The following is a 72,089-nucleotide window of genomic DNA, read 5'->3' on the forward strand; positions in this document are numbered from 1 at the left end:
TTGTCATCAAGGAGCCCCTTAGTTGGAACCATAGTGGCAAACGTTTTTATGGGCAATTTCTCGTTTTTCAAAAACTTGCAAAAAATTGAAAAAAAAAATCCCATTTTTTGGCAAATTCTCGGAAATAAAAAAATTAATCAAAAAGAAAATATTAATAAAAAATATTTAAAAATAAAAATACATGATTTTTTTTTGCGATAAATAGCTGTTTAAAACGTAAATATCGTGTTTAAATCACGGTATTTATGTTTTTTTTCATAAATCTCGTGATAGTTTGAAAATCTCACGAAAAATTTCCATTTTAAACTTTCAGGCAATTTCTCGCAATATTATCGTGAAATTTTCATAAATCTCGCGATACTTGTTACTATGATTGGAACTCATAGGGGGAGTTTGTTTTGACCAAATCTAATCAGATGAATGCAACAACAACAACAACAACTACTACGCCTTCATCCCAAAACAATTGGGGTCGGCGATATGAACCAACAAAGAAAATCATTCTGGGTCTTCCACATGAATCCTTCTCCTCCATTCATTTCTATCCAATGCCATATTGAAAATCATTCAGATGGATGCATTCAGTCAAAATAATAAGAATCGACCCTTGGGTCATACTTTTTCTACTTAAAAATACAATTTTTTGAATGTTGAAAATGTGGTGCATTGTAACTCATTGATTTTTCAACCCCAGAAAAACATGATCAAAGAATCATTTTCTACTAATCCAAACATGAAGATCGCATCTGAAGGATTAGATGTGCAAAAAAAAAAATAGATAATTAATTACAGGTTTCTTCTAAAAAGTTTTTTACTTGCAAGAGTAGCAAACATTACCCCTTAGAGAGGATCGGATGATCTGCCAAAACTAGGATGGCAGTGGACTGGGGGAAAGCGGGGCCCCGCCTCGCCCCGTTTGGACCGGGGATGGACGTACCCTTTTCCCCGCCTCATCCCCACCCCGCCCCGCCTCATCTCCGTTTGAACCGGGGATGGAGGACATGAAACGGGGGATGAAGGCGGGGGTGGAGGTTAAAATCCATCCCCGCAGGAGATGGAGGCGGGGATGGAGGTTCTAATCTTGAGGCAGGGCGGGGGTGGAGACCTTGTCCCCCGCCCTCGCCCCACTGCCATCCTTAGCCAAAACAAGTCATTTCTCAAAATTCCATATAGGGCTGTCAATTGGTAGGATCTTAGGTCGTTTACCAGCCCAAATAGGATCCATATTTTTGGGCTCGGCAAGACAAGCTACAAACCCCATTAAAAGACAAGTGCTCTTAAGATTTTAGATTCAAAATTAACGGGCATCCAGATATATGAAATTTTTAACGCAAAATTTCATTTAAGAGCCAAACTTTTACTCTAATTCCGATAACGGGTCTCACTTTTCTAAATTTCTTGATATGGGCCACATGTTTCTTAAAAACTGCCAAACAGAGACATCAGGTGAGCCTCCAACATATTAGTAAAACGTGATTTTTTTTAGTTTTTTATATTGCCCTTTGGGGTTGAAAATTACTTATTTACCTTGATTTAAAAAAAAAAAGGTAGGCATTTTAAACTTTTGAGGGCATTATTGTAATTTGACTCGATTTAACTAAGATTTAACCTGAGTTAATGGCCAATGATAAAGTAGGTTTCGGTTCAACTGTTTCTAAAAAAACAGAGGCTCATATTAGGAAATTCAGAAAAGTGAGGCCCGTTTTTAGATTATGGGCAAAAGCATGGATCTTAGATGGAATTTTCCCAAATTTTATAGGGTAAGGTACACAACCGCATTACAGGTCAAGTCGAGCACTCGATGAGAATACATGGACCAGGGTATAGTTTGTGACCGGGCCCTACCCAGTTTCTATTAAGACATGCAAATTTTCAATGTAAAAATGATAAAAAATATGATTTTATCGGGTATGATTCAGGTTTGGTTCATGTAGTTTTTATCGGGTTCAGGTATGGTTCAGGTTTGGTTAATGTAATTCTTATCGGGTCTGGGTATGGTTTTTCTTATAGTGGACCCTGTGAGACTTAGGTTCGAACCCTATACCATAACCGAAAATATGATTCAAGTCTGATTCCACTTGGGACCGAACCAAATCCGACTTGTTGACACCCCTAATCAAAAAATGGAAACGGCAGGATTTAAACAAAGGAGACCTTTTTTTAAAGGAAAAGACCCCACACCTTATTGTTTGGGTAGGGATCTTGGTCAAAACCCAATACCTTGCAAGGCGTTGATGAGAGAAGAGATGTCTTGATTATGGTCATTGGATTGGATCAAGACCAGCCAATGTCAACTGGGAGTCCGTATACATAAACGAGGGTTCAGCTAATAGTAGGGCCAGATAAAAAGAAAAATCCAAAGCTGAACTTTTATTTCTAATAAATCCCATATTTTGCATTATTCAATTGGAAATATGAGAACTAATGTATGAACCGCGATTTTCATGGTTTTTTTGTTCTTTTCTCTTGAATTTAACCATACAGATGTCATCTTCATGCTTGGTTTTATAACAAACCACTCTTGAATCGTCCTATTGTGATGCATAAACAAGATTTTTTTAGGGCATTACAATCAATGGCTAATAATCTTTATAAATATTCAAGCATTCATAAATCACATTTTTTTATCGAAAATATGCCATCCAATGGTTGATTTCTAGCAAATTCACCATGCCAAGCACATCTACATGGTTGGATTTGCAAAAAAATAATTTTAGTTCTCATATTCCAATCCTCATATTCTAGTTACTCTACTGTAAACACTACAAGAAAACGCTAATTAGCGACGAACATTTGCGATGGACAAAATCCATCGCAAATTGGTGACGGAGTAGCGAGAGAAAGATATTTGTCGCTAAAATATAGTTTATTTACGATTTTAGCTACGGATAATATTCTATCGATAATCCGTCAAAAGGTTGCGACGAATTAGCGACAGATTTTATTTTGTCGCCATATCTATTGCAACTTAGCGATAGATCGGCGGTAGAACTATTGCGTCGCTAAGTCGTCGCCAAATAGCGATGACTTGGCGATGAAATTTGGCCGCCGTGAATCCGTCGCTAATTTCACCATAAATTCCTAATTTTTCCTCCTTTCTTTCTCTTTTTTGTTTCGTTTCCGCCGTGTTTTCTCGGCCTGCCTCCCGTCTATCTCCAACCTGCCTTATGTCGCCCCCCGGCCCACCTATCGTCGCCCCTTGGCCTGCCTCCCCTCGGTCGTCGCCCGACGCTCCCCCGTTGCCCGACGCTCCCCCTTCGTCGACCTCCCCATTGCTTTCTGCCGACCTCCCCCTTCACCGACGCCCGACGCTCAGGTAACCCCCGGCTCCCTTGTCTCTTTTCGCCAACCTCCCCCTTCACCGACGCCTGATGCTCAGTCCGGCCATTACATTTTTCGTTGGAGAGGGGCCGAGCCCCCTCCTTGTGTTACAGGAGTCACAGTGTTTTTTTCGTCAAGGAGGCGTCGAGCCCCCTCCCTGTGTTACGAGAGTCACGGGAGGGGCTCGACCCCCTCCCTATGTTATTTTTGTCAAGGAGGGGCCGAGCCCCCTCCCTGTGTTACTAGAGTCACGGAAGGGGCTCGGCCTCCTCCCAAAAAACATTTTTTTTGTCAGGGAGGGGACGAGCCCCCTCCCTGTGTTATGGGAGTCGCGGGAGGGGCTCGACCCCTCATGTTTTTTTCGTCAGGGAGGGGCCAAGCCCCCTCCCTGTGTTACGGGAGTCGCGGGAGGGGCTCAACCCCCTCCCATTTTTTTTTCTTATCAGGGAGGGGTCGAGCCCCCTCCCTGTCTTATGGGAGTCGCGGGAGGGGCTCGACACCCTCCCTTTTTTTTTTGCCTTTTTTCGCCAAGGAGGGGCCAAGCCCCCTCCCTGTCTTACAGGATGCCCGGGAGGGGCTCGCCCCCCCTCCCCTTTTTTTTCCTCCAGGGAGGGGTTGAGCCCCCTCTTTGTCTTATAGGATTCTCGGAAGGGGCTCGACCCCCTCCCCCCCCCTTTTTTTTTCTTTTTTTTCACCAGGGAGGGGCCGATCCCCCTCACTATTTTTTTTTGCCCCCTGTCTTACGGGATCAGAGGAAGGGGTCGAGCCCCCTTCCTGTTTTGTTTTGTATATATGTGTTTCGCAGGTACGTTGCTGAGTTAATTGTGTGATGCTTTGTGCTAAGCATCGTATGTGACTAAAAATGCAATGCAAAAAGAAATAAGAAAAAAATGCAAAGGCAAAAGCAATTCAAATTGGGTAAATACCCGTGATGAATAAGTGATGCAAGCGCATCACATGTTATTTAATTTATTAGATGCAATATTTTTCTGTTCACACACTCACTTAGTTGTGGATATCTAGGACTGCTTTGATGGAGTTTGGAGATCATGCTGAGCATGATTTTAATGTATGAAAATAGAAGTGTTCTTATTTTTTGAGTATGAATTTCATGTTAGGCATGATAGTAGTTAGCAGGATATTGAGGTGTGTTTGCTGCAGGTACATGTTTGATATTATTTTAATATGAATGATTTGAATGTATTGCAATGTTTGATGTGTCTGTATTCATGCTTGCATGAACTTATTTTTCATTTGATTATGCATTCTATGTAAAATTGTATCATGAATTTTTTGTTCAAATAAATGTATCATTTTATTTAATATGATTTCAAATTTTTAAATATCCTCATGATGTGTATAAATATGATATGATGGTGTTACACAAGAATTAATAAATAAATTAGATATTTGTTTCATTATAGCATTATTAAGATTCTCTTTTAACTGGTGATGATAATATCTATAATATTATAGGACAAAATGACTACAAACCGTGAATGGATGTACCATAGGATAGTTGATAATGAGGTATCACATGACTATATGGATGGTGTTGACAATTTTATTGAATTTGCAGCGGCAAGTGTTAGTACAGTGGATCTCACTGATCGAATCAAATGCCCCAGCACGATGTGTAAGAACAATCAATTTGTAGAACCTCGTGGTGTTAGACATCACCTATACAGTAAGAGTTTTGTTAGTGGTTATCAGAATTGGATGCTCTATGATGAAGAATTTTAGAATAATTTTGATACACGGGTAAATGTGGCGCACGATAATCTATATGTAGATTTGATATTTGATGCCATAGGACCAGAAATGGGTTATGCTATGGGATATAGTGATGCACCAACCAGAGTAGAAGAAGAAGAAGCAACAAACGATTTATTTGAATCACATATAAAGTTTTTTTATTGTCGTATAACACATATAAACATGATTTCATCACTATAGAAGTTTTTTTACTGTCTTGGAACACATATGTGCATGTTTGTCATACATAACACATTTATTTGACAACCTTATATACTATATATGCATGCGTGAATCACTGTAAAATTCTTTGACAAACTTAAAACACATATCTGCATGATTGAGTCACTATACATTTTTTCCAGTCTTAGAATACATATTTGAATTCTGTTAATGTCCTTCAGTTTATTGCTATTCTCTGTGTCATTCAGCTATTTACTTTGTTGCATTAGATTATGTGCATTGCATATAATTTATTTCATTAAATTTGTTTATAAATACTAACATTTTTTTCTCTTGTATGATGCTAGAGATGATCAGCATAGAGAAACTGATGGAGGCATGGAGGGAGGCGCAAATCGACAAAATGAAGAGGATGATGCCCAAAATCTTGACGAGGATTAGATTCATTTGTTTAAATTCTTTGACATACTTGTAACTAATTATAACTTGGCAAGGACTGTATTTGATTGTTAAAGTTTGCCTAATTTAGAACTTGTGTTAAATTTGTTCCACCTGTACATGTATTTTTTATGTGTGTTTTCTTTTTTATAAGCAGATTATATGAATTGTATAACAAGAATTTTTTTCGAGTTTCAGAATTTTTTTTTTTTTTTTTTTTTTAAAATTAGCGATGGATTGACAATGGATATTATTTGTCGCTACTCCGTCGCCAATTTGAGGCAGTCGTAAGTTTGTAACAAAATTTAAGTCATCGCTAATGGTTGTCGCCAAATTGGTGACAACCATTAGTGACAGATACGTATCCCTCGTTAAATAGTAACAACGGATTGGCGATGGCTTAAATTCTGTCACAAAACCAAATCAGTTTTTATTTAGCGATAAATTAACGATGGATAAACTGTCATGTCCCACTGTCCGATGAAACTTGCAAAATATGTCTTTCATTTTTCTCATGACAACGGGTGGATCGGCCACCTTTGGGAGCTTGATCATTTCACTTGTAAGCATATACTCAAGCACAACCTCTAGTGATTATAAATTTGCAGTTATAGCTCCACCCTTCGTGCTTCACTTTTTGCTGAGGTTTCGACTCTTGTTCAATAGTCGAAAGCGGTGCTTTGTTATTCTCAGGGAACGACTTGCCCTTCTGCTTATTCTTGCTAGGAATTAGGCCTGCATAACTCAATGCATTTCCATCACCCTTACGATGATTTTTGTTGCGGCCTGCATCGGCGGAGTAGGTGAAGTGAGTTTTCTTTTTCGACTTCTACTGACTGTTGTTCTTGGCGAGGGTGATACCCTCGTACACCACATTTTCTATGCCCAATTTGAGCCATTCAGCTCGCTCGGTCAATTCAATAAAGGTTCTTGATGGATAGGTAGATACAAACTTGTTAGTGAAGATATGTCAGCTTTTCTGGATTTATCCAACAATATCTAGAAATTGCTAGATTTATCCAGATATAAGCCTTTTCTCATGTTTTCCTAAGATAAACACAATAAAAGATGATATAAAATTAAATAAATAATAAAGATAAATAAATAATAAAGATAAATAAATTTGGAATTTGAAATTTTAAGAAAATGACCAAAATGCCCCTAAAAACAAGACTATGGCCTTGAAATCAAGTTTTTCATAAAAGATTTTTTTAAAACTTTTGATTTAAGGATCAAACAGATTCAAATCAACACCAAATCGGGTATGAAGCATCCTAGCATGATTATAAACATGATCAAATCCTAAAAATATAAAATGTTTTCTAAAAAAATTTGAATATCACAAAAATATCAAATTTTGCCCATATTTCAGTTGAATCGGGACTCTACGAGCATCATGTTTCTGTGATTTAATCAAATAACCCATCAAATAAATTCAAAAATTAACAAAAATTGACATACTTTTAATAACCCTAAAATTGAAATAGAATTGAAAATAGAGATTTTGACATTATTTTGATATGAAAATTAAATAAAATCGTAAAACACGCAATTTTACCCACAAACAAGTCAGCTATCATACTACCATAGAAATTCATAAAATTTTACAGAAAGATACTATACAGATAAACAAAAATTTTCCTTTTTTACATATTAGAAAAATCATCTCCCATTAGGGAGATATTACTCCGTCAATATACGCTTGATTCTGGCTTATACGTAATGAGTTGAAATAAACACATCTGGTTTTGGGTACAAGAAAATATATCAAACTATGCTAAAAAAATCTAAAATTTTAGTAGATGACAGTAAACACACAAATTAAGATACTATTTTTTATAGATTATCGATTGGATTTTTGGTTAGGGAGATACAATCAACACAAGTCGATCTAGGGTTTAGACAATGCATAAAGAGCTCTGTAAAATCGATTCTGATTTCTGACAAAGGAAAAATATCAAATAGATATATAAAAATCTAAAAACTTTATATGAAATACTAGACAAAACAATGAATACACTCAACTTATAGATCTCCGATCGGATCTTCGGTGAGGGAGATATCGCCTCAACAAGCCATTCTCAAATCCACATAGTGTTTTCATGCTTCAAAAAGCATATTTTGGTTTTTTATTTTTTTAACAGAGTTATAGAACCCAAAATAATCCATTTTTTTATAAGAAATTACTAACACAAGCACGATTTAACACCAAAAAAATTATATTTTTTTTGATAAAAAATCAAACATAAAATAATATGGTTCCTGCATGTCTGGGATCGAGATTTACAAATTATCGATAAAACCTAAATAACCTAATCTAAACATGAAAAATAATAAAGAAAAAACAATAAATAATATAACAAATTTAGATTTGATGCTTGAATGAACAAAACAAACATAAGCATGATAGAATAATAAAAAATTTATGGAAAAACATGATTGGATTTGATTTAGCCTCTAAAAGAGGGATTCGACCATCAAATGATCGAATCTCGATCTTTTTCAGGCATTTAACATAAAAAATAAAAAATAAATATTATTAATAGATAAAAAATATGTAAGGGACCATCAAACAGTTGATCATCATCTTGAGGTCCTCACATGATTTTTTTAAAATAAAAGAAAAGAAAAATCATGCTAAAAGAGGCGACAATGGTGATTTCAATAAAAAAAATAAACATAAATTAAGAAACGGGAAGAAGACCTTACCTTGGAGCTTCAATGGAGGAGACTGAAGCTTGGAGAAGAGAGAGCCACAAATTTGAGAGAGAGAGAGGAGATGAAAATCATTGTTGACCCCCCCCATAGAGCCCCCTATTTATAGTTTTTTAAAACCTTCTTAATTAGGGTTAATTAAGGAGTTTTTATTTTTAAAACTCTTTCTAATTAAATCAATTAAGGGGGGCAATTTTTCTAGATGGGTTTGATTTTTCAACCTTCCTAATTAGACTCTAATTAACCTAATTGAGTTATAATTAATCTTTTAAAAATATCTCAAATGTGGCACCACCTAGGTGGGCCCACATTTGGTTTTTAAAACCCTGAAAAATAAAGTTGAAAACTCTAAATTAAAAATAAAATTTTAAAAACAATTTTGACTCTTTTAAATTTCTAACCTAACTAAAACATTGACTAATCCTATGTTAACCAAAATATTTTCAAATGTGGCGCCACCGAGTGTGGGCCCCATTTGGTTTTTCAGAGAAAGATTTTAGAATTTTGAACATAAAGGGGTTAAAAATATATATTTTTTTTAGAAACTTCAAAAGGATACCTAAACTAACTAATATTTTTTTTGTATTTTTTAAATATAAAGGATGTAAAATAAAATAAAATTAAAAATTAGGGTTTCCCACCCTTGCAGGGTGGGTCCCGCTTCAAGAAAGTTGAAAAGTAATTTGAAAATCAAGTTTTTAAAATAAAGGGTTTTAAGAAGAAAAGTTTTTGAAAGAAAGTTTAAAAATAAAACTGAAGTTCTAAATCAACTAGAGTCTTAAATGGATTAAAACTCTTTCAGATGTGTTGCCAACTATGTGAGCCCCGTATTAGGGTTTTGAAAAAGTTGAAATAAAGTCTGAAAAGGGTTTTGAAATAGAGTTGAAATCACTAGATAAGAATCAGAAGTTTTGAAAACAAAGTCCTAAACTAACTAAATCTCTAAAACAGAGTCTTAAAATTTTGAAACTCTTAAATTTGGGTTTTTTAAAGACAAACGAAAAGATTTTGAAAGATCTTCTCAGAAATTAGTGAAAATGAACAAAATATGAGATCAGGGTCATAGTCTTAATCAACTGGGACTCTAGAATAGTCCCAGAATTTTAAAACTCTTATAACTGAATCTATTTTCGAAAAACAAGTGAAATAAAAGTAAAAGTAGGAAATCAAAGTAGAGTTTTGAACCAATTGGAACTATGGGACAAAGTCCTAAAATTTTGAAACTCTACAATACAGTCCTGAAATTTAAAATTTAAAATTTGATTGCTTGAAAGATAAATAAAAAAGTTTTTGAAAGATTTTCTAAAAAATGAAGTCAGGGTTAGAGTCCTAATCCGACTGAAACTCTGGAACAGAGTCCTGATCTGACTAAAATTCTAAAATTTTGATTTCTTTTTGAAAGATTTTAAAAGATTTTTATAAAAATAGGTAGAAATATGTAAAAATAGGGGTAAAAGATAGCGTTCTGATTAGACTGGAACTCTGAAACAGAGTCCTAGTCCAACTAAAACTCTGGAATTTTGACCAAAATGAAAGATTTTGACAGGTTTTGTTGAAAACAAGTAAAAATAGAGATGAAAGACAGAGTCCTAGTCCGACTTAAACTCTGTGATAGAGTTTTAGTTTGACTGAAACTCTAAGATTTTGACTCTTTTAAAAGTCAGATGAGAAGGTCTTTGAAAATAAGTGAAAAACAGAAATAAAAGATGAAATCAGGATAGAGTCCTAATCTGACTGAAACTCTATGATAGAGTCTTAGTTCGATTGAAACTCTGAGATTTTAGCCAAAATGAAGGAAATGGACTAGGGATAAGACTACTTTTAGTTTAAAACCAAAATAGAATTTTGAAAAGGTCAAAAAATGTAAAAGGACAGAGTCCTGATCCAACTAGGACTCTAAAATTTAAGAAATTTGGATGAAAGAAGGGATCCAGAAGCAACACCACCTAGATGGGTTTCATCTGAGAATTAAGATCGGTTAAAATCAAGTTAAAAAATGAATCCAGATCGCTTTCTGAGAAAAATATTTTAAAATATGAGATCCTAGGGGTTGATAAATGGCAAATATCGATATAAAAACCCAGGTTTTTGAAATTGATTTTAAAAGAAAAGTTTTTAAAACATGAATATGGATTTGAAGATTTTGAAAAACCAGAGTGCTGGATCTAAAAAATGACCTGCAATGCCATGCAATGTAATGACATGACATGACATGATGTGAAATGATGCAAAATGGTATGGAATAAGATGCAAAAGGCAAACTCTGGATGATGGATTGGAATCCCAAACCCCTGACAGAGATAAATAATTGAACATTTCTATTCAAAGATAAAAATTTATGAATGAAAATTGAGCCAAAATAGAGATTGAATCTTGATTGCAATATGAAATATTGGAATTTGATGCAAAATTTGGGCTCTAGATGGCCCTGGCTCAGGTGTCGACCAACTGGTTCTCTGAAGGCTTCAGATGGTAGGTCCCCGTGGCAAAAGAAGGGGATTTGTGAATGAAAGGGAAAATTTGGGGTGTTTACAACTTTCTTATTCTATGATGACTTCAATCAGGAGCAAACACTAGAAATTAAAGTTGGATCAACCTTGACAAAGAATTGAGTTGTTGCTAAGTAGTGCGAAATGCACTCATTTGGTAGTCACCTTTCTCATGTTTGGAACATTTTCTTTGGTAAGCATTTACCGAAATGATAAGAATTTATATTCTCAAAATTCATTTCAAAAAATCTTATAAGGGGAAGTTTCTTCATTTGAAAATTTTTTATCGTTTAAAGCATCATTTTTAGTGTGAGGTCATAATTCATATTGTATTTTTCATGTTAAGTTTCATCCTACCATTCATGCATGCCATTTATGTCTTGTCATTTGATTAGCATGAAGTTCTCTGGTATAATGTCTTGATTTTCTCGTTAGTAGCATTCATATGCATTCAATCATTTAGGTTGTCTCATTCCGCTTTACAATAGATTGCAAGTTGATCATGTAGCATAATTTATTTTGACAGAATTTTCTGCAATCCTTAATGATTTTGGGTTTTCGCAATTGTGTGGACCCATAGTATAGCTTTTGCAAGAAGTGTCATTTTGCATAACTCTCAAATTATCATTATTTTACTACATTTTGGCCATTTATTTCACTAAAATTGCCAATATTGACTTTGAGTGGGCTAAGATAAGTGTCTCTTGCATTGTTTCCCAAAAAAATATCAGGTGATGCATCAAAAAGTTTTTCTTATGAACTTGCTTTGTAATCACATTGACCAAATAAAAAAAGGGTCGAACCAAAAGCATCCCTTCATACATTAGTATGTCATGTTACATTTTTTTTTTGCATGTTACTAACAAATTTTCTTGCAGATGACATATTTCTTAGGACCCAATTATCCTATTATAAAGCCTACCCCATTCCATCTTAGAACTATCATGTTAAATAGTTAGACATTAGGTTCATAGTTTGTCCCACAGATTGGAGTAGTCTGAGTCCCAAAGATGAGTGTAGTCAAACCAAAACACCTTTTTTCAAGTGAACTAGTGTCTTTCTTTTAAAAAAAAACAACCAGTGCATTTTAAAGCGACCTGGTCAAAACAGAAAAAAATGTCTTTCTGAATGATGTTTGCCACTTATGTTGTCTTTTTTCATAAAAGTTTTCTCGTCCTCTAAAGTGTCTTGTATAATCGTATGCCTGTAGGGTGATGACTTTTGTCTTGTTTAATCCGACCTCATTCGATAAGACTTCTAGACGTTAGGCACAAAGCTAAGAAGATCCTTGTGTAAAACCACATGTATGCCTTGAGATACGGAGCACACTCCAATGTCTATCTATCAAAATGTCTTTCGATAAAAGATTTCATGATTGTCAAGCTCCTTTAAAGATGTCTTTTGTCACTCAAAATAAGTGTGTATACTTCTTTAGTATAGATTGATCTTCACTCGCTCGATAACAAATAGGGATATTTGTAGACACCCCAATTTTTAACAATCATATTTCAAGACTTTTTTTGTCCAAATGTCCACTTTCTTGAAACACTGGTGTCTTTTGTCCAAAACTACTGGATCTTTTTTAATGCACTTTTAGACTATAAAGATGATGTTTTCAAACTTTTTATTGAGAATAGTAGTTTAAGAAGACATCACAAGCTTTCCAACACACTAAAAATTACCTCAAAATGACATGGGATAAAAAACTATGGCTAAAACAAGGTTTTTGACATGGTTGGATCTGGTTCTTGGTCCAAATCCATCCTAAGTTGTTGCCCAAACTCACAGGTCATCTATACATTGTCATCCAAGCACACTTGCATCCTTACTATTTGGATTTGGATCCTACTTATCATTTCAAGTTTGGATCTAGACCCAAATTATCGTTTGAACTAAATGGATCTGGATCATATCCAGATCAATTATCACCCTTGCTATTTGGATCTAGATCATATCCAAACTAGGTTGTCATCCTAACTTAGTTGTTGTCCAAACTAGTTGGATCTAGACTCGACCCGATTCAGGTTGTCACCCATGTTGTTTGGACCTGGATCAGATCTAGGCAGAGTTGTCGCCCATACATTCCAGGTTGTCATTCTAGGAAACAAATCCAAATTGGATCCGAACATGTTTCACTAGAACGACAACCTAGGTTGTTGCCCGAACCCCCAAGGTGGTACCCAAGCATGGGACCTCCCATTTCGTGTTCAATTTACATTTATAAGGTATATTTGACCCAAAACTTGCTAAAAACCTCAAAATCACCTCAAAACCTTCATGAATCCCATAACTTAGCCTTTAAGACTTACCAAATGTTCCTAATCTCTAAACTAGATCAATAACCAATATGAGCTTTCTACACCATTCTTCTAGTCAATCAGATTCAAGCTCGTGCATGGCACCTGGATTTGGATATTTTGGTCAAGAATCCTTTTAAACTAGGTTTAGGATCCACTCCTACAACTATAAATAGGGGTCCTATCTCCCAAATTTTAGGCACCTATGATTTATGTTCCCTGATCCAACCCCCTTATGCTTATCTATAATTTGAAAGCCTTCATATCCAAACTCTGTCAGATTGTCTCCAGCCTAGTTTACCCATACTCGGAGTCTGACCTCACAAACCTTAAATCTAGATCATTGTTTCACCTCTCTCTAGAGCTTCTACTTAGCCGAAGCTCTATCTGTTTATCATAGTGTTGGTCATCGTAGAAAGGACTACCTAAGCTTAAGGTCAGACTCATATTCATTATTTTTTTTTGTTATTTTACTCAAATAAGTATGGATTTGTCTAACGAATCATATCATTTTATATTTTTTTTTAGAGGTTTGGTGGTGTTCTTACACCATCAAGCTCACATTTTTCTTAAAGATTAACATAGAGACACATGATGTTGTACACTAAAGCCAAGATCAAAGGAAAACTGACATTCCTCATGAGTTGATCCCCTCTCACCAGATAAGAAAAGATGTTTGATTTGCAAGCGGGGATCACATTTTCCCTTCAACAAAATCTGAATCATGTTCAAAACTTCTCCTTGTCAAAATGCCATCTGATCAGCATATCTATCTATCTATCTCTCTCTCTCTCTCTCTCTCTATATATATATATATATATATAATCTAGTTAAACTTTACTAACCTGTGTGAGTCTACAATTTGAATCATACTGAGATCCCAAACTTGAACCTTAACCAAATTGTGTTAACTTCATGTCCTATTTTTTAGATGATAAAAAAAACAAGTGTTTAAAACCCAAATTATTTATACCCAACTTTATTTGTGCCCGGACTTAACCTAAAAGTTCGGATAACGGCGGCAGCACGAAGCCCTCTCCGCTTCCTGTTGCCTCCGCTCTCTTGCTCTCCCAGTGTTCGCTGAAAAGGCGTTGGGGTTTTCCTTTCCCTCTCTGGGTCTCCAGCCACCGGGATTCCTCTCTTCATCTCTTCCAACATGGTACGGTTTCTTCTTTTCATTTGTTATTTCTCTTCAAAAGAAAAGAGAAGAGAAGGTCTCTGGCCTCTCGTCTCTTTGCATTAGTGATGAAGATCACGGTGATGAGCTTTTCCGCGCTCTCTCTGTCTATCTCGTTGGTTGGTTTATGACTTCGTCTCGTTTGTATTATGATGTGTGAAGGCTACGGAGACGGTGAACCCGAAGGCGTACCCGTTGGCCTCCGCTCAGCTGACAATCACCATCTTGGATTTGATCCAACAGGCTGCCAACTACAAGCAACTCAAGAAAGGGGCTAATGAAGGTCCTTTTTTTTTTTTTTTCTTTTTTTTCTTTTGTGTTTCTTCTCCAAATATGCACAATAAAAAGGGTTCGCTGGTCTCTTTTCTCTATTTCTGCCTTACGGGGGGTGACAGCCACGAAGACTCTGAACAGAGGGATATCGGAGTTCATCGTTATGGCTGCGGACGCTGAGCCCTTGGAGATTCTTCTCCACCTTCCTTTGTTAGCTGAGGACAAGGTCGTCTCTACTGTTTCCTTTCTGTTTCTTCTTCTTAATTCTTATTCTCCTCTTCCTCCTCTTGTTTTTTTTAAATGTCTTTTCTCCTTCGTTTTGGATGTGTGCATGTGCATGCTCATGCAGATACGTTCATAGCAGAAACACACACTCAAGCTGTTGTTACTGTGTTCATTTATTCTTGGAAACATTGATGTTATGCTTCATTTGTCAAAAGAGGAATACCTTTGATGATGTGCATGCCTACTTATTTTCTTCATTTGTCGAAACAGGAGTACCTGATAGCTGTGTACTCTTTTGTTAATGTAGATTGTTTTGATCTCTGGTGCTATTACTCATTTTACGGGTATGAGTTGTTCGCTTGAGAAGATCTCTTTGTTAATGTGCATCTCTGTTTGACTTGCTGCTTCTATTGTAGAAATTGAATTTCCTTTTCATTTTTGAAGGGTCTCTCTTGCTTCTTCGGTTCAGATTTGAAACCCCCTGATTTCTGGCTAGCCTATGTTTTGTTGTTATGAATATTGTTCTGTATTTGCTTGGTTTGTAGTTGGGGAATTTGAACATGATTTCTGATTTATACTGTCTTTTCAATGGTTAATTAGCATTGAATTGACTTTTGTCCATTGGTTTTTCGTACATGCCACTACTTTTGAGGAGCAAAAATCGCTGCAGCTTTAGTTTTTGGCCATGTTTCTAATAAGAAAGGTTTGTCTCAAGGTTGTCTGGATCATTACTTTTAGGGTTTACGATACACACTCATATTGCGATACGAGTGTGTATCGTACCCATATCAGGTGTATCATATGATATACCCCTGTATTGTACACCTTCGGTGCACTTTAAAAAGACCAAAAAATATTTGTTTTCATTTTGAGTATTAAATACCTTTTGAGGGCCAACTTCTCCATCTATCTAGAGGCCATTATAAGTGCATTTTCACCCAAAGAAGTGAGTTAAGATAAAAAAATTGCATTTCTACCATTTTTTTTCTCAAGAAAATTAAAGATTTATATCAAGTTAGAAATAGAAATCAGGCTCTACACTCTTCCAACAAATATGGCATCAGATGATCTGATGTAACAATGGGGCACTCAAGTAATGAGTGAAAACCGATTGAAAATCGAGTGCAACTATTGCCATAATATTTTTGTTTCTGTAGTATAAAAGTATGAGTCTTGTGGCGTCTTCTTAATTGCAAGATATGCAATATTTTGTATTGTTCTTGTGAGAGTTTATGTTTGATGATGTCTTATGCAGCTCATATAGACAAAATTTTCAGATATGATTGTATTTTGTGTAATTGATCATTATTTGATGTGATGATTTTTTTAGAATTTTTACTAATTTTTTTTCTGTTTTTTCTTGATTTTTGGATTTTTTTATTAAAAATTTGTGATACGTTTACGATACGATACGGTGTTACTATTGGCTCAACGGATACGGGTAACGATACGTTACTTACAACCTTGGTTTGTCTCCGTTGGCCTCTTTTATTATATTGGAATTTCTATTAGGGTTGACTTGGATGGAGATGATAGGAAAGGATATGAATGCTTTGAACCTCACCGAGGACATGGCATTGGATACAAATGATTGGAGGAGAAGGATTCATGTGGAGGACCCAGAATGATTTTCTTTTTTGGTTCATATCGCCGACCCCAATTGTTTTGGGATGAAGGCGTAGTTGTTGTTGCCAAAAACAATCATTATTATAAAAAATGCACTAATGAACCTATTACATCATGTGCTAACAATGGAACTTGAGTGACCATTCTACTTTTAACTTGAATTCCAGTTTTACCCCTTACTACCATTATATTACTTTAACATACTATTCTAATACTCTCCCTTAATTTTTACATGAATTTGAAACTTACAACTATCCCTTTAGGTACATTTGTTGTTTCTTTGACAACCCTTTTGTAAATGTCTATTGTTTGGTCTTTTGTGCCAATGAATTTTGCTTCAATCTCTTCAACTTCTATCTCGTCCCTCATAAAATGGCAATTAATATCTACGTGCTTAGATCTATCCAATAGACTAAAGAAAAATATAATATGCCTTTTCATGATCGATAGCTTAGATTTAAATGTACAGATCAAAAACACTACTGGACCTTTTTAAAATTCCTATAGCACCTTAGCTAGTGCCAATCAAAATGAGGCATTGCCTTGGTATATTAATATCTTTTTGAGGGATGTATATGCTTTGTGACCTTGCTGGACTGCTAAAGCCTTCAGACATCTCTCTCGTGTGTGTTTGTGTGCATGCAACAGACAGGAATGTATATACATGACATGGATGACAGATGGTGTGTGCACTAAATTGCTGTTTGGGATCTCCTTCTAATGATTTTGATAGGGTGATTTATTGGCATCAGAAAGCTAGGTGTTCCGAGTAGAAGATTGGTTTCTATTTTGTTACCAGATCTGTAAGATTTAATTTGTCAGCTCAACCTATGATATACTGTTGTTGAAATACATTGTATATGTATATATACACCTGATATATACGTATATTTATACAATATATGTATATCAGGGGTATTTTGGTCATTGTATATGTTGTAATAAATACATTTCAATAGGCACTGTATTGTCCTTTTTTGTTTTTCTTTTATTTCTTTTTGTTTTTTATTTAAACTATTTTTGGACTGTTGGGAAGCAGTACAAATAGTCATTGGACTGCTCCCAATGGTCATATTTTATGTTATGCTCTATATATAGAGCCTCTTGTAAAGTATTTAAGTATGCTTTTTGAGCATATTTGTTGTGAATACAAAAAAACATTTATTTTACATTGTGTTGTGAAGTTTGTTATCTTTTGTGAGATTGTATTCGGTCCATTAGAGACCATATTGTGATTGTGCACTTCTGTAGCCCTTTGTTGGCATTGTGATTGTGCACTTCTTGTTTCATTTCAACTGTGTGATATTTTTGTTTCATTCTTCGTTGCTGTAATAGCTTTTTAGCAATTTGGATTTAGCCATAATTTGCTTTAAGGTCAATAACATTTGTATTGTTAGCCATGATCCTGTCACCTTTCTGCGATATGTGCACATCTTCAACATTTTATTGGTTCCTGCTACTGATGGATTATTTTGAGACCAGTGATGGGCTTGTGTGCACAATGGGTTGATTCCTATGCTATTGAAAAGAACTTTCTGGACCGCGAGTGTGTGTGTTAAAAGTTAATCAACAATAATTTCTATTTCAGCACTAATCAATGATATCATTATCATTATCACTATTATTTCTACATTTTATTTATTTTCTACTGAATGGAGCTGTAGCAATCATTACTTTTCAAGTGCTGTGTCTGTGTTTATTTTGCCTATGTTACCCTATAAAGATCCAGTTTACTCTCCATTCTTGTTAGTGCATATGCACCAAACCTTTGGTTTGCTTCAATCCAGATGGTCAACTAATTGTTTGTTTTTGCTAAACTGTCATGAATTTTAAAACATTTTAGTTTTATGATCCTTGTTATACTGCACTATTTAACTGTCTGCCTCCCCTCCCTCTTTTTTCTCTTTTCCCTCTGTAAAACAAATCATCCGTCATAAAGCCTATTTTATGAACATATGATATGCATTGTCATGGAGATTCGGACTAATTAATACCAAGTTTTTTTTTGGCAGAATGTGCCCTACGTTTTTGTTCCATCAAAGCAGGCCCTTGGTCGAGCATGTGGTGTTACACGGCCTGTGATTGCTTGTTCTGTCACGAGCAATGAGGGAAGCCAATTGAAGCCACAAATTCGGCAGCTCAAGGTATGTTCAAAATGGTGATGCAAAAGATGTCTTTCATGTAATCATCTTCTCGTCTATGGGTTTTTGTCTATTTCTTACTATAACCTACCCATTGGAACACAGGATGCCATTGAGAAGCTTTTGATATAAAACGGAGTTCCTTCCGGCGTGTTGGGTTTGCATGGATAGTAGTTGATCTCATCGATGATATTGCTATTTGGGCAGTTGAGTTGTCTTGTTTTCTTCTTTCAGTGCGGCTCCCTGTGGCCTATCTTAGTTAATCAGGACTGATTGTGAGTGCTGTATTTCGAATTACTGGGAAGATATAATTGACTAGTTATTAGCAGGAAATGCTTGAGAAATTGATTCAATTATATGCGGTGTAACCACGTTTGGACTGGATTTTATAGCATTTGTGAAGTAGTTGAGGTTTTTCTATTAAGATGCATGTGCCATGTTTTGGATGTGTGTGTGTAAGCATATAAATTGTTTCAGTTTCCTTTTCAGATGTAGGTAATAATAGATTTTTTCAGTTTCCCTTATATAGGTAACAACTGAATCTTGAACGTATGCGCCCTAGCATAACGTACTGCCTGGACTGAAGATTCGGGTCGTCAGGCACTTGCATTGTTCCATTGGATACCAGTTCCCAAACAGAGCCTTAATTTCTTGATTCATCTTTATAATTGAAAAAACAAGACGATGAATATTGAGGGTTCACTGGTGCCGTATTTTAATTTACACAAGTTCTCTTCCCAAAATTCCTCCACGTTTTGTCAATTAATATGAAGATTGCCCCCACTTAATCGTTGAATCCCTCCTAACAAAGAAGTGGTGAGGGGGGGGGGCAGAGGAACATATTCAGTTCTAGAATCTCAACTTCTATCAAAGCTTTTATCCTTCCAGACTTGCCAGTGCTGTTGGACTCATAGCTACATCAGCTTTATCGCCCATAAGTTGGCGGATCTGGGTTTGTTCGGAGCTGGCCGACCATGGAAAGATAAACCACCCGATTGGTTCCCTCACTTGAGATTTGTAATTCCATGTTCTCTTGGCTTTGACTATAATGTTTTGGCAGGGAAACACCTAATTCCAGCTGAAATAAAAATGCAATGTGGTAGAGAAGGAATTCAGTCATTAGAGAAAGATGGTGTCCCTGTACATATAAATTTTACGAGGGCAGGAAATTTGGTATATTGTAGGCTGTTGATTTTTTTGACCCTTACAAATTCTTTTTTTTTTACAGTAAAAAACATATGATCCATTTGTTTGGATCTTATTATTTTTTCTATAGTCGAAAAAAATAATATGATCCAAACACTTATTTATTCTAACCCAAATATGTATATTACATTTGGAGGGTTAGATGTGCAAAAAAAATCAAAATTAAAATTATTACAAATTTTTTTAGTAAGTGGTTCTTTACTCAAGGTAGAAAACATTAACCCATATATATATATATATATATATATATATATATATATATATATATAGAGAGAGAGAGAGAGAGAGAGAGAGAGGTACTTCATGGATTTTTCAAGTCTTCCTGATTTTTTTTAGCAGTTCCAGTGCTTAATGATAGGTGCTTAATGGGGTTTTCAAGTCTTCCAGTATTTTTTTTCAGTTCCAACCCATTCCATTTATGAGGAATCCACACCCGGATCATGTGTTTTTGATGAAAAAACAAATGGTGTTTAGAGCCTCAAAAATTTAACAAAGATTTAGGACCGTTGTTTTTTTGAACCTTATAAAAATCCACCCATGCGTAGGAATCTCACACTTCATGAACTGATCCACCGTTAGGCACAAATCATTAAGCACCTACCTCTATATATATAGAGAGAGAGAGGAGGGAGAGAGGGCCCTCATATTGTACAATTGACAGTACTTCATGATTTGATTTTGAGTTTTGTTTTGGTTTGCGTGCATAGGCACTATATGAATTTTCATAAATATCTAAGTTTTCCTTTCTGCGCCTGACATATGAGTTGTAAGAGGGGTCAAATGCGAGTCATGTTGCTGATGGGGCTTATGGTTGATGCCGGTTTCATCTGTTCATGAGGTGATGATTTTTTACATGGAGAATGGCAATATAGTTTTACCATAAATTAATGGAACTGTTATTGATATGGGTCTCCCTTACAAGATCTGTACATGAGTGAGTTGGTGTTTCCTTTTTGGAACTGGAATTATAATAATGTTAATAACTAGCAGACTGAAAATAATATGTTTTTTGTATTTTAAGGGTAAAGATCATAGACTTAGCAAATCCTGCCATCAGTGATGGCAGACCATGTTCATCTGACACTCGAATAAAGATGAAGCCATAATATTGTATTTAAATTTAAGGCAAAAAACCATTCTCTAGTTGCCGCGGGACCAAGGCTTTTTCCTTCACATGAAGAGAGAGAGAGAGAGAGCTATATATATATATATATATATATATATATATATATATATATATATATAGAGAGAGAGAGAGAGAGAGAGAGAGCTATAATTCTATATATTATACAAGCATTTAGTCCAAGCTCAAGCGATTGAGAAGCTTATCACCGTAAGCTTGGGGTCGGCTGACATACAGCGTGTGAAATAACCTAAACTAACCTGACCTTTCTTTCTTACACAAACCTGCATAAATATCATCATAGTATGAAAGTTAGTGCCCAGCTTGTATGGTAGGAGCAGTCAGTGCATGTCACCGTCTTGGGATGTTAAAGGCTCAAATCCCAATTGTATGAATAACCGGTGGGGGTTTGCTCAACCCCAGTGTATAAAAAAAAGAAAAAATAATGCATATTATTTATTTTTTTAATAGGCCACTAGAACATGTTAACTGAAAATATGTGAACTGAAGTAGGAATCAAGATTTTCATGTTTTTTTTTTAAATTTTACCGTATGAATGTGATTTAGATGCTTGGTTTTACAGAAAGAGTCTATTTGATCATCCGAATGCTAAATCGTTCTTCTTGAATGGGGTTTTATAGAAACACTTTCATGATACTTAAGACTCGTAATCCACGCCATATCTTCTAGGGTCATAGTGATCTTAAAAGAATCAAACTAGAATGTGCTTATTCTACTTATTTATCATGTGGGTCATAGTGTTTCAATACATTTTAAAAGAATGCTGGTCCAAAAGGCCGCTGAAGTGTATATTTCACAATCGATCCTTTTGATATTCACTCAACTGTCTATACCACGACAAAACTACAAGCGACTGACACCACCCTCTGAGCTTTTCACCTGGTGTTCAACTTCTCTTGTGACCTTCCTGTAACACAAAATAGCATGTTATTCGTATCAAATCAAAATTAGTCTCATTTGTACTTATACACGTCGTTGTACACAGTAATCACTATAAATAATAATCGTTACACACTTGCTATACATAGTAATCGCTATCACAGTAATCATTATACATAATCATACCTATAACAGTAAATTGTTCACAGTAATCGCTATACATAGTAATCACTATCATAGTAAATTGTTCATAATAATCGTTATCACAGTAATCGCTATATATAGTAATCACTATCACATTAATCACTATATATAATAATAACTATCACAGTAAATCGTGATAGATAAGATCAATTTATGTACCTTGGTCACACTTTTCTCCTCTTCATCCCCTCCCTCCATTCTCTGCCTTTCTTCTTCCTTCCTTCGCTCATTCGACTCCTTCATCTGCTTTTCAATTTCTTCATTCCTTTTCATTTCATTCTTTTCCTTCTGCTTTTTCCTTTCCCTTTCCTTCTCTTCTTCGTCTTGCTTTTTCCTTTCCCTTTCTTTCTCTTCCACCTTCTGCTTCTTCCTTTATCTTTCCTTATCTTCTTCGTCCTCCTTCTCCGTCCTTTCTCTTTCCTTCTCTTGTTCATCATCCTTCTCTTTCTTCTTCCTTTGCCTTTTTTTCTCTTCCTCGTCCCGATGCTTCTTCCTTTGCATTTCTTCTTCCATCTTCATTATTTGCCTTTCTTTATCTTTCTCCTCCTTCTTCTTCATTTTCCTTTCCTTCTCTTCCTCCTCCTCCTTATTCTTTCTTTGCCTTTCCCTCTCCTACTCCTCCTTCTTCCTTTGCCTTTGCTTTTTATCATCCTCCTCCTCCTTTTTTTGCCTTTTCTTCTCCTCCTCCTCCTTCTTCATTTGCCTTTTCTTTCTTTGCTTTTCATTTTCCTGCTCCTTCTTTCTTTGCTTTTCCTTCTCTTCGTCATCCTTCTTCTTCTTCTTTATCTTTAGTTCTTTCACATGCTTCCTGTGCTCTTCAGCATCAATATCTGATAGATAATGCTTCGCATAATACAATTCCAATGCTCTGTCCATTTCTTTATCATTCTTTATCTTCATTATATTTTGATACCTTTTATAACACTCATATAAATGTGACTGACGGATAATTTCTCTAATAGTCATCCCATCGAACGACGAGAGATTTTTTGTCTGACGAGTTTTAGACATTGCTAACCTGCACAACACATAAATTTAACTGCATTATTATATGTTACAACTGCCCCCCAAGTATATAATATTACAAATTATCTCATTCGTTAAGCAATCACCAACATTACGAATTGTTACAATATTTGGCTTCATAAGTAAACATCGTTGTAAGATTTAGCAAACTTAAGTACAAATCGAGATAACTTTATAAATACACATCGTTATTGCTTTAAATGTAGAAATCGTTGCTGCTTCAAACTTACAAATTGTTGTAGAAATCACAACCTTCATAAGTACATATCATTGTAACGTTTGGGCTTCATACGTAAACATTGTTGTACGATTTATCAAACTTAAGTACAAATTGTGATAATTTTATTAAATCGTTACTGCTTTAAACGTATAAATCATTGCTGCTTCATAAAAACAAATCGTGCTAACTGTTTTTCGATGCCTAGAAGGTGGATAGATACAAATCAATTTATTTCAGTATGAAAATATGTGTTATTTAGCATGAATAGTATAACCAATTGTAAGATTTAGCATTCAGATTTACAAATCGATTTGTTTGCATAACGAAACGTTACACGAAACTCATCAAAACGATACGAGTTTTGGTAATCCGACAGTGAAGGAGAAATATCCAGAGGGTAGACGCAACTGATGGTGGCAACGATTCTGCCACTGCGCAGACGACGATAAAGAGTGCTCTGACGGCAACAGACGATGGCAAAGGTTGCTCCAGCGGCAGCAGACGACGACAAATGATGCTTCAGCGGCAGCAAACAACGACAAATGGTGCTTCAATGGAAGCAGACGATGGCAAAGGGTGCTCCAGCGGTAGCAGACAACGACAAATGGTGCTTCGATGAAAGCAAACGACAACAAAGGAGGGTCCGGTGACAACAGACGACGACAAAGTGTGCGTAATCAAATGGAGCTCCTGTTACAGAAGATGGTGCAAAAGTTTACTGCTTAGGGAAAAAACGAAACATTTAGACTTTGAAGAGTTAACATCATCCTCGATTTTCAGGATGGAGGACATTTTTGTTCTTTTCTTGAATCATCCTTTCACTTTTTTAGATAGAGGGCATTTTTGTTCTTTTCTCAAACCGTCATTTCATGGCAAGAATGACGAGAAAGGGTAGTTAAGTCTTTGCAACCATACCAGACTCTGATGCTAAGTGATGGAGATACGAGCCCCACATGCTTATATACGTAGCGCTCATTCGGAACACCAACCCCCCCCCCCCCCCCCGAACACGCAGTAGCAAACAATGCATCTTGGGTGGGGAGGGGGGGGACATATAACATGTTTGGCCTTGCCACCAAGGAGTCACCAAGATACGGCTGAGCAAGGGCTTATCCCCTGCCCTTATTAGTAGTGCAAGGGGCTGACACTCATACCAATGAAACCCTGACCACCCGCCTAAGGGGGCAAAGGCCCCAACCACTGCACCAAACCCTTTGGGGGCGTCCGTCTGGAATGCTTGAAGACAAGGCTTTCAATGTGGCATTTAACAAGTCAGTGATATACTTAGGGTTGCAAATATAGGTCGAGTCTTGATCAGAACCCAATGTTCGGGTTCAAATGAGTTCAGGTTGGAATCAGACATAATAAAATCACAACCAAGTTGGACCCAACGCCAACCTACCAACCCGTTAATCTGAGTTGGCAAAGTAAAACGAGTGGTGGGGTCAACACATATCTTCTTAGGTATAATATAATAGACCAAACATTTACAACAGAAGCAACTTTTCCTATTTAAATATGGGCGCTTCTATGGTAGTACTGTTGGGCTGCAAAAGCAACAGTTGGATCATGTTTAGCATATTTTATTTATTATTTGTATGTTAAAATTGACTCAAATATGATGTTTTATATTATTTTTAAATCATCCTTATTATCATGAATTATGAGCCATTGATTTTCATCGTCTCAAAAATGAAACCTTATGGTGTATTAAACATGAAAAAAATTTCTAATATACTAAATAAATCATGGTAGTGTGTGACACCATATGATATCATGTTACAGAACCACTATATATTTTCCGTTCAAATATTTTCATATTGCCACCGTCCGATGCATTTTTCTCGATATCAGATCCAGTATTAAAAGCATCGGTTCTGAAACCAATTTAAAAAAATTTCATGCATTCCGAATCAGATCCAGGTCCAGCACCAGCACCAGCACCAGCACCAGAGTTACTTCTGTAAAATCGATTGCAATACTGATTTTATCTAAGGTTGGACCTAGGTCTGACCCGTTTGCAACCCTAATCCTTGCCATCCCTCTCACCACTCATTTTGCCTCTATATGTGGATGACGCATGGGGGAGTTCCATTACCTTTATCGTTATTTCCATCACTCCCCAAACTTAGGGTTGTCAACGGGTCAGATCTGGTTCGGACCTGGGTAAGTCTGAACTTAGATCTGACTTTGAGGTTTCGTTTACTGGGTCTAGACCCGAGTCTGATTGAGTTTGCTATAAGAAAATCCATACCTGAATCTTATAAGGATTACTCCATCCAAACCCACTCCATACTTGATAAAATAATATATATATATATATATATATATATATATATATATATATATATATATATATATATATATTTTATTAAAAAATCATGAGTCTTAATCGAAATTCAAGCCGAACTCGGGTTTGGTATGAAGTTTCACAAACCATACACAACATCATAAATTAATCGGACCCTTTGAGTTCGACCCAATTTCTAACCAGACCTCCTTTATCATCAAACCCTAACCCTATAGGGTTTGGTTCGGATCACACCCCCATACCCGTGATCAACATGTTATTTCACTCGGGTGTATGCGAGAAGTTTCCTTGCAGGGGTATCTTGGGCATCTCTTGAAAGCTTCTCTGACACACAAGCAGCGCCGTTGGGCGTTCGTTTAAATGAAGGGATTGGCTTCCTAAAACGATGGAACCCCACTTCTATTCGATCCCTCTACGGCCTCCACCATCTGTTGTCGTCCCTCCCTCCCTCGCGGCCACCTTCTTTCAAAAAAAATAAATAAAATTTGCAAGTCCTGCTCATGGCAGAAACGTCATCCGAAAGGCAGAAGCTTACTCCAAATTCCTCAATCATGGCAACCCTGTCCATCCTAGTTATGCTGCTTCACTTCATCAGTCCGCAATCTATGCTTCACTGCGCTCTTAAGTTGGTGGGGTCGTCTACGTCCGGCTCGTTTTTCTTGTCCTGCACCTGCAACTTGGTCATGGCTCTCCTTCTCGTCTTGGCTTCAGGATCTGAACTACTCATCTGTCAAAAAGATTTCCAGCTGGGCGAAGAAGAAGAAGAAGAAGAAGAAGAAGAAGAAGAAGAAGAAGAAGAAGAAGAAGAAGAAGAAGAAAGTGGAGCAGAAGCAGCGACGAGAGAGGTCTTTATTTTTTGAGAGAGAAAGCAACGAGAGAGATGTCGTTCAATCATTTCCAATGAACAGCTTCTAATCCAAGATAACTGTGGCAATCTTTGATGAAATGCTTAAAAACTCTAACCGAAACTCACAAAGACCGCCTTCGAAAACACGTTGTTTCAATCTTGTAACGTTAATTATCGACTCTCTTGTACTTAACTAATGATAGAGCGGATCTCCTTAATTTGTGAGTATTCATTTTTTCAGGACGCGTTCTTTAATCGCAGCGTTTCTCACGCGACAAGCTTTAACCAAAGTCACAAGTTTGTATCGTGTGATATTGAAAAGCACTGATTTTTTTCAATATCTACTGCACATTTAGGGATGGCAGTGGGGCGGGGCGGGGGACAAGGTCTCCACCCCCGCCCCGCCTCAAGATTAGAACCTCCATCCCCGGTGGGGATGGATTTTAACCTCCACCCCCTCCTTCAACCCCGTTTCATGTCCTCCATCCCCGGTTCAAACGGGGATGAGGCAAGGTGGGGCAGGGATGAGGCGGGGAAAAGTGGCAGGGATGGGGCGGGGCGGGGATGAGGCGGGGACCCCGCCGTGGTGGGGATGGGGCGGGGCGGGGCGGGGAAAAGGGTACGTCCATCCCCACCTCCATCCCTGAACGGGGATAGATTTTAACCTTCGTCCCCGCCTCCATCCCCGTTTCATACCCTTCATCCCTGGTCCAAACGGAGCGAGGCCGCTTTCCCCCGATCCACTGCCATCCCTACTAGCAGACCCCAGCTTTACGTGCATGCCCCCAACCGTGAAAAAGCAACAACAAGTTCTATGTGATAGCAGGGTTCCATCGTTTCCATCCTGGGCCTTTAGCTTGAGACTGGACCGGCCTACCACATGGGATACCACCTCAGTGGTAAAAAAGTTCAAGAGTTACTTACCGTCAAATTTGCTGTTAAATGTGATGTAAAATTATCATTTTACCCTATTTAACCTCAACATCATATTTTCAAACATGCACCTGTAAAGAAAAGAAAGTCTTGGAAGGGTTTTACTAATAAATTAACTATCTTTACTCATCTTAAGTTAGTTATAACCTAGGTTAAATGGATGAAAGTTTGTTTTTGATTAACAGTGCAACAATTTAGGTGTCTTTTTAAAAAAAATTCAAAACTGGATGAAAGTTTTTTTATTAATGAAGGGTTTTAAAATTTTCTTTTGTTTTATATATCTCAAAGAAAAGGAAGAAGATTATATCTAACGGTGTGTTTTTCTAAATATTATAAGGAAAGAGAAGAAAATGCTATCAAAATGTCTAAAATACAAAATAGAATTGTAGAAAACCTATTTTTTTAATATTCAAATTGTCATCATCGGAAAAAAGAGCCAAAATATGTAACAAGTTAATATTTGGTGCTATTGAAGGCATAACTATTGAGTATAAATCAATTATTTTTTATAATTTATAAATTTTTTCTTTTGTAAATTAGAGTGGTCTACAAGGTTTTTTTAGTAACAAATAAGTTTTGAATCCAAGGTTTGAAAGCTTTGAAATGTAAATAGTGATTGTGACAACCTATTTACATGTCACAACCTATTTAATAAGATTGCTTATCAAATTTAATAAGATTAAAGCTTTGAAATTAGCTTATTATGATTGGCATATCAAAATGGTAATGAGATAGAAAATGATATTTTCATTGAATATGGATATGGTGTATATTTAAATTGGATATGGATACGAGAAATTATGCTTTACTTCTAATGCATATTGCTTCTAGTTTTGCTGTCTTAATGCACATATTGCTTAAATATAATGCATTGAAAAAATAAGAGCTAAATTATTATTTACATAAGCATGTAGATATTTATTTGCATATCATCATGCTCTCTATGGTTTGCTTTTATGAATACACGAAGAGATATTTTTTCATGCTTTAGAAGTTTTATTTATGATATGCAACATGGTGATATTCATGTCATATATATATATATATATATATATATATATGATTATTTGATCCAAAATGATGTGGTGGCTAACCAAATGAGAGAGGTAAAACATGTTGCATGTTATGATGATGAACATTGATAGTGATAGTATTATCTATAGTGAAATTTTAAATAGTGAGAGTATTTGTTATGCTTAGCAAATCATAATTTATCATGAGTTGATAGAAATTCATAGTACTCTACTAGCGTGCATGAGGACATTGTGCAAGGTATTAACACATGATGATATCCTATGATATAATCATGGTAGAGTAATATGAAACCCATGACTAACTAAGAAAATGAGACCCACAATATAATGTATTTGTTTAAATATTATATTTTACATTAATTAAAATAATTAAAATTATTATATGATAAGAAACCCATATGATTATGTAAAATGAGTGCATAAAAAGATGATATTATGGCTAAATTCATACCATATGTGAAAAAAATCATGGTTTATATGTTGTGGAAAGACCACATGACTGTGAGAAATAACTAGCATGTATAAAAAATATCATACTTGAAAATGACGGAAAGTGTAGATAGCTATGTGAGAAATAATCCATAGCATAGGTGAAAACCTCATACTTGAAATTGAATGATGAAAAAATTCACATGATTATGTGAGAAATAACCCATAACATGTGAAAAATATCATACTTATATAACCCAAAGAATTGTGTAGGTTTATTTGGCGCATGTTTTGTCATGAACTATTTTATATAATGTATGATGCACCAATTGTGATATAATTTGTTCAAAATAATCATATTGTATGGGTAATTTGACACGTTTCTCAAAATGCTCTATAATTTTTACTATTCTCCCCATGTCCAAAATCACAAATAGCTAGCATTGAAATATCATTTTTACCCTTTGCATGCATGGAACTCACGAAGTTGCATGAAATGTTAATCTGTTTGTCAGGTGCTGCATACTCACACTTAAAATGAGGTCCGCATATTTTTTTTTGTGAACTTCACAAAGTTCACGTAATAATATTTCTGAACATCCTGTTAAACTTGAATAAAATAAGGAAGTCCGCATTTATTTTATGTGGACTTCCTTAAATTCACATATATTTTATGTGAACTTCCTTAAGTCCGCATATATTTTATGTAAACTTGAGGAAGTCCATGCATATTTTATGTGGACATCAAGTCAGCATAAAATATATGAGGACTTGAGGAACTCCGCATATATTTTATGAGAACTTGAGGAAGTCCACATATATTTTATGCGGATATATTTTATATAAACTTCCTCAAGTTCGCCTATATTTTATGTGGACTTTATCATCCTCGTCTATGTTCATTATTTGTATGTTTAGGAGGAACACTATATCTTCTAGATGATGTTTCTCCCAAACCGCTTATCAGATCAAGGTGGCATTATAAAGCTAATGTCTCAATTTATCTTTTTCCGTTTCTTGTTTTTTCAAATTTTCAATGCAAGTGATTAAAAAATAACATAGAGCATACGAAAAATGTGCGGTCACTTTTATTTATCTTTTATTTTAGGATCATTGTCAGGGTTGTATCTTGGCACCACTTTATCATTTTCTAGTGAATCAGGTACCGTTGAAAAGGTATTTTTGTCTAGTTTCTTTGTTTTTTTTATGTTTTTTTGAAATCTTTCATTTTTTGGGTTGAAACATCCTCTAAAAGATAGATTATTCGGTTGTTCCAATCTACAGAGCATGTTTCTATTTTGATTTTAAAACTTATACACGAAAACACTAGAGGGGTTTTCGGTTCTGACTCAAAACATAAAAGTTATAGGTCTGTATCTAAACTTTCCAACAACTATAAAAATACAAGTTTTTAACATCTGGTCGGAGAGATACAAATATGAGAACAAAAATTGTTCTACAAAAAATAGTCACATATTTGGGAGAAAGTTTACATGTGCAAAGGGGTAAAAAGATCTTTTTAAATCTAGATATTTATGATTTTGAATATATGGAGAATATAAAAAATTATACATTTTTTAGAAAAATACATCAAATTACCTATACGGTACAATCATTTTTCGTAATTTATTTGTTTGCCTCATATGGCCAAGTGAGAGAAGTTGGATCCGGATAACAAATCCAGTGTGGCCATAAGTTCTCACAACTAGAATCAAAAGAGATAAAATGTGGGGGGTGCAAAACCCACTAGTTTTCATAAAACATTTTTAAGGATAACCACCAAATATGCGGTGGTTACACCCAATAATAGTTGGAAAATGACTACCGAGGAGAGGTTATTTATACCCAACACCTACATTTAGCAAAAACAACACATAGAGAGAATTGTGTTTCATCCTCCGTGAAGCAAGCCGTTCACCATCCCAATCTCCTTCAGTCTTCTCTCTTAGTTTTCTCCTCCCTCTCTATGCACACATTGATCCTAAAAACCCAACAAGTCATTGGTGGTGGTGGGTTATAGATTCCTTTCTTTAAGCCTTTCAAAAATATACTAAAAACATTACGCCCATTTCTTACCTACCATACAATGAGTGTGGCTTCAACAACCCTGTCCTAAAAGTCAAAACATGTATTATGATCGGGTTAATATTTGCTACAATTGATTGTACCTACAACTTATTTAGCAAAACCTACCTTTTTTTATAAATCTAACCTCACAAATGTGATACATACTCAATTTAATAGAAAATTTGTTTCTAGATTGTCAAAATCCGATGTAGACAAGCTTTTCTAGAGACAAAAATTGATGGTCATAAGTATTAGAAATATCTTTGTAATAGGTGAGACCAAAAGCTTGGAGGCAAATAATGGCACTTTATTAAAAGTAAGCTGCCCCACCAAGGTTCAACTTGGGTGGAGTAGGGTTGAACACAACCTCGCTTATGGGATACAACCAAACCTATACCTAGGGTGTCAACGGGTTGGGTTTACCTAGACCAAACCATATAGGGTCTGTTTTGGTCTGGGTATGTTGACAAATAAGAAGACCCAAGTCCAAACCTAAAGGTCCGATTAATACATGGATCCGAGTATAGTTTGTGAACAATACATGGATCCGAGTATAGTTTGTGAACAATACATGAATCCGAGTATAGCTTGTGAACCAACTTGAGTTTTGATTAAGACCCACAAATTTTCAATGTAAAAATGATAAAAAATATTATTTTATCGAGTATGGTCTGGTTCATGTAGTTCTTATTTGGTCTAGGTATGGTTTCTCTTATAGTAAACCCTATTAGACCCGGGTTCAGACATGATACTATACCCAAAAATTTGGTGCAAGTCTGGTTCTACTCAGGACCGAACCAAATCCGACCCATTGACACCCCTACCTACACCTCACGTGCAACCACTCCTAGCACCAAGTAGACTTGCCACCATGACATGACTACCTTGAACAACTTCCAAGAGAAAGCAGATAAATGGAGAGAGTGGGAACATAGATAGCATAAACAAAGAAGAGGAGAGCTAGAACTTGTTGATACAATGATTTGAGGCACATGGGGGTACATATAAGCCTTAGTAGAATAGTTTGAAGGATGGTTTGCAGGTGCCCATAAAAGAAAAACAGGTAGCATGCACTCGTTAATGCTCAAACGGGTAGCATGCACCATTTTAGGACCTCAAACGACCACCCAAACGAGCTTTATGTGCACACTAACATCCCAAAGTGTCCAGGAATGTTGAGGCTAGCCATTAAGGTTAGGTGTCGCTACCTAGATAGGTAAAAAATGACCTTGGATTGCCTTGGTAAACCACCAAATGGTTGGTAAAATAAAAGTTTTTTAAGAGGTATAAAACTGTCCAAAAAGCTATAGTAAAAAAATTTGTCAAAGTTAAACCAAGACCGAGACCGAGTCAAGTACAAGTCCAAAGTCTAAAGTTCATTTGACAAGCTCTTAGAGGCCTTGGCCCTTTAAGTCAACTCTACACATTTTGAACAGAATGTGTTTCTCAAAAAAAGTTCAATGTAGGACAAAGCATTTTTCATAAACTAAAAATTTCCTCCAAAATTCTATTTCTCAAAAACTTAGTTAAAAAGATGGTTATTTGGCCAATGGGCTTCATTCAAAGACAATAAATTTTGAGCCAAACAACAACAATAAGTTTACTAAAATTTTTTGACTAAAAAAAAACACACAATCCAAAAGTTGAGTTCAAATCCAAAGTTCAAAGTTCAAAATTCAATTAACAAACCCCTTGAGAGCCTTGTCCTCTAAGTAACTCTACCCATTTTAAACCCAATGTGTTTCTCAAAAAAGTAAAAAAGTAAGACGACATTTTTGATAAAGTGAACTTTCCCTCCAAATTTTTATTTCTCAAAAGCTTAGGTAAAAAGAGGGTTATTTGGACAGTGAGCTTGATTCAAAAGGCAATAAATTTTGAGCTAAACAAAAATAAGTTCACTAATTTTTTCTGACTTGAAAAAGAAAAGGTTTTCTATAAAAAAAATACACTATCCAATGGTTGATTCCTACTAAATCAACAACGATGAACACAACCATGTGATGAAATTGAGTCAACAAAAGTTTTAAACATCCCAACTAGATTGTCAGTGCAATTGATTTAGCAAATATCCTTACAATATGCCAGAGAGCCCCCCAAAAGGACAAAGAGCACATTGGCATGTCCCAATTTTGGGGAACAAAATGGATCATCTTGGTTACAAGCATGCAAACACGCCACAAAATCATGTTGGGAGAGCCCCCTTGGTCATCTCTTTTGGTAATTTAAGCCCCGACAGAACGCATACTCCCTGTATTCTAGTCAGTAAGTCAGCATGCTGAAGAAGTTTCCCTTTTAAGCACAAGAGAGTAAAAAAAGAAAGAAAAAAAGACCAACTCAAGGCCGCTATTGTAAGCTGTGTAATAGGGACTCTTCTAACAGGTCACCGCACCCACGTCGACACTTGGATACGGCTTTCTTTGTGTCAGGTGAAGTCAACCACACTGAGGTCCAAAAGTAGATTCAATTAACCCTAACGAATTCCTGTTTTATTTATATTATATATATAAATACATAAAGGCACACACATATACGTATACATATATAAAATATATTTATATATATGTACCTTCGCACCAGTAGTGTTATTTTTTATTGATGAGGAATAGCAATTGTAGATTATTAATTTGATTTATTGCATGAATTTATGCATGATGAATTGATGATATGATAATTGTTTTTATTTTATTAGTATTAACTTAAAACTGTTAAAAATTATATATTATATACATATATACCCTCCCCGCACCTAAGTTTTTTTAAAGTGCTGCATCGCCACATCCGCACCCGCACCTATTTGACATAGATGCAAGAAAACCAATGGGCTCTGCCTGAGATGAGATGGTCATGTATTGTTTCCGGAGTTGAGACCTTGCTGCGATCAGAGAATGGTACCCATCTCAGATAGGCATATTTGCTTCAGAGCATAATGGTAGCCAAGTTGATACAACAATTAACAGCCAGGTAATAGTGCCAAGTAAACATTGAGGATAAGATTATAAAGATGCACACTTAAAAGGGAAAAGGAGGCAGTTACATTCTATTGCCCTCCTAAAGCTGTTGTGGGTGTCTTGAATATTTTGTTTACCCTACAATGTGAATTTTCAATTGGGGCTTGTGGTGGTGCAGATGGACCGGGCCGTTAGTTTTGTAATTTTTCCTGTTGTACCAGATAAAGTTTTATGTCCTTCATGATATTTGTAACCACCTCCCTTAAGAGTTGGATTATGAGAGTTTTGGGTGTATTGAGGAGTGTGGTTTGAGAGAGCTAAGTGTTTCGCCTTTGTAGCCGGGCGAAGGAACACAATCTACTAGCAAATAAAAGGAAATACACAAGCTTCACCACCACAAAGATTATTCTTATTTATTTCGGGTAGTCGATTATGAAAAAGGATTGAGCATTTCAAATAACCATGACTTGCACGGATTATTGGATCATCTGAAATTAACCAATCGTCCAGGTCCCACACATTTACATTTTACCAGTATCATATCACTATCAGTGATTGGTATGATTATGGAACTTCCTAATAAGAGAAAAGAATTACAATAGAAAGGAAACATACCAATTTGTCTAAAAGAGAATGGACAAGACATGGTTATCAGAAGAAAGAAAACCAGGAAAATGACCAAGTCACATGGGAAGATGGTTCTTAGAAACTACTAGAAATTTCTAAGAAAAGGATGACCACTGGATAGAAGAAATTAACGCAACAAAAAGATAAGCAAATGACAAACACATGCCATTGGCATTCAAAACAAATAAAGAAACACAAAGTACACATGATCCAGTACCACAAAAGTCAAGAGTTACATGTGAGCAAAAGATACAAATTAGACTTTCAACATCCAAGAGCATCCTATTCTAATTAGCCTAGTGAGATGAAATGAATACCTGAAAAACCGATGACCCTGGGCAGACTTTGAAAGGGTAGTCAGTCAAATTCTGATGAACTCTTCAGAGAACCAAATGGCATCAGCAACCGGTCAGTCCCTACTCCAGCATGGGAGTTCCATTGGCTGTTCATAAACCAGCAAGCCAACCTTGTTTCAAAAGGAATTCTTTTAATTAATTCCAAAGCCTCCAGGTTGCTTAATAGCTTCTACATTAACTGACTGACTACCCTTTGGGCGGCAAGGAGGCATTAGTATCTGCTGAATCTCTTGATTCGGACAATGGGTGTAGAGAAGCATTCCATCCATCAGTGTCATGGTAGGAAGTTATGGGCTTCTGTGGTTGATTAGCAGAAACTGGGCGACCTCGTTCATCGTGGGGCTCATCCATGGCTGAGCTATAAATAGGAGTTGCAGCTGTTGGCACAAATGACATGACCATCTGTGGAAGGCCACCTGTGGCTTCAAACTTTGGCTTCTTAACAAGCTGCTCCTTCTGATGATTTGGCATAAAACTCCCGACCACAATCTGACATAAAATAATACCAAATATTACTAGTTGTTCACCTCAGTTCTTTCTGCTAGTAGAAAGAGACCGAAACTGCTGTTTTGCAAAGCTTGGAAAACCTAAAAACCCAGCAAGAATTGGCTGGCCTGCATTACAAATACAACCACAAAGTCCAAAGCAAATTGTATGTTTGTCCAAAGGCAAGAAAACTTTAAGGTCTATCCCATTAATAGCAATTACTAGTGAAGAATAATTGATAAATACAACATTCCATCAACAACCGCATTCACCAATAGAGATCTCGAAAACAAATTGGATGAAGGTAATCAAGAAGTTAGATAACCAAATAGAAATGCTGTTGTAATAAAACATAACCATCTATCAGATGGATACTATACGACAAATGAACTGAGACAAGATTTTCCTAATTTCCACAAGCCACAAGACATAAATTCCTACTACTGAACTTCTATCCAGAAGGTAAGGTCAATAATTATTGAGAGCATCCACTTCTTCACTTCCTTGCCACATGAAGAGAGAACCCATGATATACTCTGTATCACATCATTGCCTTCCTACGACATTAGAGAGTTCATCTTATTTATAGAAACTAAATGTTGATATTTTATCATGTGCTTCCAGTTTTGCACATCAGAAGTACATTTTTTGCAACATGCCATGATTTACTGGGTAAGGCAATACCTGCACTGGACTGGCAGCTGTTAGTAAACCTGCAACTCCTCCTCCTACGACGCGTCCATCTGGACTTGCCAAGGAAACACTCAACCCACCAGTGCGACTACGAGTTCCGCCATTCTCTGTCAGCATGAATGACCCAGACAAGGAAAGTATTTCAAAGCGTCCCTGCCAAAAAGCAAGTAGATAAGTACCACAAGATGAAGCAACAAAGATGAAATTCATAAAGAATCAGGGACTCCAGGAGAACACCAAACCCTTCTTTGGAGCATGAAAAAATAATATGTCTAATTTTTATGGAGGCAAGACACTTGACAATGGATGCATGTATTCCCATGTTTACCTGTAGAATTTGTAACTCTAGTAACTAGTAAAATATTTCAGCAGTTAAATATAGAAGTCTGGAAATACTAACTGCAGTAAGTCAAAAACAAAAACTTGATGTTAATATTCATTATGAGAAAACAAACCAAGTTCATCTCGTAATTTTGTTGCTCTAATTTGGATTTTGAATTGCCTTTGCAAGTCATAATCATGAAAATCTGCATCTTTAAGAATTCTGCAACTATTGGAATGATCTAATGTTTCTAATTCAAAAGATGAATGAGGTAAGAGAACGTTTTGAAGACCATGTCCAGATTGATGCTTGTGCAGGTACCTCAACATGTATCAATCTGAAAAATAAATAACAAATAAAATGAAAGAGTGAAAATGCCAATTCAAAAAATGAATGACATTATAGGGAGACAGTGACTCCTGATTAAGATCATTTCCAACCTCGATTACCTTTGATAGGTCTGGAAAGCAAAATTGAAGTGGATTCTTACAATGAAATTTTCAAGTTTATAGACACAAGATATTCTACATTAGACCTATGTTTAAAAATGGAATACAAAATGCACTAATAAATCTCCATGATTGCAGAATTTCACCATTCACAATGTGACATAGAATGCACCAGGTTTCAGCAAGACTAAATGCTATCTCATAATCAAGCTCTATTGTAACATGGCGTGACTATACCTCATAAGTCAAGGTGCCACCAGAGGAATCAGGCTGGCGAAGAGTGACATTAGAAATGGCACCATTGGCAGAAAGAACACATATAGCCCGGGGCCCTTTTTGTGAGAAAGACATTATCTTCATTGTTATATCCTATGATGATAAAAGATGTTAGCACCAAGAAAGTATGAAGCAGAAACATATCCGCAGGTGCAGGGGTATGAATCTGAACTTATTCAGACATCTGCCAGAAGAATTATATATTTCTATACTGATACCAAGAAAAACAAATGTATATTACAATGATGTATTATCATATGTTATAAAATCCAATTAATAACAGGGCCACATGCATCCTAAGATCAGCATCTAACTGAAATAAAGACAACTTAATTCAAGCACAGAACATGGCAAAAAACAAATGACACTTGAAAGCGGACAAAAAGTTACCAGCAGAAAAGGGCAGGTTCAACCATCATTAACACATAGAAAGAGCATATCACAGATCCCACTAGTATTTAAAACACAAAACCACAAATATTTGTCTTCACATTCATTAGGAATTTTAAAGAACATTAACTTGGGTAAAAAATTTAAGGCAGAGTCAGGCACGAAGGCCATAACGTCCCCCGTCATGCCTAGACAATGCCTGAGAAATAAATAATAAATAGTATATTGAAAAAATAATTATTTATTGTATGGTAATAAAGAAATATATTTTTTTTTAAAGGAACACCAAATTCATTTTATGTGATGCGTAACAAAGATATATGTGTCTGCACCATGGAAATTATAAAACAATTTTGCGGTAAAGCTGTATTCTCAAGCACAGATGAATGAGTACAAGAGAACACCTCATGTAACTAAGTGCAAGCCTAAAAAATAAATACCTAAACTACCTCTGATAACTAAAAACACAAAAATATAAAAGGAGATAAAAAATAGGAAGACAAAGAAAGTATTGCATTGGAATTGCCCTACAAATGAAAAACATAAATAACTGGCACAATACACATTTATGGCTCCATATTCTCCTAAAGGCAACACTGGGAGTTTTGAGGAAAGAAAAGTAGTGTATGTGATAGGATCAAATTTGCGGAAGAAATCCATAACACACACCACTAAACAATCATAAGTCAGTCAAATGGAGACAGCTAACACTCAGAAGATATAATACCAGAATTTGTTAATATATTTCCTCTCATAAAACTCCATATTTGGCATGCTTTATTATCACAACCAAAGTAGGCCCTACATTATGATCTCCATAGCACTCAAAACCAACTACATCAGGGAATCTCTTAAATCGTTTAACCCATGGCCTTATACTTTAGATTTGTAATGGATTAATGACACATTGTAGATCACTCTTGAAAAAAGCAATCATGAGAAAAGCACATGCTTTTGGTATCTCATGCCACTCAAAGGCTACTGAGATGTCATGAGGTGCAATGAACACTGAATTCGTTGCAAACTCTGTAAAACCTTGTTGTGTACAGGCATCAATCATCAACATATATTTCCCTATATGGACAATTATGTCATGAAGCAACTTGAGCAGGCCTTCAGGCATGAAAGCAATTGGAAATATTGCAGCACAGCCACCACCAACCACAAATAGAAATTTGCAATTCAAATGAATAAACTAAGATATGAGGTTCATAGCGGGGTTAATACGAGTCAGATAGATTTTTTCCTACTTAGAAAGAGAGATAGGGGTTGTTGCATCGATTGTAAGGTTATACCAGGAGAAAGTGTAGCTACACAACATAGAGTCTTAATTTTAGATCTTAGAATTAGACAATGCCGCAAAAGGGATAGACATAGGATAGATCCTAGAATTAAGTGGTGGGCACTGAAAGGAGCTAAACAAGGAATGTTTGTAGAGCAGGTAGTTAAGGAAGTTGATTGGTGTCTCGAGGAGGATTCAGAATCAATGTGGAATAAGATAGCGGGTGGTATGAGAAAAGTAGCTAAGGAGGTATTGGGTGAGTCTAAAGGCGGTGCACCACTAGGTAAGGATACATCATGGTGGAACGAGGATGTCAAATTAGCTATTAAGGTTAAAAGAGAGTGTTATAGAAATCTAAGTAAGAGTCGTGATAATGAGAATTTGGAGAAGTATATGATAGCAAAGAAGGAAGCTAAAAAAGTTGTTCGAAACGCGAGGGCTAAGGTATATAAGGAGGTTTATGATAAGTTGGATACCAAAGAAGGCGAGAAGGATATTTATAGGCTTGCAAAGATGAGAGATAGGAAATCGAAGGATTTGGGTATGGTTAGATGTATCAAAGATGAAACGCAAAGGGTTTTAGTCAAAGATGAGGAGATTAAGGAGAGATGGAAAGATTATTTTGATAAGCTATTTAATGATAGTCATGCTCAAGATCTTGGAGACTTCTCCATTCCTTTTCATGAGATAAATCGTGACTTCATGCGCAAGATTCAAAAGAAAGAAATTGCAGAGGCTTTGAAGAAAATGAAATCAAGAAGGGCAGTTGGCCCAGATGGTATACCTATCGAGGCTTGGAAATGCTTGGGAGAGAAAGGTTTAGAATGGTTGACAAATCTTTTTAACTTGATTTGGCGAACAAATAAGATGCCTAATGAGTGGAGGAAGAGTACTTTGGTGCCTTTATATAAGAATAAGGGTGATATACAAGATTGCACAAACTATCGTGGTATAAAACTCATGAGTCATACTATGAAACTTTGGGAGAGGGTGATTGAGTCTAGGTTGAGGAAGGTTGTCATGATATCGGAGAATCAATTTGGTTTTATGCCTGGAAGATCAACTATGGAAGCTATACATCTTCTTAGACAACTTATTGAAAGATATAGAGAGAGGAACAAAGATTTGCATATGGTTTTTATTGATTTAGAGAAGGCATACGATAGAGTACCTAGAGACGTTCTCTGGTGGACAATGATGAAGAAAGGTGTTTCTCTCAAGTACATTAGTATAATTAAAGATATGTATGAAGGAGTAGTAACCAATGTCCGCACTTGTGGAGGGGTGACAACCAATTTCCCGATAACGGTTGGGTTACATCAAGGATCTGCTTTAAGCCCTTTCCTATTTGCAATAGTGATGGATGAGCTTACGAGATCAATTCAAGAAAATGTACCGTGGTGTATGTTGTTTGCTGATGATATTGTTTTGATTGATGAGTCTAGAGCTGGGGTTAATGCTAAGTTAGAATTATGGAGACAGACATTGGAAGCTAGAGGTTTTAAGTTGAGTAAGAGTAAGACTGAATATATGGAATGTCGGTTTAGTAAGCAACGAAGTAGTGATGGGAGTGTAGTGAAGCTTGGTGAGCAAGATATACCGGTGAATGATTATTTCAAATATTTGGGATCCATCATTCAAAAGTATGGAGAAATTGATGGAGATGTAAATCATAGGATAAAGGTTGGGTGGATGAAATGGAAAAGTGCTACTGGAGTGCTGTGCGATCGTAGAATGCCATTGCGGTTGAAGGGAAAGTTTTATAGGACGACTATTAGACCCGCTTTACTATATGGTACGGAATGTTGGGCTGCCAAGAGACATCATATTCAAAAAATGAGTGTAGCTGAGATGCGGATGCTTAGATGGATGTGTGGAAATACAATAAAAGATAAGATTCAGAACGAAGAGATACGTAAGAAGGTAGGTGTTGCACCCATTGAAAATAAGATGCGAGAGAATCGTTTACGGTGGTTTGGACATATTCGGCGAAGGCCTAATGATGCTCCAGTTAGAAGGTTGGAGAAATGGGAAAATATATTAGTTAAAAGAGGTCGGGGTAGGCCTAGGAAGACTTGGATGGAGATGATAGGAAAGGATATGAATGCTTTGAACCTCACTGAGGACATGGCGTTGGATAGAAATGATTGGAGGAAAAGGATTCATGTGGAAGACCCAAAATGAATTTCTTTTTTGGTTCATATCGCTGACCCCAATTGTTTTGGGATGAAGGCGTAGTTGTTGTTGTTGTTGTATGAGGTTCATAGCAAGTAAACTAAAAAGATGAACACTATAGCAGAAATATGCTGAACTGTTTAGAATGAAGTTTAACACTAGCAATTCTGGTACCTTTGAGAATGGTACCATCAACAGCACATGGAGAACCAATAAATGGTACAATTCATCCAAAAGAGAGCTACCATCAAATAATATGAGGTCTGTCAGCCTATCAGTAATATCAGCAAAATAGATGGCTTGTTACCAAAGTAAATCATACAAGATGATACAAAAGTACCAAGGCAGTTAAATCAACAGAAAATAGTCACATAATGGTGATAAACAACCTTAAGAAAGTTTTTCATATATCCCTAAAAATCAAGTCTTCATCTTCATCATGTAGACCAAATGACTGAAATAAAAAAGCAAGATGTTCACTGTCAGACAAATTCAGTGGAACAGATCTAGGTCCAAGCATTTCGAAGCAGCCCAAATTGAAGATTAGACACCAAGATAAATTTTTCTTGTCTTGTTAACATCCACTCAGAAAAGAAGATAGTTTATTAAAAGGCAAAAAAAAACAGCTATAAAGAAAATGATGTCAAATCAGCAACTGTGAGGATTACAAGTAGCAAATGAACCAAATACAGGAAATAAGCATATCTAATAAACCAAATTCTTCTGGTTTTTCTTTTTCCTTTTTGCTTCAATAAGCAACTCATGATACACACCATCTTTCAGTATCTCTATTCACAGCTTAAAAGACACCAGACAAAATCAACTGATGAGCCAAATAACATATAAAATCATTTGTTGACAGCTAAAAGAGAAACAAGACAAATCATGAATACTCGTTTAAATACTATTCACTAATCCTATGGGCGTGATTGAATACCTCAGACAGATCTGAGCTGGCGTGGGGTATGCTGATGTGGCATGGGCACCACACCAATGTCTGAAGTTATTCAAACTTCAGATTTTATATCAGGGATTTAAAATCCCTTATATAATGGGAAGGATGAGAGATCCGAGGATTTCTCGTCCGATGGAGAGAGGTCCGAGTCCGATGAGAGATCCTCGGATCTCTCATCCGCTGAATTATATATACTTAAAAAAGGAACTTCAGCAACCTAAAATGTCTAGCATAAAATGACACAACAGACTAAGCTTGACACACTAAGTGAGCATAGAAAGTATACTTCAGTATATCTAAAAGTCAAAGTCAAAAACCTAATCCCCTATATCTCCTACACCTAAATCTTAACTTTCAGTATGCAACACAGAGAAAATCACACTCAACTATCCATTGATAGAAATGATCATTTAATAAACCAAGGGGTTAAACCCGTGTGCTATGGAGAATGCTCAATGTTAAGAACAAAATTCCTAAACAGATAAATTAAAAAGATGACAAAATAATGGCAGTACATCACACAGTTTGGAAGCTAAAGCATGAGAAATGAAATGGATAAAAAGAAAAGGAAGTTACCTCTCCTGCAGCAATAGTGATCACATGGGGAGTGAAGCCACCCCCAGCTGAATTTGTTATCCATTCTCCTACAGAAGGCATAAAAAGAAAAATAAATGACGCAAACAACCAGCATCACCTGCTTTCATGGTTTCTCTTTTGCATTTTGTAATTTGAACATAAGAAGGCAAAGCAAGGATTTTAAGCATAGCAACTGCCATAAATATTTTTCTTTAGATACAAATTTAAACTGCTTTAATTTGTTTATGTGCATGTGATTTTTTGTATTGGTGTGCACGCAAGCACGTGCTTTGTGCTATGGACAACAAAAGAATCTGCTGGTATAAAAAGTAATTCAAAAACATGGTACAAACAGGAGGATGCATTCCAGGCATTGCTCTCTTAAAGCCACCCAAAGTGTGGGAGAAAAAAAGATAATACTTCACATAGAAATAAAGAGGCTATAATATCCAAATATGCTAATTTTGATGAATGCCAAAATATTCTTCTCCACATTTTGAAGTTAAAAGAGAAGAAAATTTGGATGCATTGCATGGCTTTTCATGCTCTATGGATACTGATCATAAAAAAATACATTCTTTTTTGGTTCAATCTAAACTACACAGGCTCTTCATCATGAACTTGTCTTCTATATTGATCCCTTGTAGTATTGCTTATCCACATACATCTATATTACAGGCTAGGTTCTTGGTGTATGGAATTGGCATCTAACAAATAGAGGGATTAATACTGACCTGCAGTGATTGTTGGATAGAATTTTCATCACCACCCAATTTTATAGGCTGGGTGATTTGTGCAACCATAGACTTGGGCAAGTGTATAATGTCCTTGACAATGCAATATATTACAAAACACTAGATAATTCAAGTTTTCCCATAATGAATCAAGCAACATTTCTGATATGTCACAGACAGGCTGGTGTTTTGCCTATCTCTGTTGGGTGTGATGTTTAGGATAAACTTACCATCTATTTACTGGCAATGAAATCTGTCGATTGAGAACCATTTGCACCATTACCCTATTATCAAGTTATAAGAGACAAGATCCATTATGTAGGATATCTATGGTGTGTCCAATAATTCACTATTACTTTATATTATCCAAGATAGCCCCAAAGTCCTTGTGGATCAATGGTGGTGCTCAACTCTAGTGTTCTAGTAGTTGAACTTCGATCCAATTGGAGTTAAGTACATGCACCCACCAATCAACAAAATAACTAGGTCATCAACCATTCTGAAACTTTTGTAGGCCCACTTAAGTAAAATTTTATGCTTATCCAACATTTTTAAGGTCTCATTTATGTGGAATGAGAGACGAGTGACTTAATTAAATATATAACACCTATTGAAATACATAATTTTCCAAATACTATAACATTGTACAAAGTGTGTCTAGACAACAATGGCTATATTATTAAGTCTCACATTATTAGCGTATTAGTTTAGCTACGAATATGCTTAAAGCATACATGAAGAATATTGGAGAGTGTATAGGATATTGTTATTCTCACCTTTCCCAGTCAAGGGCATTTTTCACTCTTCACTTATGATGCACATGCGTGCTACTTTTTTTTCAAGGGCATTTTTGTGTATCCGAAAAGAGCAAAAATATTTGGAGTCATATCAAAGGAGACACCCGAATCTAAAAGCCAAGAAGTCTTACTGGGAGGAGAGAAGGTTGACACGACGGCCTCGAAAATAGATCCCTTGAGAAGAGGTTGAAGAGCCTCCATAATTTGATTGAGCGTCATTTTTCGAATTATCAGATATATAAAAGGGACCATAAATAAAGGAGTATTTCTATCTTCATCTTCCGAATTAAATTTAATTGTTTATACTGACTCCGATTGGAAAGGTAACCTAAATAACCGTCATTTCACCACTGGTTTTTGTATTTTTTTAGGTAAATCATTAGTCTCTTGGAGATGCAAGAAACAACAGAAAGTGTCTTTATCTTCTACCGAGGTTGAGTACCAAGCCATGATAACTACAATCATGAAAATTGTGTGGATTCGACAATTGTTGGAAGATATGAGGGTTCGTGTTCTAGGACCTACAAAACTGTGTTGTGACAACAAAAGTGCAATATATAGTCAAGAATTACCCGTTTCATGAGCGCACGAAGTATATCGAGATGAAATGATACTATGTTAGAGAAGAATACCTGAAGAAAGTCATTAATCTCCCTTATGTGACAACAGAATATCAACTGACTGACTTCTTTACTAAGGCACTCTGTTCACCTAGATTCAATTTTCTTTTTGGCAAACTTTCGGTCATCATACCATAAGTTTTAGGGGGGATGTTAAAATTTATTATATATATAGATATATATATATATTATATATAATTTTTGTAATATCCTATAAGGGTAAAACTATCATTTCCACTTTTACGCATATTCTCCTTGGAATATGATTGTATTTTTTCTTCTTTTATTTTTCTCATTTTTCTTTTTCTTTTATTTTCTTTTTAAACTTTGGAGCCCACAATATAGACATTGAGCCCCTCCAATGATCACAATTGTGATCGCTGGAGGGGCTCAAACGTCTATATGGAGCCCCTCCAAGGTCTCCATTCATTGTATTATAAATAGGGGCTCAACCCTATTGTATTTCTTAAGCTTTGAGCAAAATCTCTTTCCTATTCAATAAACATTCTATTTCTTTTTTTATGCCTTTGTGCATTTGTGATTTCTTGTATGTGTTGTGCCTTTGAGCACACTTATTTCAAGTGTTCTTCTTGTGCCTTTGTGCACACATTACACGTTGAACACTTAGTGCTTTTTATGCACTTTGTCTCTTTGAAGATATTTTCACACCAACATCCTACCACGATGGTAAAAATCATCAAGAATGGATTAAGGCGATTGAATGATGAATTAGAAGCTTTAGAAGATGCAAAAACATAGAAAAATCAAACATTACCTAAAAGAAAACTATAGGATGTAGATGTGTCTGCAAGATAAAAACTAAATGGGATGAGACATTAGAAAGATATAAAGTTAGGTTAGTAGCCAAGAGATACAGTCAAGAATATGAGATAGACTATGACGAGACATTTGCTCTAGCCGCTCGAATGACCACTGTTATAACCCTTATTTTTATAACATCAATTAAAAAATGACCAATCTTTGAAATGAATGTAAAAAATGCATTTTTGAATGATAATCTCAATGAGGAAGTTTACATGGATCCTCTACCAGGTTTAAGTTTAGCACATGAAAAAATCTTTCGATTATGAAAAGCTTTGTATGGTTTAAAACAAGCCCCTAAGGCTTGGTATGATAGGTTCAATAGTGTGATGACACAACTTCATTTTAAATCTTGTTATACTGACACTGCATTGTTTGTTAAGTCTTCTAATACAAGAATGGTAATACTACTTCTTTATGTTGATGATATGATTATCATAGGAGGTGACAAGCAGAAAGTTAATCATATCAAAGATGTGCTCAAAGACAATTTTGATAATGACAGATCTTGGTTTTTTACAATATTTTCTTAGAACAAAAGTGACTTACTCACCTCGTGGTTATTTTTTTCGCAGACTAAGTATGTAACAGATATCATAGAACGGCCAAGACTCTCAAATGAAAAACGAGTTGATACTCTAGAGGTAATAAATGCGAAAATGAAGAAAGATGACCGAGAACCTCTGAAAGATCTAACTCTATATCGACAAATGATTGAAGCTTTGTCTTATCTTTCTATTACTCGTCCTGATATTTCTCATCTATTCATTATGTTAGTCAATTTTAGCATGCTCCCACTAAAAGACATAGGACATATGAGTGCTATGATAAGAATTATTAGATATATTAAATTTTTTATTAATTATGGATTATTTTTTTATTATTCTCTTCCTCATTAGAAGTTATTGCATATTCTGATTCTGACTGGGAGGATGTGAAAGATATACGCTCAACCACTGGTTCCTGTGTTTTTATAGGTGATTCTCTAATTTCATGGCGATGCAAGTAGCAGCATAAGGTATCCCTCTCTTCCACTGAAGCAGAGTATCGTGGCATGACAACAACTACATCTGAGTTAGTATGGTTGAGACAATTATCAGAGGATTTAGGAGTTCACATTGCACAACCCTCAAGATTATGTTGTGACAACAAGAGCGTTGTATACATTTCAAGCAATCATACATTTCATGAGAGGACCAAACACATTGAAATGGATTGCCACTACGTTCGTGAAGAATTTCTGAATAAGGCCATCACGTTGCCTTATATTCCATCTGAGTATCAACTAGCAGATTTCTTCACTAAAGTGCTCCTGTCACCTAGGTTTCACTTCCTACTTGGCAAACTCTCTGTTGTTACACAGTGAGTTTGAGGGGGGTGTTAATACATATATATACATATATATATATATATATATATATAAGAATACCTATCAAGGGTATTCCGATCATTTCACTATGTAATAGGCGACAACCCATTAGGGGCTGACTGTGTATGTATTTTCTTTTTAATTCATTTTTTTTGTTTTTGTTTTTAGTGTATGCTGACTGGGCAGCTCCAACTAGCTGGTGGAGCTGCTCCCAACGGTTACAAAGCCCGACAGCTAGTTGGGTTGCTCCCTTTATGCCCCTTTGTATTATAAATAGGGCCTTTGAGCCCATGTATTTTCCAATGCTTCTAGAGAGCATTTTCATGCAATACAAGAATACTTTGACCCTCGTGTGGGTGGTGTGGCTTGATCAATCAAGTGTTCTTCTTGATTGGTTGTATGCTTACAAGTCCATAAGTGACGTTTATTTGTATTTGTTCTATTTCATTACACGGTGCACGTTTGTTTGCGTCAGGCACAGAAAGTGGTAGCTGCCTGCCACTTTTTTGGCTTGTTGCTAGCCTACTGCAAACAAACAAGTGCTTTTAGGTTGTTTTTTGCAAATCTGACCCTGCAAATGTGTTCGGCATGGTCGAATTGCTAGAAAATGATACTTTGATCATGTTTTTCAGTAAAAAATACACTTTTTTAAGCCTTGAATATTTATGAAAATTTCAGACTATCAATTTTTAAACCTTATAAAAGATACTTGTATGTCAGAATTGAATGATGCAAGAGTTTATTCCTATAAAATCAAGCATGTGGAACACATCTTTATGGTCAAATTTAAGAAAAATATGAAAGTGGTAGGTATCTACCACATACTCTCTCTCTCTCTCTCTCTCTCTCTATATATATATATATATATATAAAGAGCGAGAGAGAGAGAGAGAGAGAGAGAGTAGGGTATATCATCAGACACTTAAAGTGTTTGATGATATTCAGACAGTTGTGCACTGCTGATCGCGTGGCGCAAAAAAAATTATGCAAAAAAAGATCTTTATCGGTGGACAAAACTGTGCTAAAGACCTGGGAGGAAAAGCGAGTTTTAGCGGTAGTTCAAAACCGCTAAAACTCATTTTTTTTCAAAAAAAAAAAAAGGATGTACGGTGCAAGGCCACACGTCTGATTTTTGTCTGACGAAAAGAGGGTCCAATGATACTCCTTTCATGTGTATGTGTGTGTATATATATATATATATATATATATATATATATATATATATATATATATATATATATATATATATATATATATATATATATATATATAAGGTACCTGAAATATGTAAACCGACAAAATATGTAAACTAGTATGCATCAAGATTTTCATAGTTTTTTTTTTTCTCAAATTTCATCGTACAAATGTGATGCTTGGTTTTATAGAAACAGACTCTTAGATCATCCGATTTTGATGTAAAAGAAAGGATCTTTTAAGGCTTCAAAATCAATGGCTGAAAACTTCCATAAATATTCAAGCATACAAAATCACATTTTTTGATATGATTACAATTCCAAGCAGATGGACCACGCCGAATGCATCAGCAAGGTTAAATTTACAAAAAACCATATAAAAATCTTGGTTCATACTAGTTTACATATTTTGCTGGTTTACATATTCCAGTTTCCTTATATATAATGAATTCAATTGGGTTATAATCCAAACTCAAACTCATATCCTTTTCCCCACTCTCTTTTCTTAACAAAAAAGAAGAGGGAGGAGACATGGGTTATAAAACCTGCCCACACATTGCCACCCCGAGGAGGTATGCCAAACACCATCTCTCTCTCTCTCTCTCTCTCTCTCTCTCTCTCTCTCTCTCTCTCTCTCTCTTAGCAATGCTTTATGCATCCTAAAATGGATTAAAATGATCACGCATAATAGGCAATAGGACGGGCCTGGTTAAAATCCAATCCAATAGTAGTTTGACTAGTAATATGAAGTACCGGGACCAGTATAGACATGAATATGGCACCTTTCAAGAAGTACTGTATGTTACATAAGCTGTGGGCTAAGATCTTTAACTTCAAAGACTTTATGAAGATACTCTTTCAGTCTAGATATTTCATCATCATGTTTTGTAATCATAAGATCTTCAACATAATTAATATAGAAAAAATTCTCTTTATTCTTTACCATGATCATTAACACTTCTCTTATAACCAAACTGGATAACCATTTTGCTAAATCTCTCAAGTCAAGCCGTAAGGGTAATCTCTTAGGGAGCGGAGAGGAGTGGATAACCCTTGTGCTCTTAAGAGTAGATAGCTGTTGTGCTCTAAAAGTGCACAAACTAAGCAAAGAACAGATACCAACAGAAAGAAGCAAAATTATTATTTTGTGCTCTAAGAGTGCACAAACTAAGCAAAGAACAGATACCAACAGAAAGAAGCAAAATTATTCTTACATTAGACTTCTCAAAAAGGTGCAAAAGTTTTAGTTGGAAAATTAGGTCTGTTCATACAACAAATTTGGAAACGAGATCAAAAGTAGGATGTTTCAAAACATACCCCTCCGTGGCCTGCTGAAAACACTAAAAAAAAACATGTTTCAAATATTTACCTCCTCTGTGTGTGTGTCCGTTTCTTTCATCTTCTTCAAAACCTCCGATATCAACTTTAATAAGCATCAGATATTTTTACTTCTTTTTTCCCCTTTTTTTGTCCCTTTTGAGGTTGAAGTGCATTTCTTGTCAAAGATCGTTTGGTCTTGATGAAACTTGGTAACTACTGTCCTGGAAATTTGGTGCTTATTAATAGCTAGGCCCGGATTAATACCATTATACGTTCTTATATATATATATATAGCTACACAACCCTTAGGTGCGCAGCTAAGGTGGGATGATGCAGTGATGGACGGCCATCACGCTGAAATAGCCCAAAAAATGCGCACAAATGCTGATTTGTGCTTTTTAGGGCTTTAGCGATTGAAACCGCTGCTAACGCTCTCAGGAGACGTGCGTGACATTTTAAAAGGGCTTTAGCGACAGTCCAAAACCGCTACTGTTTCAGCATTTTTTGTGGGGATTTCACTGAGGTCACTCCCATGATGGACGCTCAGCAGCATTCCACTCGACTTGCGATCCTACATCTCTCTCTCTCTCTCTCTCTCTCTCTCTCTCTATATATATATATATATATATATATATATATATATATATGTATATGTGTGTGTGTGTTAAGAGGTCACTCAACACTAAAAATGCACTGAATTTTTCACCATAAATTTAAAATGTTATAAAATCATATTTTCGTCAAAAAACACAATGTAAGGGTTGGTTTCTAGCAAATCAAAGATGTTGCACACATTTGTATGGTCAAATCACCAAAAAATGGTGCCTAACCACTTTTCTAGCCAACCGCCAGCCTATTGCAACCAAATAGGTGTTTTTGGGTTGTTTTTGGCAAATATGACCCTGCAGATGTGTTCAATATGATTAATTTGCACCAATAAAAGTTTTTTGGGCAAAATAACGTTGAGCGTCCATCACACTGAGCATGAGTGACCTCTGATTGAGCACCTAATGAGTGAGCAACTACCAATTTTCATAACAATATATATATATATATATATATATATATATATATATATATATATATATATATATATATATATATGGTCCACCCACTAAATGCTCTAACCATGGCATCTCTTTTAAAATTTGTATGTTAGATATGTTTTTTTGACAAATATGGCTATATGGATGTAATTTCCATTGTTGAAAACATATTAATAGGCATCTTGATCAATTTTTTTTGATGTGTAGATAGGATTTTACAAGGATAAAAAAAATCATTGGTTGTGAAATTTTTGAATTTTTTTATGTTATAAAATATTACTTACACATCATAAAATTTTGATCCAAAAGTCTAATCTAGGGGCGGAGCCACATTGGGGTCAAGGTGGGCACGTGCCCACCTTGACCCCAATGTGGCTCCGCCCCTAGATTAGACTTTTGGATCAAAATTTTATGATGTGTAAGTAATATTTTATAACATAAAAAAATTCAAAAATTTCACAACCCATGATTTTTTTTATCCTTGTAAAATCCTATCTACACATCAAAAAAAATTGATCAAGAGCCTATTAATATGTTTGGGGGTGCCCACCCTAACCCGTTTGGGTGAGTAGTTTGTGTCCACCTTGACTTTATGTAAGGTCGGGTCAAGATGGGCACAATCAGACCCGACCCATGCCCCTTCCCCTCCACATCCCCTTCCCCAACTCTCTCTCTCTCTCTCTCTCTCTCTCTCTCTCTTCGATGACACCAACAATACACTCCCTTGAAGTTCTCTTTCTCTCAACTTTGTTGAATTGGGTATGGTTGTTTGCCATCCAGCAACCTGTTTGAAGCACAACCCTAGCTTTGGTGGCTGAGACACCAGTCTCCTTTTCAAACAATTTTTTTCAAAAGGCTTGATAGGGTTTTAATTTTAGGGTTTTGTTTTATTTTTTTTAATTAGCGTAATGTATTGTTAGGGTGTAGTTTTTTTATTGAAAATACTATGAATGTTTAGTTAGGGTTTTAAGGTTTATATATATATATATATATTCAATTAGCATTAAGCATGAGTAATGAATGCTTGATTTTGGTTAGAATATTAAAGTTTTTTTTAATTAGCTTAAATCTATGATTTTCTTTTAGAACTTTGGGTGTTGATTTGGGTTTTTTCAAATGGTATGAATATGCATGTAATTAGGGTTTTAGAGTCTTTTTGCGCTATTTTCTTTTAAATTATCATTAAGCATGATTCAATTAATGAATGCTTGGTTTTGGTTATCAAACTACTAATTTTTTTTTTTATTTTTGTTAGAATTTAAGTTTTTAATTTTGGTTTGTGAAATGATATAAATATTTAATTTGGAGCTTTTATTTTTTTAATTAGCATATTTATGAATGATGTTTGCTAGGATTTAAGGCTTTGATGTGATGAAATTTGCCAAAAACACATATCTAATATAGAGATTTTGAAGGTATAAACCATCCCCTTTTCTTTCGCTCTCTTTTATATATATATATATACATATATATATAAAGCTTAACATCGAAATAGCAATTCGTCGAATGACATCATAGGTGCATTGCACATCGATGTTGCTCAAAAAAGAGGGCTTTAGATCGCCACCAAAGACCCTTTTTCTGTTTTTGCACACGCCACCCTTGATCACACTTGCTAGAACGAGAAGGGTGTTTGATGTTATACCCTTTTCTCTCTCTCTCTCCCTCTCTCTCTCTCTCTCTCTCTATATATATATATATATATATATATATATATATATATATATATATATATATGTATGTATATAATGTAATGATATGGAGCACCCAACGTGCCTAACGAAGAAAATGCATCAAGAAAGCAAACGACGGAATGAGTGATGTGCTTGGACAGATGTGGCCAAATAAGCCTTGGACATTTGAGGGCATCAGCACACGGGTCGTATTGTGCCATTTCTTCAAGTTGCAGAAGCTAATCGGGCACTGCTGCTATACGGTCACACCGACCAACAACACAAAAATATCGGGTCTACAATATTACAACAGCTACCCTACGGTAACCCCAACAATTTGCATGCCTACTTGGAAAACGTAAATCTAGGGAAACATGATAATTAAAACCGAAAAAGAAGCAGATGAACTCCCTTCTTGACTACAGTTACTGAAATTATCAATGTTGTTAACGTCAATATCATCATTTATTATGACTTGACTTAGTTCCTCTCCTCTCATCTGCAAACACATGCTTTTTTTCTTTTGCTGTGGAAGCATTGAGTGATCGATCGGTAAGCGTACACCCACCGTTCCTAAAAGGTTGTTTTTCCAAGACCAACATCGTGATAGCTTCCTACTTTCTCTTGCCCCTGTCGCCCTCACAAGTCAGATCATCTGAACCTTAGCACAGATGACCCCAAATGGGCACTGTACTGCAAGAGGTCCTCGTCTCTCTCCTCACAAAATGATGCACCACATCTGACAGACTCTGCACCTGTCGATTCCATGTTAGAATGGGACACTCCTGAGTTTGGCCCACTAGTCCGGATCCTTCAAATCCGGTTGACCCAGACCAACCCACTCCCAAAGTCAAACCAAGCGAGACTTGGTTCAGCTAACCCTAGAAATTTTTAGAGAATAACAAAAACAACGCCGCCCCACCTAACCTCTGCACCCAAAAAAAAATTCTCGATAGGGTTTTGCAGAGAGAGAGAGAGAGAGAGTAATTCAACATTACCACTCATGAAGATCAACAAAATGTTGAACCCATGAGAGAGAGAGAGAGAGAGAGAGAGAGAGACGAAAGTAATTCAACATTACCACTCATGAAGATCAACAAAATGTTGAACCCATGAGAGAGAGAGAGAGAGAGAGAGAGAGAGAGAGAGAGAGAGAGAGAGGGGGTTACCTAAAGCTGCGAGGCGCTGTTTGTTGCCTGAGCCACGTGGCCGGCCTCTACCCCGTTTAGGTGAGAAGGGTGCTGGAGAGGAGGCGGATATCGGAGTCAACGCCAGTGCCATGCCCACATCCCGATCGTACTTCCTGGGCCTCCCACGCTTCTTGCCGAAGCTCGTCGTTGCAAAGCTCATCATCCCAGTGCCACCACCACCACCATCGCCGGTGGGGTTCTCGCTCCTCGCCGCCGCTGCAGATGCGCTATAAACGCCTCCGCTTCCTGTCACCACCGTTGCCGCCGTCCCGTAGCTCCCGGCGGGATCCGGCGTGCCAGAGCTTATCCCTTCTCTCCCTTCCATGAATAGAAATTCCCCAACACAGAGAGAGAGAGAAAAGAGAAGAAAAAGGGCGTAGGAGAAAGAAACAAGGAAGAGGAAGAAGAAGAAGAAGCCGACCGCTCTCAGGTTTAAACCCTTCTAGACGAATACGATCTCCACCGGCACGAAGTAGAAGTCTCTCGGAGAAACAACCATTATTAGCAGAGGAGTGGAGTTCTCGGTACGGAGAGAGAGAGAGAGAGAGGGTCCTTGTGGTGGCTGCGACCGAGTTTTCAAGCGCCTGGATACCGCCTGAAGGAGAAGAGGGTGGGTGGGGAGGAAAATATCGTGAAATTAAGGATTATTTTAATCGGGGGAGCACCAAAACCCCAAAAATACGATTCTGAAAAAAAAAATTCATGTCCGACACAGAAATTTAATTAAAAATTAATGAGATCAAATTGAATTAAAGAGAGAGAGAGATTAAAAAAAGGAAAAAATTAAATAAATAGATAAAGAATAAGAGGGAAGAAGTAGACTTTTTTTTTTCATTTCAGGCTAAAGCTGACAGGCGAACGTTGAAGCCTCGGTCTTTGGCTTTTTTTCCTTTTCGTTATTTTTTTCTTTTTCTTTGTTTAATTTTTTTGCCTCGGAAATTCCCCATTTTTTAGGTATTAATTCTGTAATTGTCGGCCCATCTGCTCGCGGTGTGGAAAGAACACCACCGGCGTCCCCAACTGACCAACCTCCTCCTCCGCTTCCGAGTACTTTCAAGAACGAAAACAAATCATAAGACGAAAATGCCCCTAAAAACAAATCATAATTGCTTCTTTTCTGAAAAAGTGATACGCGTTCACTTGTTGAAGGTGGTGGTCACCTTGAAACAATCAAACGCTTGAGGACAGTTCTGGAGATATGACAAATGACCACCGTCCATCGCTTCCATTTAAATTCATTTTCACATTGGTGGAAGTTAACTGAAAGGGTGGACAGTGGGGATTTCAAAACACAAAAAATTGCATTTTGTCAAATCACCTTAACTACCTTTGCAAATGCTCGTGTTAAAAACCTTTTTAAGTTTTAATTGGTACTGTTAGATAAATTGTCTGCCTACATAGGGGTGGCAATCGGGTCGGGTCGGTGGGTCATCATACCTCAACAAGAACCCGACCCGTTTATTAAACGGGTAGGCTGCGGCCAACACGAACTCGACCCATTTATTAAACAAGTAACCCGACGCGACACAATTAACCCGTTTAATAAACGGGTCGGGTAAACAGGTTGGCGGGTTAGCGGTCGGGTCGGGTTCGGGTAAATGGGTTGGCGGGTGGGTCGGGTTCGGGTAAATGGGTTGACCAGCCCTCCTAACCTGTTTATTAAACGGGTCAGCTGGGTTGGCGGGTTGGCATACCCCTAACACGAACCTGACCCGTTTAATAAACGGGTTAGGCGGGTCGACCCGTTTACGACACGAACCCGTTTAAGCCAAACCTGAACCCAGCTAAAAAGCAGGTTGGCGGGTCATGTCAGATTTTGCCACCCCTACGCCTATATATATTTAATCATCTATTATAAACAATCTAAGGTTAAGGCCCATATAAAGTGACATCATAAGGTAGGTCATATGACATCTAATAAAATATGATTATATTATGTGTTATTTGTCGATTTTTTATTTTATGATGTGTTAAATTAAAATAAATTATAAAATGGTTACAATTAGGTTTTGGTTCTCAAAACCATATATAATAGCTATTGTTTTTTCGTCTTCATGAAAAAAGAAAATTACCCCTCTTTCATCATGTTTAAAAAAGAAAAAAATGTCACATATAGAGGTTCTGAAAGATCTAAACCTATGAAAGATCTATCAGAGCATTAATGAATTTATGTACGCTTCCGCATCAAGTTTGATTTTTGTTCTTTTTAATAATTTAGTATAAACAAGTTTAACGATCAAATAAATTATTTTCTTGGATTTTAAATCCAACAATTGGTATCAGAGCACCATGTTCTTGTTGAATCATTAAAATATTTGGTTTTGGCATTGTTGTTTGCGTTGAAATTGGTGATCCACTGCAGACAATTTTCGGTGCAGACACCGTCGAGTGCTTGCATGATTCTCGAAGGAAGAAGAGAGACTGAATCTTCTTTCCTCAGGTTTTCCTTTCTGATCGGTGGTAGGGCATGAGTGAAAGATCGACCCTCCTCATGCCATTCAGATCCACTCGAGTGGGAGGGAGAACCATTTGGCCATTCTCTTTTTGGGTCACTAGATAGGATGGGAAGGAGGGTCGTTCGGCCCTCCCCTTTGGGTCACAGGATAGGCGGGAGGGCCGATGGGCCCTCTCACCTCTTTTAGATCGCCAGATGGGTTGGGTCAACCATTCAGATCATCGGATGGAGGGGGGGGGTCGCTTATTCAGTTTGTCAGACAGGGTCACCCTATTCAGATCTTCGGATGGGGGGCATCGCCGTAGGCCAGTCAGAAACCAATGGTGGTTTGGGGCATCGGGTTCACCCCAGCCATCGTTGATGACCATATGGGGTCGGTCGTGTCCACCGACGGTGCACAGGGCATCCGGTTTGCCCCAACCACCATCTCCAGGTGGTTCGGGACAAGCGTTAGCTGGGATCTAGTGCAGCCTCCACTCGGGTGCCAGACTGAGTTCGGCCTCCCAGGTGGTGCCAGGCTGTGTTTGACCTTCCGGGTACCTGGTCGGGATGACCCTCCTCCCGTGGTCCAGGCCAACTTCGGCTCTCTACCAGGGCAGGGGGGAGGCCGAAACAACTCGGTTGTGGGTGAGACCTATGTTGTCTGATCTGAGTTGAGGTCTGACCCATGCCGGGTCAGGCCTATTTTGACCTGCCAGTTGGGTCTGGCTTGACCTTGTGGACCAGACTCTCGTATGTACCTTGAAACTCATAATAATAAAAAATTTAATGATATCTTTTTTATTTTATTATTGGGTTCAGGGCCATTAAGTATGCATTTTAGGTCCCTTTAGAGGGTTGACTTTAGTTATTTTTCAATCCTATATGGATTATAACTATGTTTTCTTTTGTTTATATGCATATATTCACATATTTGAACTGTGATATTCTTTTTAGAATAAGGGTTTGATATTCTAAAATGAGTTGATTGAAACATGTTACCAAAGTAACCTCTCTTGTGTAGATTGACTTGTTTGGGATATTAGGATGTTTATATATTTGAGTTTCACGCGAATAGTGATCGATCCAAAGAAAGATTACTATTTGGTCGAGCCCAAATATATATATTTTCAGTAATAAATATGAGATGATTATAAGGTTTTTTATGTGAACAACGAGTTGGTCAAAAGAGAGGCTTGTTGTTTGATAGGATTAATTGTCTATGTTTAATTACTATGACAAAAAGTATCACTTACAAGTTGACATTTTTGTCCAAAGACTAAATGTCAATGTTTGTTGAGTATTTTGTACTGTGGTTCGCAACAATTTAAATATGTTAGTTTATGTTAATGCATGTGAGTTTGTATGTTAATTATGAGATTGTTGTTGTTTGTTTTGTTCTTTATTCAGTTAATACTTCTGTTTCTATGATATCTGCAAATATGAATTTGATTCTTATTTTGAATGACTCAAATTTTAAAAATTAAAAAGAGAACTTTATGATTGTTCTTGGGTGTATGGATTTGGACCTTGCACTTTGAGAGGATCAACCACCTTCCCTTACAGATAGAAGTTTTGCTGAGGATAAAAGGAACCCTGAGCGGTGGGATCGATCCAATCACATGAGTCTTATGATCATAAAATGTGCAATTTCAAAAACCTTTAGGGGCATTGTGTCTGAAGAGGTTAATGTCGAGAAGTTTTTTGAGAAAATTAAAAATTATTTTTCTAAAAACAAAAAGACTGAAACAAACACTCTCATTTCGAGTCTTGTTTCAATAAAGTATAAAGGCAAATGGAACATAAGGGAGTACATTATGAAAATGTTTCATCTTGCTTCAAAACTAAAGGCACTAAAGTTAGAGTTGTCTGAGGACTTACTCGTATATTTCGTTTTGATATCTCTTTTCATAAAACAAAGTTAATTTAAGGTCAGTTATAACTGTCAAAAGGATAAATAGACTCTTAGTGAGCGCATTTCACATTGTGTGTAAGAAGAGGAAAGGATAAAACAAGAAAAGGTAGAAAATGCTTACTTGATGGTTACCTCTAAAGACAAATTTAAGAAAAGAAAAAAGAATAACAAAGTTGTAGTGGACTATCAATCGCAAAAGAAATAAAAGAGACATCAAGATACAAAGTCCAGTTATTTCTTTTGCAAAAGCGAGGATCACATGAAGGACTATACCAAATATCATGCTTGGCATGAAAAGAAAGGCACCCTCCTTACTTTGGTTTGTTCTAAGGTTAATTTAACTTCTGTACCTAAACGCACTTGGTGAATGGATTCTAGTGATATCATTCACGCAAGTGTGTTTATGCAGAGTTGCCTGAATTGCTGAACATCAATTGATGCGGAAAGATTTATCTATGTGGGCGATGACAAATCAATTTAAGTTGAGGCAATAAGGACCTTTAGGTTATTATTAAAGACCAGTTGTTATTTAGTTTTGAAAGAAACATATATTGTACCATCATTTAGACATAATTTGGTTTCTATTTTCGTATTAGACAAATTTAGTTATTCTTGTTTATTTAAAAATAGTCAATTTAAATTGTTTCTTGATTTAAATCTTATTGAGATCAACTCTTTATCTGTGATTGATAACCCATATCTAGTTAATACTGTTGTTTCATATCATGAAACTTTGTATTTAAGTTCATGTGATACAAAACAAAAATTAGCCAATGAGATTTCTGCTTTATTATTGAATAAGCGCGTAGGCCATATTTCTAAATAAAGAATTGAAAGGCTTGTGACAAGTAGAATTCTTGATTCTCTTGATTTCACTCACTTTCAAGTTTGTGTTGAGTGCATAAAAGGAAAATAAATAAAAATAAGAAAACAGGTGTCGAGAGAAGAACAAACATCGTAGAACTAATTCATACAGATATTTGTGGGTCATTCCCTACGACTTCTTGGAATGGTCAACAATATTTTATTACATTCATAAATGACTATTCACATTATGGGTACCTATATTTGAGTCTCAATCTCTAGATATGTTTAAACCATTTAAGGCTGAAGTTAAAACCCAACTTAGCAAAAGGATAAAGGCCGTCAGATTGACCGTGGTGGTGAATACTATAGTAGATATGATGGATCAGGTGAACAACGTCTAGGGCCCTTTGCTAAATTCTTAGAGGAATATGGTATCGTCCCTCAATACACCATGTCAGGCACTTCTAACATGAATGATGTTGCTGAGAGGCAAAACATGATCTTAAAGGATATGCTAAAGAGTATGATTTTTCATTCTATCTTACTAGAGTCTCTCTGAGGAGATACACTAAAGACTACAACTTATATACTGAATAAAGTACCAACTAAAACAGTAACCAAGACCCCATATAAAATATAGACAGTTAAAAGGCATAGTATGATGCATTTTCATATTTGGGGATGTCCATCTAAGGCTAGGCCATATAGGCCACATGAAAAGTAACTGAATTAAAGAACAATTAGCTATTATTTTGTTGGTTATTCTAAAAGATCTAGGGGTTATAAATTTTATGACCCTATGAATAAGTTCTTTTTTGAGACAAAAATTGTTTATTTTTTTTAGGATGCTAAGATTGTGGGGACTGATAAGGTAAAAGACATTGCTTTTGAAGAAGAATTTGTTTCTCTTTGTATCGTTGTTATTGACAATAACTAGATTTTAATTTTTGGCATTGTTCAAACAAATCTAGAATAAGGCAATGTTTAGGATCTTCTTATCCAAAATCAAGTTTTTTCTCTTAGAATATAAACTCAACAACCTCAAGAAATACCTCAAGTAACTCAAGAACAAGTGCTATTAAGAAAATCCACTAGAGAGAGGAGAAGTGCAATTCTAAATGATTATATTGTTTTTCTCCAAGAACATGAAGGTGATACTGACTTAAGGGAAGATGATTCAATCAACTTTTATCAAGCTATACTGAGTTCTAACTCTCAAAAGTGGATAAATACCATGCATGAGGAGATTAAATTCATGAAAGACAATGATGTATGGGATATTGTCTCTTTACCTAAATATGTGAAGCTTATTGGTTGTAAATGGATATTTAAAACCAAGAGGGATTCAATGGGTAATGTAGAAAGATATAAGGCCGGTCTTGTTGCAAAAGGATTTACTAAAAGGGTAGGCATTGACTATATAGAAACTTTCTCTCCAGTTTCTATGAAAGATTCTTTCAGAATAATGATGACACTTGTGACTCATTTTAATTTAGAACTGCATTAGATGGATGTAAAGACTGCATTCCTTAATTGTGACATTGATACGATAATATATATGGTGCAACTAGAATATTTTGTCCTAAGTGATACAAAGAAAATGATTTGCAAATTAAAAAAATCCATCTATGGACTTAAGCAAGATTTTCGTCAATGGTATCATAAATTTCATCAAGTTATCCTTTCATTTAGTTTTAAGGTGAATGTGGTTGATGAATGCATATACTATAAATTTAGTGGGGTAAATATATTTTTCTGATTTTATATGTCAATGACATATTACTTGCCAGCAATGATATAGGCATATTGCACAAAACCAAGAGATTTCTAATAAAAAAAATTAAAATAAAAGATCTTGGTGATGCCTCTTTTGAATTAGGGATTAAGATACATCAAGATCGTTCTTGGGGTATTCTTGGATTATCATAAAAGAGCTATATCGAAAGGATTCTTGACGGATTTAGTATGAAGGATTATAAACCAGGTGACACCCTTGTTGCTAAGAGAGACAAGTTTAGTCTCGCTCAGTGCCTTAAACACCCGTTTGAAGTTAAGGATATGAAAAAGGTTTCCTATGCATCTGTTGTAGAGTCTTATGTATGCTCAAGTGTGTACACATCCTGATATATCATACATTGTTGGGATGATAGGCAAATATCTAAGTAACCCATGTATGAATTATTAGAAAGCAATCAAACGGGTTATACAGTACTTGAAAAGAACAAAAGACTACATGCTCACATATAGGAAGTCAGATCAGTTAGAGATCATTGGGTATTCTGATTTTGACTTTGTTGGATTCCAAGACAGTCGCAGATCCATGTCAGGTTATATTTTTCTATTGGCCGGGGGAGCTATTTCTTAGTGGAGTGCCAAGCAGCCACTCATTGTATCTTTCACTACGGCAGTAGAGTTTGTAGCCTGTTATGAGGCATCAAATCATGAAATATAGTTACGTAATTTTGTCACTGGGCTAGAGATTTTAGATAATGTTAAAAGATCACTAAAGTTGTTTTGTGATAATAATTCGGCAATGCTATATTCCAACAACAATAGGAGCTCATCGAAGTCAAAGCATATTGACATCACATTTCTTGTTGTTAAAGAAAGAGTGCAGACCTATTAGATATCTATAGAACATATTGGTACAAACTCCATAATTATGGATCCGCTTACCAAAGGTTTACCACCTAAGGTCTTTCACGAGCATATTGCTCGAATGAGTGTTATATCATTTAGTGATATGCTCATTTAGTAGAAGTTTGTATTTGGACGTTCTATGATATAATAAAGTTCTATTTTACTACTTTAATATAAAGTCCAGGTTTCAGTTTCATTATGTACTCATTTGTTGTGATCTCACCAAAGAATAAGGTATGACCAGTTGGAAATAGGCATGTTTGGATCACATTACATGTAATTTCCATGCTTCACATCCATACTTGATCTATGTAATTGGTTATGTCAATATATGTGATAATTGATGGGTCTAATTGCGATGTTTGTAATGAAGACCACTTTGGTTCTATGTTGACATGATTAATGGACCAGATTGTTAGAGATGTCATCTAATAAGAAGTATTTTTTGAGCTCATAAAGTTATAATGCATGATTGTAAGGTGACATATGTGGCCCAAGTGAAAGATTGTTAGATAAATCGTGTAGGCCTACATATATTTAATCACATATTATAATCTATCTAAGGTTAAGGCTCATATAAAGTGATCTTATATGGTTGGGCCATATGACATCTCATAGAGTATGGTTATATTATGTGTAGAGACCTCATGTACCCTCATTTATCAATTTCTGATTTTATGATGAGCTAAATTAGAAATAGACGATAAGGTGGTTACAATTAGGTTATGATCCCCAAAATCATATACAGTGGTGATTCACTTTTGCCTCCCCATCAAGAAAGAAAATTGTGTCTCTCTCATAAGGTTTAATGAAGAAGAAAATGTCACATATAGAGGTTCTCGAAGATCAAACCCGTGAAAGATCTACCTGAGCATCAATGGATTCAGGTACGCTTCCACATCAAGTTTCGTTTATGTTCTTTTCAATGATTTAGCACAAACAAGTTTAACGATCAAATAAAGTATTTTCTTGAATTCTAAATCCAACACCCACTGGCAACCCACATAAAGACCAAAAATTAAGCCACCATAGATGATGCAAGCATGCTACAGGTTCACTCTTTGGTCATAGATGAAGTGTAGCCTTCGCCTAATCTTATGCGACCCGATTAGCTTGTTTGACCTTGAGCTCGTTTCACATGAATGCCAAAATGAAATGTATTTCTTCTTCGTTATGGGTGTGCTTGATCACTTGTCTAAGTTGAACAATCGAGAGCGGAAAGCGAGACACTTTCAAAATTTTAAAAAATAAAAAGCATGAGACGACTTAGAAGCGAACACTACAAGAATTATGTGGATTAGTGACAGACCCTATCTGAAGATAATCCATTGCTAATCTATAACTAATAGTTTTAGCGATGAATTGGTGATGACTTAGCAATTGATAGCATCCATCATAATTTTCTGGTCACTAATTAGCAACAGAACTTATTTATCGCTACTTTCGTTGATAATTTATGATAGATTAGCGAATGTCATGATCCGTCGCTAAATAAGGACTGATTTAGTTTTGTGACAGATACATATCCGTCGCTAATCTATCGCTAAAATTTAATGATGGATACATTTTTGTTGTAAATTTCATTGCTAAATTATCGATGGATTCGTGACGGATTACATTCCATCGCAAAACATTAGCTGATTCAGTTTTTGGGACATAACTATTCATCCCTAATCCGCCGCTAAATTTGCGATGGATATTAACGACAGATATTATCCGTCGCAAATCCATCACAAAATTTAAAAAAAACAAAAAAATTTATTTAAAATATAAATATCAAGAAATATTTCTCGTTATACAATTTATATAACCTGTGTATAAAAAACAAAGTACACATAAAAAAATACATATACAAAGCAGGTGAAACAAATTTAGCACAAGTTATAAGTGAAACAAATTTAACAACCCACTATAATCCTCGCCAAGTTCTAATTGGTTATAAGTGAACATATACAAAGAGTTTCGTTTGAAACAACAAGTACGTGAAATAAATTCAACACATGAATCTAATCATCGCCAAGATTTGAAACATCATCCTCTTCATTGTCTTGATTTTCCCCTTCATCCATGCCTCCATCAGCTTCTTTACGCAGATCATCTCCAGCATCCAACAAGAGAATCAAAATGTTAGTATTGATAAACAAAATATAATGAAATAAATTATATGCAATGCACCTAATCTAAGACAATCAAAGTAACATGGCTGATTGACACAATTCAGATATGTGTTCTAAGACTGACAAAAAAAGTTCATAGTCATTCAATCATGTAGATTATGTTCTAAGGTTGTCAAAAAAATGTCATAGTGATTCAAGCATGCATATATGGTTTATAAGGCTGTCAAAAAAATGTATTATGTATCACAATCATGCATATATGTGTTATAAGGCAGTAAAAAAACTTTCATAGTGATGAAATCATGCTTATATGTGTTCTAAGGTTGTCAAAAAACTTTCATAGTGATGAAATCATGCATATATGTGTTATAAGGCAGTCAAACAATTTTATAGTGATAAAATCGTGCTTATATATGTGTTCTAAGGTTGTCAAAAAACTTTTATAGTGATTCAATCATGCATATATATGTTCTAAGGTTGTCAAAAAACTTTCATAGTGATGAAATCATGCTTATATGTGTTCTAAGGTTGTGAAAAAACTTTTATAATAATTCAATCATGCATATATGTGTTATAAGGCAGTCAAAAAACTTTCATAGTGATGAAATCATGCTTATGTGTGTTCTCAGGTTGTCAAAAAACTTTTATAGTGATTCAATCATGCATATATGTGTTATAAGACAGTTAGAAAAACTTCATAGTGATGAAATCATGCATACATGTGTTCTAATGCTAGCAATAAAAATTCATAGTGATTCAATCATGCATATATGTGTTTTAAAGCAGTCATTTTTTTTATAGTGATTCAATCATGCATACAAATGTTCTAATGCTAGCAATAAAAATTCATAGTGATTGAATCATTCATACCTGACAGGCACCAAAGCTCTTGTTGAATGCAGACGAAGTTTCCCTATCCTGAAAAAAGTTGCACAACTCATTATGGACAAGGTTGAGAATGACTTCATGTAAAAAGTCATGCATTGTGTCCTAAAGAAGCTGGCGGACACCATCCCAAGAAGCAACAAGGTCAATCAGACAATGGGAGTTGATGCTGGCAGGAGAACTCTGAGAGCCCTGACTGAAGGAAGCAACGACTGGTGTGGTGTTCATATTACTCCCAAACCCGAACACGCAACTCTTTTTGGGTTCACCGGTTGCAGTCACCCATGCTACAGGATCAAAAGGCGGATGCTGAGTGGAGTCATCGCCATATCGCTCTACCATCTGCTGCTCGTATGACTCCTATAAAGTAATGATTATAATATAAATTAATAATTAATAATTAATAATTACATTGTGTTTAATAATGTAATTCATGGTAATTTATATATTACAATACATATTAATATAATAAATACATATCATTGTCGCTCTCGCCTTCTCTGATACGAACTCTCCCGTGGTCTTACGTTTATGTGTTTCAACAAACACATCATTGTAAGACACAATGCATCCTTTTTTGGCTACCTGCAAGGTTAAATGATAAAAAAAATCAATTAGAAAGTATGCAGAAATACTTATTAAATTGACAATATATATATATATATATATATATATATATATATATATATATATATATATATATATATATATATATATATATTGATGAGTTACCATTTTCTTTTGGTGGCTCCCAAAAGTTCAAGAACCACTTGTGTGTAGATGGGAATCGGGCATCTTTGCTCAGTTTTGTGCAGCCTTTGCTGAGCAGTTTCAAAATTCATGGCTCGCCCACTTGTCACACATTGCATTCCAATAATCTGTTCTGATAGTAGAAGGGTCATGGCTCTTCCACTGCAGTGGATCATCTATCCCACCAGCTGCTTTTATTGCTGCAATCTTCATATTGTGCAACATGTCGGCAAATCGATTGATAGTAACTTTCTGCCACACTATCTTCGCGTCCTGCTTCTCCTTCGCAGTTGCAAAGCGATTCGAAGCCTACAAATAATTTCAGAAAGTTAGTGTACATGGCTATAATAAAAAATTAAATATAAAACACATTAGCTATGATAAACGATCGTATACCATGAATGAAGACCATAATCTTTCCAACACCTCCTTCGGGTACTTTTTCAATTGAGCGACCGATCCTGAAAGATATTGCAGTAGTGACTTTTAAATTTCTCGTATTACTTCATATGACTTGAACCTCGCGCTGCATATGAATTGGTATACATTAACAATCGACTATCGATATACACTATTTATAAGATAAGTATTGGATAAGTGACAATGTAATACTTATGATCGACTATCGATATACACTATTTGAATGAGTCATCGTGTGTTAGACTGAGAAGACTCTACATCCAACGTTGTCTCGTGATGTGTATGAGTAGCTGGTGTAAGTGGGTCATGTGCAGGCAAAACATCCTCTACAGAACAATGAGTTAGAAATCCATATAATGCACATATAAATTAATCATCTGTACATTTATTTAAATGATATACCTATTGAAGCATTACGTGAAGACGAAGCCTGAGACTGACTATCACTGAGCTGGGATCCTATAAAGATGATTAACAAGTAATAATTTTTATATCAATATATAAGCAAAAACATAATGAATTCCTATATTTAAATATAACACAAAGACATCTACCTAATGATGTCCCACGACCACTGGGTGCTCGACCACTGTGACCTTCACGAATCATATTCTAACAAATAAAAATGTTATTTAGATCAGTTACATAACTCTTGATCGTAGTATGAACATGACATATGCATGAAATGTAAAGATTTAAAGGTCCTGTATGAATCAATTTTATAACTATGCATGAACTGTCCATGTACATGCTAAGTATGCATGAAATGTAACATGATATGCAATTCCATGAACATGGATACATAATCAAATCAAAAATAACTTCATGCAAGCATGGATACAGTCACGTCAAATATTATAATACATTCAAATCATTCATATCATAACAATTTCAAACATGTATATGTAACAAACACACTCCAATATCCCACTAACTACAACTATGACTAGCATGGTCTTCGAAATACAAACATAAGAGCATATGAGAAAGTGATGTGGTATGTATTACAAGATGTATTTTACTAGCTCGAGTATACTTCCTCATCACTTGTTTGACTTTCATATTCTTCTTCCTCCTCCTCCTTCTCTTCGTCCTCTTCATCTTCTTTTTCAGTAGGCGTCCATCCACTTGGTATATCATTTGGATCACTTTCTTCTATACGTGTGCCATCAGACAATGGAGATGTGACATGCAAACCATGTGTGACATTGTGACCATAAGAAAAGTCATACATATCATCTGATTGATAGTAATCACCCTCTTCAACAATCTTGTCTTCCTGTAACTGATCATACTCAGGGTATAGTTTAGACTTCACCTTGCAAACCACCCACCATTCATTTCTATCTGACTTCCTTGTATTCAGATATGAAGTATAATAAACTTTTTGATCTTGCGAGGCTAATATAAATGATTCATATGTTTCAAACCTTGATTTATGATTCACCTCCACAATGCCTGAGGCTTTGTCGACTCTTGTTGTTATAGGATCAGACTAATGACACTTGAATAAAGTTATTTGTTATTTATGCCTAAAGAAGTCAACTCTATTATTTTTTCAATAACACCATAATAGTCAAGTTCATTTTCACCGTAATTGCTACCTCTGACACACATGCCACTATTCATCATTGACTTGTTTGCACTATAGTTTTTTTGTATAGAATTGATAATCATTTACAATGTACCCGTTGTAACATTGCACAACTTTAGTCAGACCATTTTGTAAATCACATATTTCTTGATCATTAACATCACCATGACGGACCTACAAGTATAAAAAATAATTGTAATCACGACTAATTAAGTAACATATTGTTGTTTACATGAAAAGAATGCATGTCATCGTCCTTACCAACTCTTTGAACTATACTCCAAACTTATTTTCATGTTCTTTTTGTACTTCTGAATCAGTGAGATGTAGAAGTTCTCTTCGCAACTCCAGATCAAATCGTCTACACTTAATAAATATTTATATTACCAAACCATGTACGCACGTAGAGAGCCTAGTGTTATATATTAAGTATACTTACTCGATATAGGGGTCGATCACTAAGCAATTAAAAAGGATATAGATTTGTGTTGCATCTTGCTCTCGATCTTCTAAGAGTCTTGATAGGCAACTACCAAAGGCATGCCCAAGTGGTTTAAATATCCATAGTTTGTTAGCCACAATAACTTGTTCTCCATCATTATTACGAGGTGGGCAAGTGTAACATGTTGAAATGTGAGGTTCAAAGTACATAAATGAGAAATTTGAAATATCTTCTAAAGTGTACGCCTCACAAATTGAAGCATCCACTCTTGCTTTATTCTAAACCTTTTTTTTGAGGTCAAACATGTATTTGTCAACAATATATATCTCGTAATATAATAAATTCCCAATAGCATTAGCGAGAAAAGTATAAATAAAAATATACCTTTCAAATGGGTATATCTATTGATATTGCACAAGACCACCAACCCTAAGTTCATATGACAAATGTATGATCACATGTTTCATAACATCGAAAAATGCTGGCAAAAATATCTTCTCTAGTTGACAAATAGTAGTGACGACACAATTCTCAAGTTTCTTTACCTCAGTTACTATAACTTTCGATGCACATAATATTCTAAAAAATCTACTCAACTCAAATAATACCCCCCATATAGGTTTGTCTAACATATCATGGAATGCTAGAGGAATCAATCGTTGCATAATGACATGACAATCATGGCTCTTCAACCCATATAATTATCCCTCGTCTATCTTCACAGCCCGAGCAATGTTAAAGACGTATCCATCTAGAAATATCAACTGTCTCAACCCCTGACATACCTGCTTTACTAGATTAGGTCCAAACATGTATCTTGCCTTTGGTTTCAGTACTTTGCCATTGTACTCTTGGATTATCAATTTTGGTCTTTTACATATTAGTTTTAAATTCATACGGGCCTTCGGCTTATCCTTCATTTTCTCTGTGACATTCATTATCGTATTGAACATATTATAAAACCCATTTTCTCCATATGCATCACATCCAAATTATGTCGTATCAATAAGGTTGGCCAATATGCTAGTTACCAAAATATAGATTTTTTTGTCCAATTGTGATCCTTCTCAAATCTAAGGAAGGGCGTCAAACTACGGGCATCTGTTAGTCTATATGAAAAGTATTGTAATCATCTTAAAATCTCTATGCCAGACAACCGTGTAGGTGAACCTTCTATTTCAGTTATGCCTGCTCGAAACACATTTCTTTGTCGTCAAAACGGATGGTCGTTTGGTAAAAATCGATGATGACAATCAAACCAACACAGCTTCCTTCCATGCGTCAATCTAAAAGATTTTGTATTCTCCATGCAGTACAAACATGTCAACCTCTCATGTGTGCTCAAACCAAATAACATATCATACGCAAGGAAGTCACTAATTGTTCATAGAACAACAACCTTCATATTGAAGTTTTATTTTTTGTAGGCATCGTACGTAAGAAGACCATCATCCTATAGTATTTTTAGTTCATCAATCAATGACCTTAAATATACATCAAGATTTTGTCCCAGAGAGGTCAGACTAGGGATCAATAGAGACTAAAAGATTTTGATGCTTCATACACAAGCTTGAAGGAAGGTTGTATGAGGTAACAAATACTTGTCAACACGAGTATGAGGTTGATCTACCCCCAAATGGATTAAATTCATCTATACATAAATCGAGCCTAACATTTCTCACTTTCATTGCGAAGGTCTGATGAGTACGATCAAAGTACTTTCAAGCTTCCACATCAAAAGAATGTGTGATCTTGTTTTCATCATGTCAAACTTTATTTGCATGCCATCTCATGTATTTAGCTATCCTCAAAGACATATACAATCGTTGTAATGTACGGGTGAGAGGGAAGTAGCAGAGTGACTTGTATGACACTTCCTTTGACCTCGTGCTAGCATTGCTTCTTGTTTTTGACTTGAATCGAGGATGCCCACATGATGAACATGATATGCTATTTTCTTGATCTTTAAAATACATGTAGTGATTTGGACAAGCATCTATCTTTTGATACCCCATACCTAGAGCGTTGACCATAACCTTTGCATAATAGAAATTTTATGACAATTTCTCATCTTTGGGCAACATAGTCTTCACAATAGAGCACAAACGGTCAAAACATTATTGGCTCAAATTATACTCTAACTTAAAATTCAGTAGTTGAAGAACTACAAGCAAGATAGTGTGACTCTCGCAACCATTCCATAGTGGCTCATCAACATCTCTAAGTAAATCATAAAATCTACTAGCTGCATCGTTTGTTGTTTCTTCCTCTACCTCAGTTAGTACATCACTAGGACCCATAGCATAACCCAGTTCTGGTCCTATGACATCAAATATCAAATCTATATATGGATTATCGTGCATCACATCCACCCGTACGTCAAAATTGTTTCAAAATTCTTCAACATGAAGCATCCAATTCTGATAACCACTCACAAAACCTTTCTTGTATAGGTGATGTCTTACGCCATAAGGTTCTACAAATTGATTGTTCTTACACATCGTGCAGAGGCACCTGATCCGATCAATAGAATCCACTATACTGACACTTGTCGTTGCAAATTCAATAAAACTGTCAACACCATCCATATATTCAAGTGACACATCATTATCAACTATCCTACAATACATCCATTTACAGTTTACAGTCATTTTATTCTATGATGTTACAGATATTATCTTCACCAGTTAAAAAAGAATCATAATAATGCATCGATGAAAAAAATATCAAATTTATCATGCATTGTTGGTGGATATAATGATTTGATATATATATATATAATGATTTGATATATATATATATATATATATATATATATATATATATATATATATATATATCACACAGATATGTATATATATCACAAAGATATTTAGAAAGATGAAATCACATTCATAAACACGATATATTCAATTTTAGCATGTTTTCATAATACAATTTCACATGGAGGGCATAATTAATTTGAAAGTAACTTCATGCAAGCATGAATACAGTCACGTCAAACATTGCAATACATTTAATCATTCATATCACAACAATGTCAAACATGTACCTGTAACAAACACACTCCAATATCCTACTAACTACTACCATGACTAGCATGAACTCTGAACTATAAAAATAAAAGAACTTCTATTTTCATACATTCAAATCATGCTCAGCATGACCTTCGAACTCTGGCAAAACAATCCTAGATATCCATAACTAAGTGAGCATGTGAACAGAAAAGTGTTGTATACAGGAAAGTAAATAACATGTGATGCGCTTGCATCACTTACTCACTACGGGTATTTACCTGATTTCCATGCTTTTGCCTTTGCATTTTTTTCTTATTTCTTTTTGCATTGCATTTTTAGCCGCATGTAATGCTCAACACTAAACATCGAGTAATTATCTCAGTTACGCACCTGTAAAGCACAAATATACAAAATAATACAATACAAAATGATCTACTCGTTCCTCTCACAAGGAGAGAATGCTACAACTGCACACACACACACACAATGACCAACTTATCATCATCCGAACAGACCTTTACGATTGGCGAATACAGGTCAGAGGCCCGACAAGATGGATGGAGCTCGACTGATACATGATCGCTCGCCGCTATTCCTGTATGAACAAGGGCAAAAAAGGAAAAAAACACACAAAAAAGGCCAATGGAGAATCCGGTACCGGCCGATGAGAACCACTATAGTGGAGGGCCTCCGGGTCGACACTCGTCAGGGAGACAAAGTGAGTTTCGATGACACCGGTGGTGCAGGGTGGAGAAAAGAAAGGAGGGAAAGAAAAGAGGGGATGGGAGGTCGGCGATGCAACCACTCCAGTGGCCTGCAGATGGGGAAGCAAGGAGGTGAGGAGATGACTCGAGGAGGGGGAGGAAGAAGAGGAGGTCGGCGATGGCATCGCTCTTGCGGCCTGCGGATGGGGAAGGAAGGATATGAGGAGAAGACTCGGGGAGGGGGGAGAAAGAAGAGGAGGTTGGCGATGGCGCCACTCCGGCGGCCTGCGGATGGGGAAGAAAGGAGGTGAGGAGAGGACTCGGGGAGGGAGAGGAAGACGAGGAGGTCGGTGATGGTGTCGCTCTGGCAGCCTGTGGATGGGGGAAGTAAGGAGGTGAGGAGAGGACTCGGGGAGGGGGAGGAAGAAGAAGAGGTCGGCGATGGTGCCGCTCTGGCGGCCTGCGGATGAGGAAGGAAGGAGGTGAGGGGAGGACTCAAAGAGGGGGAGGAAGAAGAGGAGGTCGACGATGGCACCACTTCAGAGGTTGGACGAGAGAGGAGAGAGGGAGAAGAGGGACGAGGGAGGCGTAGTGCCTTTTCAGTCAACGAAAGAGGGGGGAGAGAGAGAGAGTAGAGTAAATATCATGCCCTAACTGCATCGTTTTACATCGAAACGTAGCGACGAAAAAAATATGTCTCAAAATCCATCGTTAATTAGCGATGGATGAGCAATGGAAAAATTTTGTCGCTCATCCGTCGCAAAGTTGCTCTAGAGTTTGAGACAGAACGTTTCCGTCGTTAATCCGTCACTAATTAGCGACAAATTTTGAGACAAATTTTTCGTCGCAAATTTCATAACTAATTTTAATTTTAGGGACGACTAATTTTCCCTCGCTAATCTGTCGCAAAATTGTAACATATTATTTTTGTCACAAATTTTCATCGCTAATTAACGTTTTTCTTGTAGTGAAACCATGAAGCTAATCAGAAGTGACCTAAAAAGTGAGAGAAAGCGCAAAAAGAGAAAAAAATAAGAACAATAGTAAAAACACAAAAAAATAAAAAAATAACAAGAAGCGAGGGGGCTTCTCCTAAATGGAAAGCGTGCTTCTTAATTTTTTTGG

At 36.0% G+C, this 72,089-nt stretch overlaps 2 protein-coding genes across 2 annotated transcripts; one reads left to right on the forward strand and one right to left on the reverse strand.

Annotated features, from left to right (window-relative positions):
- Positions 1–14,208: 14,208 nt before the first annotated feature.
- LOC149829485 (uncharacterized) lies at positions 14,209–19,064 on the forward strand. Its single transcript, XM_090015553.1, has 5 exons — positions 14,209–14,357; positions 14,538–14,658; positions 14,771–14,874; positions 18,512–18,643; positions 18,746–19,064. Exons 1-5 carry the CDS (start codon positions 14,355–14,357, stop codon positions 18,770–18,772), a joined length of 387 nt encoding a protein of 128 aa, XP_089871679.1. The 5' UTR covers positions 14,209–14,354; the 3' UTR covers positions 18,773–19,064.
- A 15,595-nt stretch (positions 19,065–34,659) lies between these two features.
- Positions 34,660–53,564, reverse strand: LOC149829486 (AT-hook motif nuclear-localized protein 1-like). The gene is made up of 5 exons (XM_090016211.1): positions 53,219–53,564; positions 42,476–42,543; positions 37,059–37,190; positions 36,042–36,203; positions 34,660–35,360 (listed from the first exon to the last, which is right to left on the reverse strand). Exons 1-5 carry the CDS (start codon positions 53,562–53,564, stop codon positions 35,058–35,060), a joined length of 1,011 nt encoding a protein of 336 aa, XP_089872337.1. The 3' UTR covers positions 34,660–35,057.
- Between the last annotated feature and the right edge of the window lie 18,525 nt (positions 53,565–72,089).

The sequence above is a fragment of the Nuphar pumila genome, chromosome 8 (genome assembly GCF_984573655.1).
Source record: "Nuphar pumila chromosome 8, dmNupPumi1.hap1.1, whole genome shotgun sequence".
NCBI lineage: Eukaryota > Viridiplantae > Streptophyta > Magnoliopsida > Nymphaeales > Nymphaeaceae > Nuphar > Nuphar pumila.

Excerpts from the sequence above, each read along its gene's own strand:
- LOC149829485 (XM_090015553.1), top strand. Across the intron at positions 14,659-14,770 it reads CAAGAAAGGGGCTAATGAAG|CCACGAAGACTCTGAACAGA; the intron begins GTCCTTTTTTTT and ends GGGGGGTGACAG. Across the intron at positions 18,644-18,745 it reads CACAAATTCGGCAGCTCAAG|GATGCCATTGAGAAGCTTTT; the intron begins GTATGTTCAAAA and ends ATTGGAACACAG.
- LOC149829486 (XM_090016211.1), bottom strand. The coding sequence starts at position 53,564 with ATGGAAGGGAGAGAAGGGATAAGCTCTGGCACGCCGGATCCCGCCGGG. Across the intron at positions 42,544-53,218 it reads ACAGCGCCTCGCAGCTTTAG|GAGAATGGATAACAAATTCA; the intron begins GTAACCCCCTCT and ends TGCCTTCTGTAG. Across the intron at positions 36,204-37,058 it reads GTGGCACCTTGACTTATGAG|GGACGCTTTGAAATACTTTC; the intron begins GTATAGTCACGC and ends GCTTTTTGGCAG.